The following is a 72089-nucleotide window of genomic DNA, read 5'->3' as shown; positions in this document are numbered from 1 at the left end:
TAAGAACAAAAATAGTGGGTTACCTCCCACTAAGCGCTTCGTTTAACGTCGCATGGCTCGACGGACGTCCACCTCATTAGGTGAGACGCACATGATGAATTAATCCAGCTTCCTGCCCAGCATAATAGGGCTTCAACCTCTGTCCATTTACTTTGAATATGTCCCCATTGGCTTGGTTTTTAATTTCAATCGCACCATGTGGGAAAACTTTGTGCACAACAAACGGCCCTGACCATCTTGACTTCAATTTTCCAGGAAACAGCTTCAGCCTCGAGTTAAACAACAACACTAGTTGTCCTTCCCAAAAGTCCTTCTTGATGATTCTTTGATCATGCCACTTCTTTGTTTGTTCTTTGTACATCTTTGCATTTTCATAATCTTGATCTTGAAATTCCTCTAACTCATGTAGTTGAAGGATACGAGACTCACCGGCTTTTACAATATCGTAGTTGAGGAATTTAGAAGCCCAAAACGCCTTGTGTTCAAGCTCGAGTGGCAAATGGCAAGCTTTACCATAAACCAACTGATAGGGTGACATGCCTATGGGTGTTTTGAATGCAGTCCTGTATGCCCATAATGCATCTTCGAGCTTCATAGCCCAATCTTTTCTTGAGGCGCTCACAGTCTTTTCGAGAATCTGCTTGATTTTCCTGTTCGATACCTCTACCTGACCACTAGTCTGAGGGTGGTAAGCTGTTGCAATCTTGTGCTTCACATTATACTTCTTCAGCAGATTCTCCATCAACTTATTCAAGAAATGAGTACCTTCATCGCTTATGAGTGTTCGGGGGACACCGAATCTGGAGAAAATGTTGTTCTTGAGGAAATTCACCACCACCTTGGCATCATTTGTAGGAAGAGCAACTGCTTCAACCCATTTAGAGACGTAGTCCACCGCTACAAGGATGTAATTCTTCCCATGGGATGGTGGAAAAGGTCCCATGAAATCAATACCCCACACATCAAACAACTCCACTTCAAGTATACCCTTCTGAGGCATATGATTTATTTTTGAAATATTCCCCGTTCTCTGACACCTGTCGCATTCTTTCACAATACTTTGAGCGTCTTTGAATAATGTGGGCCAATATAACCCAGATTGTAAGACTTTTGCAGCCGTTCTATCACCACTGAAATGTCCGCCATATTCTGAGTCATGGCATGCTTTTAGCACATCCCGTTGTTCCTCCTCGAGTACACATCTTCTAATCAAACCATCGAGACCCTTCTTGTATAAGAAAGGATCATCCCACAAGTAGAACCTGCAATCATGTAAAATTTTTTTTCTACGGTTATAGTCAAAATCATCAGGGATAATACCACATACCAAATAGTTCGCATAGTCGGCGAACCAAGGTACACCAATAACAGCGAGGATATGTTCATCTGCGAACTCATCCTTTATTGGGCGCGTAGCTTCTGTCTCTTCAATAAGTGACATTCGAGACAAGTGATCGGCCACAGTGTTTTCAGACCCTTTCTTGTCACGAATTTCCACATCAAACTCTTGAAGGAGTAAGATCCATCTTAGCAGTCTTGGCTTAGAGTCCTGTTTAGCAAAAAGATACTTCAAGGCAGCATGGTCAGTATAAACAATGACTCTAGAACCCAACAGATATTGCCTGAATTTATCAAAGGCATAAACAACCGCTAACAAATCCTTTTCAGTAGTTGCATAGTTCATCTGTGCAGGGTTCAACACATGACTAGCATAGTAAATAACATGTAACAATTTTTCTCTACGCTGTCCCAGAACCGCCCCCACTGCGATATCACTTACATCACACATGATCTCAAAAGGTAGAGACCAATCCGGGGCTACAACAATTGGTGCCGACACTAATTTTTGCTTTATTGTATCAAATGCTACGGCACATTCTTTGTCGAAAATAAAAGCTTTGTCCTTAACTAAGAGTGTAGTTAAAGGTTTTGCTATTTTTGAGAAGTCTCTTATGAACCTACGGTAAAAACCCGCATGCCCTAAGAAACTTCGGATACCTTTTTCATTCAGGGGAGGAGGCAATTTTGCTATGACTTCTATCTTGGCTTGGTCAACTTCTATTCCCTTATGAGAAATTTTGTGGCCCAAAACTATACCTTCACGCACCATAAAGTGACACTTCTCCAAGTTGAGGATTAAGTTGGTCTGTTGGCATCTTTCTAAAACAAGAGCAAGGTTAGTTAAACAATTATCAAAAGACTTACCAAAAACCGAGAAGTCATCCATGAATACTTCCATATGCTTCTCAAGCATATCAGAAAAAATGGATTGCATGCATCGCTGAAATGTGGCCGGTGCATTACATAACCCGAATGGCATCCTTCTGTAGGAAAAAATACCAAAAGGGCATGTGAAAGCGATCTTCTCTTGGTCCTCTGGTGCAACAGCTATCTGATTATACCCCGAGTAGCCATCGAGGAAACAATAGTAGTCATGACCCGCTAACCTTTCTAACATCTGATCGATGAAGGGTAACGGGAAGTGATATTTTCTTGTTGCCAGATTTAGTCTTCGGTAGTCAATACAGACTCTCCACTCCGTAACTGTCCTTGTCGGAATCAACTCATTCTTCTCATTCTTAATCACTGTAGTTCCACCTTTCTTTGGTACCACATGAACTGGACTCACCCAAGAACTGTCAGATATTGGATAGATCATCCCTGCGTCCAAAAGTTTTACAACTTCCTTTCTAACCACTTCTTTCATCGCTGGATTGAGTCGTCGTTGTGGTTGGACAACCGATTTGTGATCATCTTCCATTAGGATTTTGTGCATGCAAATTGTTGGACTTATTCCCTTCAAATCTTCAATAGACCATCCAAGAGCACTCTTATGCTTTTTAAGAACTTTAACAAGCTTATCTTCTTGAAGGAATTCAAGGTGGGCACTTATGATGGCCGGGCATTTACTCTCAGTGTCTAAAAAGACATATTTGAGGTTGTCTGGTAATTGTTTGAGTTCAGCCACCTTCTTTGGTTCATCTTTACTTTCCTCCACTAACGGTTGCCTTAGCTCCTCCCATCGATTGTGGCGAGAATTTTCAACAAGTGATGTTGTTTCCATCATGGCTAATACTTCCCTATCTTTTTCATCAACTATCTCCTCTTCTTTAAAGATTGATAGACTCAACACTCTCTCCAAAGGTAACTTTTGTTTTGTTAAAGAATTTCCTTCATCACAAATTTGATCAATTACCTCAATGTGTTGACTTGTGGCAATGTCATCTTTGTACTTCATGGTGTTTCGCACATCAATCTTTAGTTCCTCATCATAGACTTTCAAGGTCATTGTACCTTCCTCTATGTCGATCAAGCATCTCTCAGTCTCTAAAAATGGTCTCCCCAAAATGATTGGTATCTCTTCATCTTCGGGCATCTCTAGAATAACAAAATCTACAGGGAATGCAAACTTGTCGATTTTCACCAACACGTCTTCTACAACTCCGTACGGTCTTTTCACCGATTGGTCAGCAAACTGAAGCGTCATCCGTGTATCTTGTACTTTACCTATTCCCAACCTTTTGTAGATGGATAATGGCATAAGACTTACACTTGCTCCCAAATCAATCAGAGCTTTCTTGAAAGACCTATCACCGATGGTGCATGGAATAGTTACCGAACCTCGATCTTTCTTTTTAATCGGAATCTTCATGCCCTGCAAAATAGCACTACAAGTTTCAGTTAGAATAATCGGATCACTCTCGATGGTCCGCTTCTTTGAAATGATATCTTTCATGAATTTCGCATATGTTGGCATTTGCTCAAGTGCCTCTAAGAAAGGAATGTTCAGCTCAAGTTTCTTGAATATCTCCAAGAACTTCTCAAAATTCTTCTCATGTTGTTCTTTCTTCTTATTTCTTGTGGGGAAAGGGAGTTTAACCGCCGGTTTAGGTGTAACTATTTTTTCTTTTACCACCCTTTCGTCCCCCTTGACCTCTTGATTTACAGCCTCATTCTCTTTAATCTCCACATCCACTTCAATCAACATATCCTCTTCATCAGAATTCTTATCAGGTTTGTCCTTGGATTTATTGCTTCTGGTAGTCACAACGTTCACATGATTGTTGTCTCTGGGATTTGTAACCGTGGCACTTGGTAGAGCGCCCTGTGGTTGAGTGTTGGTCATTTGTTGTGCAATCTGACTCATTTGAATTTCCAGATTTTTGATTGATGCCCCTGTGTTCCTCAGGCTGCTCCTAGTTTCTTCCTGAAATTGAGAGTTTTGAGCTGCCATTTTTTCAATAGCTATCTCCCATTCTGCCTTCTTCGGTGCCTGTTATTGAAATTGTTGAGGTGCTTGAGATTGGAACTGTTGCGGGTGGTGTTGAAATTGTTGCTGATATGGAAGTTGTTGTTGAGGAGGTCTGTATTGTTGTGACTGAGCTGGAGATTGAAATTGGGTTGGTCCTTGCTTTTGAAAGTTTCCTTGTTGGTCCTTCCATGCGAAATTAGGATGATTTTTCCAACCCGAATTATATGTATTGGCGTATGGATTATTTTGCCTCAACATATGAATCTGTTCCACCTGTTCTTGCGTTGCCACACAATGCATAGCAAAATGCGGTCCACTACATATTTCACATACAACTGAGGCGGCTGGTTCAACTTGTGCTACCTTCTGTTCACCAAGATTCATTTTCTTCAATCTTCTTTCTACCTCAGCTGCAATTTGTTATTCCATTTTAACCACCTGATCAGCAAGCTTCAAATCAATTTTACCTTCCGGTTGGCTCATTGCACGGTCATATAACTCGATGTGCTCATTAGCGGCAATAGCTTCTATTATTCTCTTGATACCAGTGGCTGTTGAAAAATTAGTTGAGCCACCGGCAGCAGTATCGATAAGCTGTTTTGTCTTAACTCGAAGACCATTAACAAAAGTCTGCATTTGCTCGGTTGGGTCCATATTATGAGTAGGACATGCAACCAAACACCTCTTGAACCTTTTGTATACATCCCCCAACGATTCCCCTTCTTTCTGCTTGAAGTTTACAATATCATATCTTTTTCGAATGAAAACTGATGCGGGGAAGTACTCGTTAAGAAAGGCGGTTTCCATCTGTTGCCATGTGGTGATGCTTCCAGCTGAAAGTGAGTAAAACCACTCTTCTGCATCTTCGGATAAAGTAAAAGGAAACATTACGAGTCTCTTTGCTTCTTCGGAATGGCCCTCTATCTTCAATGATGTTGTTGTGGTGAGGAATCTCTGTAAATGCTTATTTGCATCTTCATTGATTCTTCCAGCAAAGGGCCTGCTTTCTAACTGACGGATAGTAGAAGGATGTAGTTGGAAGTGTGCCACGTTAACCGGTTGATTTACTATGGTCATTCTTCCAAGCGGTGCATTGGCCCTTCCATAATCACCTAAAAGTCTCTCTGGAGGAGGTGGATCAGCTGCCATAGTTTCAGGCTCAGAATCTGACTGCTCGGACTGAATAGATATTACTTCTCTGTCTTCTGATTCTGAAACTACAGGTGATTCTTCTTTCGATGCCAGTCTTTTCCGCTTAACTTCTCGGAGTCGTGCTTGCAATAATCTTTCGGGTTCTGCGTCAAAAAGAAGTTCAGCTGAGGCCTTACCTCGCATACAAGATTAGATAGTTATTAGTTGAGAGTAAACAATAAAAATAAATAAGTATATTAAAGATTAAATTTTGCAAAAGAAATAAAATTTTAATTGCAGAGCAATAAAATTTTAATTGACTGAATAATAACGTATATTTTGGCAATCCCCGACAACGGCGCCAAAAACTTGATCGGAAAAATAGAAAGTGTACTATTTTCACCGATGTAGTAATAATGGGTTTTACCCCAAGTATCGATCACGAGGATTGCGTGGGAAATATAAGTTATTGTAACTAGTCAATTAAACAAAATAGCATATGGGTATTTTTCTTATATTAAAATAACTGAATTAAAATAAATAAGCTGAAAGTAAAGTTAAGCTTTTGTGTATAAATTTAGAGTAATGCCAAGGTAGGTGTATGATTTGCCTTATAATGACTCTGTAAAAAGATCTCTTTAACAAGTTTATGAGGTGCATGTTAGAACAAGATTTGTTCTGATCAATATTCTTAGTTTTGATGATAACAAGGATATGAATTTTGTGTGAGATAATGTGGTACTCTAATACATTGCAAATTCCCTTTCAGGAAATATATAAAGAGTATGCACAAATCAGCGCTCAGAAGCTTTGTCTCAGAAGGTTCAGCATGCAACATCAGAACATGGTCTGGCAAGACATCAGAAGATGGTCAAGGCAGAATCAGAACATGGGTCTATGGAAGCATCAGAAGAACTTGAGATCAGAAGCAGAAGCACTGAAGCTCTCATGGTATCACGCTCAGAAGCACTTCAAGGTCAGAAGACAAGAAGATGCTATGCACCAAGCTGTTTGACTCTGATGATATTCAAACGTTTTATTCACAAACATCAGATCAGAAGAAAGTACAGGTGGTAGGCTACGCTGACTGACAAAAGGAATGTTGGAAGCTATTAAAGGCAACGTCAGTAGACACAGCGTGAACAAGGCTCGAGGTAGTTGACAAAAGCGTGAAACATTAAATGCAATGCTGTACGGAACACGCAAAACATTAAATGCTCCCAACGGTCATCTTCTCAAGTGCCTATAAATATGAAGTTCTGATGAGAAGCAAGGTTGACGATTTTGAAAGAACCAATTCTGAAAAACTTGCTGAAACGCTGCTCAAATTCAAAGCTCAGAAACTTCATCTTCATCAAAGCTCACTACATTGCTGTTGAAATATATTAGTGAGATTAAGCTTAAACGTTAAGAGAAATATCACTGTTGTGATTATAGCTTTTCAGAAGCATTGTAAAACTCTTATTTGATTACATTAATTTGTAAGTAACTAGAGTGATCAAGTGTTGATCAGGATACTCTAGGAAGTCTTAGCTTGTGTCTAAGGAGTTGTAATTAGAGTGATCACGTGGTGGTCAGGATACTCTAAGAAAGTCTTAGCTAGTGTCTAAGCATTTGTTCCTAGAGTCATCAGGTTGTGATCAGGATACTCTAGAAGACTTAGTCGTGGGCTAAGTGGAAAACCATTGTAATCTGTTGCGATTAGTGGATTAAGTCCTCAGGTGAGGTAAATCACTCCGTGGGGGTGGAATGGAGTAGTTTAGTTAACAACGAACCAGGATAAAAATAACTGTGCAAATTGTTTTTATCTTTCAAGTTTTTAAACTACACTTATTCAAACCCCCCCCCCCCCCTTTCTAAGTGTTTTTCTATCCTTCAATTGGCATCAGAGCGCCGGTTCTAAGGTGCAAGCACTTAACCGTGTTTAGAAAAGATTCAGGAAGAGAAAAACGCTTAAGTAAAAGATGGTTGGTGAATCTCAATCAAATCCAACTGCATCTACATCTGGCTCTGCTGAGCAATACAATGGTAACAATGGTTATACTAGACCACCAATATTCGATGGTGAAAACTTTGAATATTGGAAAGATAAACTGGAAAGTTACTTTCTTGGTCTGGATGCTGATCTATGGGATCTTCTGCTGGATGGTTACAAACATCCTGTTAAAGCTACTGGTGTAAGGCTCACGAGAAGCGAAATGACTGATGATCAAAAGAAAGATTTCAAGAATCATCATAAATGTAGGACTGTTTTGCTGAATGCTATCTCTCATGCTGAGTATGAGAAGATATCTAACAGGGAAACTGCCCATGATATATATGAGTCATTGAAAATGACCCATGAGGGAAATGCTCAAGTCAAGGAGACTAAAGCTCTTGCTCTAATCCAGAAATATGAAGCCTTCAAGATGGAGGATGATGAAGACATTGAGAAGATGTTTTCAAGATTTCAAACTCTGACTGCTGGATTAAGAGTTCTGGACAAAGGCTACACCAAGGCTGATCATGTAAAGAGGATCATCAGAAGCTTACCCAGAAGATGGGGTCCAATGGTGACTGCATTCAAGATTGCGAAGAATCTGAATGAAGTTTCTTTGGAAGAGCTTATCAGTGCCTTGAGAAGCCATGAAATAGAGCTGGATGCAAACGAGCCTCAGAAGAAAGGTAAGTCTATTGCATTAAAATCTAATGTTAAAAAATGCACTAACGCTTTTCAGGCTAGAGAAGAAGATCCTGAAGAATCAGAATCTGAAGAAGAAGATGAACTGTCCATGATCTCCAGAAGGGTGAACCAACTCTGGAAGAGCAAGCAAAGGAAGTTCAGAGGCTTCAGAAGTTCAAAGAGATTTGAACGTGGAGAATCTTCTGGTGACAGAAGATCTGACAAGAAGAAGGCTGTCTGCTATGAGTGCAATGAGCCTGGACATTACAAGAACGAGTGTCCAAAACTTCAGAAGGAGAATCCCAAGAAGAAGTTTCACAAGAAGAAAGGTCTTATGGCAACATGGGATGATTCTGAATCAGAATCAGAATCAGACTCTGAAGGAGAGCAGGCCAACTTCGCGCTGATGGCTACAGAAGATGATGGATCAGAATCTACATCAGAATCAGATTCTGAAGAGGTATTTTCTGAACTATCTAGAGAAGAGTTAGTTTCTAGTTTAACAGAACTTCTGGAACTCAAGGCTCATCTTAGTATCAAATACAAAAAGCTGAAAAAGTTGTTTGAACTTGAAACTAAGAAGCTGGAATTGGAAAATTCTGAACTGAAGGAAAAAGTTTTAAATCTATCCAAAGATAGTGGATCTCCTTCTGAAACAGAAAAATCCATTCCTAGCATGAATCATATTCTGAAAGAATATGACTCGAGCTTCAGAAAGTTCTTATCTAGAAGTATTGGCAGAAGTCATCTTGCTTCTATGATATATGGTGTTTCTGGAAACAGAAGGTTTGGTTTTGGCTATGAGGGTGATACCTCACATAAATTTGAACCTATTGATGATCTGAAGATCACATACAAGCCATTGTATGATCAGTTCAAATATGGCCATGCACATGATATTAGGCTCACTTCACATGCACAGAAGTTTAACACTGTTCACACCAAGAAGCTTGTGACACATCCTAAGAAATATCATGCTGACAAACCTAAAGAATATCATGCTGTTCCTCCTGTTAAATATTTTGCTAAACCCAAGTTCAATCAGAACTTGAGGAGAACTAACAAGAAAGGACCCAAGAAGTTGTGGGTACCTAAGGAGAAGATAATTTCTGTTGCAGATATCCTTGGCGGCAAAGAGGACAAAAAGCAAAATGTCATGGTACCTGGACTCTGGGTGCTCGCGACACATGACGGGAAGAAGGTCTACATTCCAAGACCTGGTGCTTAAACCAGGTGGAGAAGTCAAGTTTGGAGGAGATCAGAAGGGCAAAATCATTGGCTCTGGAACCATTAGTCTTGGTAACTCTCCTTCCATAACTAATGTACTTCTTGTTGAAGGATTAACGCATAACTTATTGTCCATAAGTCAATTAAGTGACAATGGTTATGATATAATCTTCAATCAAAAGTCTTGCAAGGCTGTAAGTCAGAAGGATGGCTCAATCCTATTTACAGGCAAGAGGAAGAACAACATTTATAAGATTGATCTTTCTGATCTTGAGAAGCAGAAGGTGACTTGTCTTATGTCTGTTTCTGAGGAGCAATGGGTCTGGCACAGAAGATTAGGTCATGCTAGTTTGAGAAAGATTTCTCAGATTAACAAACTAAATCTGGTCAGAGGTCTCCCAAATCTGAAATTCAAATCAGATGCTCTTTGTGAAGCATGTCAGAAGGGCAAGTTCTCCAGACCTGCATTCAAGTCTAAGAATGTTGTTTCTACCTCAAGGCCATTAGAACTCTTGCACATTGATCTGTTTGGCCCAGTCAAAACAGCATCTGTCAGAGGGAAGAAATATGGATTAGTCATCGTTGATGATTATAGCCGCTGGACATGGGTAAAGTTCTTAAAACACAAGGATGAGTCTCATTCAGTGTTCTTTGAATTCTGCACTCAGATCCAATCTGAGAAAGAGTGTAAAATCATAAAGGTCAGAAGTGATCATGGTGGTGAATTTGAGAACAAATTCTTTGAGGAGTTCTTCAAAGAAAATGGTATTGCCCATGATTTCTCTTGCCCTAGAACTCCACAGCAAAATGGAGTTGTAGAGCGAAAGAATAGGACTCTACAAGAAATGGCCAGAACCATGATCAATGAAACCAATATGGCTAAGCATTTCTGGGCAGAAGCAATAAACACTGCGTGTTATATTCAGAATAGAATCTCTATAAGACCTATTCTAAATAAGACTCCTTATGAATTGTGGAAGAACAGAAAGCCCAACATTTCATATTTCCATCCTTTTGGATGTGTATGTTTTATTCTGAATACTAAAGATCATCTTGGTAAGTTTGATTCTAAAGCACAAAAGTGTTTCCTTCTTGGATATTCTGAACGCTCTAAAGGCTACAGAGTATACAATACTGAAACATTGATTGTAGAAGAATCAATCAATATCAGGTTTGATGATAAGCTTGGTCTTGAAAAACCAAAGCAGTTTGAGAATTTTGCAGATTTTGATATTGATATATCAGAAGCAGTAGAACCAAGAAGCAAAGCTGCAGAAGCTGGCAGTCTCAGAAGCAATGGATCAGAAGATCAAGTTGCTGCATCTTTAGAGAATCTCAGGATTTCTGAAGAACCAACAATCAGAAGATCACCTAGACTTGCTTCAGCTCATTCAGAAGATATGATCCTTGGAAAGAAAGATGATCCCATCAGAACAAGGGCATTCCTTAAGAACAATGCAGAATGTCAATTAGGTCTTGTTTCTTTGATCGAGCCAACCTTTGTTGATCAAGCTCTAGAAGATCCAGACTGGATAATTGCCATGCAAGAAGAACTAAATCAGTTTACAAGGAATGATGTATGGGACTTGGTTCCTAGACCAAAAGGATTTAACATCATCGGCACTAAGTGGGTGTTCAGAAACAAGCTAAGCGAGAAGGGAGAAGTGGTAAGAAACAAAGCCAGACTGGTTGCTCAAGGTTATAGTCAGCAAGAAGGAATTGACTACACAGAAACCTTTGCACCAGTGGCCAGGTTAGAATCTATTCGTCTATTAATTTCCTTTGCCACTCAACATAACATCACTCTTTATCAGATGGATGTCAAGAGTGCCTTCTTAAATGGTTATATAGATGAAGAAGTTTATGTCCATCAACCTCCTGGTTTTGAAGACTCCATGTCTCCAAATCATGTTTTTAAATTAAAGAAATCATTATACGGATTGAAACAAGCTCCTAGAGCTTGGTATGAACGTTTGAGTTCTTTCCTTCTGGAAAATGGTTTCACTAGAGGAAAAGTGGACACTACTCTCTTTTGTAAAACATTTAAAAAGGATATTTTAATTTGTCAAATATATGTTGATGATATCATCTTTGGAACATCTAATGCTACACTTGGAAAGGAGTTTGCTAAGTCTATGCAGGCTGAATTTGAAATGAGCATGATGGGAGAACTCAAGTATTTCCTTGGGATACAAATCAACCAAACTTCTGATGGAACCTATGTTCATCAAACGAAGTATGTGAAAGAACTTTTGAAGAAGTTTAATCTTTTAGAAAGCAAAGAAGCCAAAACTCCTATGCATCCAACATGTGTCCTAGGTAAGGATGAGGTAAGTAAGAAGGTAGATCAGAAGTTGTACAGAGGTATGATTGGATCTCTTCTATACCTAACTGCTTCTAGACCTGACATTCTCTTTAGTGTTTGTTTGTGTGCTAGATTCCAATCAGATCCGAGAGAATCTCATTTAAATGCGGTTAAGAGAATTCTGAGGTATCTGAAAGGTATTACTAATGTTGGTTTGGTTTACAGAAGATCCAAAGAATACAACTTAGTAGGATTCTGTGATGCTGACTATGCTGGAGATAGAATTGAAAGGAAAAGTACTTCTGGAAGTTGTCAATTTCTTGGGAGTCATCTGATCTCATGGTACAGCAAGAAGCAAGCTACAATTGCCCTCTCAACAACAGAAGCAGAATATGTTGCTGCTGCTGGATGTAGCACACAAATGCTCTGGATGAGAAGTCAGTTAGAATATTATCAGATATATGAGAGTAACATTCCTATTTTCTGTGATAATACTTCTGCTATATGTTTATCTAAGAATCCTATCTTACATTCAAAAGCTAAACATATTGAGATTAAACATCATTTCATAAGGGACTATGTTCAGAAGGGTGTTATATCTTTAAACTTTGTGGATACAGACCATCAATGGGCTGATATCTTTACAAAACCCCTTGCTGAAGATAGGTTTAAGTTCATTCTGAAGAATATCAGTATGGATTTATGCCCAGAATGAGAAGATGAGAAGATCTTATGTATGAGTATCTTCTGAAATGAGATTGGATTAGTCTTCTATAAGAAGTTCTGTTTGTAATCAATTAGAAGTAGTGATTCAGTTATTACTAACGATTCATTGTCTAAGTTGATTCAGAATCTCTTTAAAAGTAAAACAGCTGTAACTGGCTATCCAGATGGTAAACACGTGTTCATTTTTTCTGGACAAACGTGCGTGCAGTTGAGGGGACGTCTACTTAGGTAACTGTGCTAATCACTTCTTTTGTCATTATTATCTCTCCTCACGTCATGTAACATTAAATGCCATTCATCATTTCAGTTTCTTTTTATACTCTTCAAACGTCTCTTTTCCCTCTTATAATTCTCTCTCTCTTGCATTCAGTTTCTTTTTCGTTCTCTCTCTTTTTTGCATTCATATCATAAACCCTAGCAGTTTTCACTATCTGCAAAGTCATTATGAATCCCTCGTCAAGCTCTGGAAATCAAGAAACTGATCGAAAACAAAAGAGAAAGGCAACTGATGAACAAGAAAACAAACCAAAAAGAGTAAAGATCACCTATGACCCTCTCAAGGTGAATCCCTTTCAAGCTATGATGTCTGGAAACTACTCTAGACGTGTGTATCAACCCCTCGACGGTACCCCTCAATCACCTCCCTCTTCACAGACCTCCACCACCTCTTCTTTTTCATTCACCTCTCTGGAATCACCATCTTCACCATCTGATATCCTTTCTCCCTCTACCCATCTCACAGATATCTCCTCACCACTCTCACACCCTTTTCCCACCAGAACACCTAACCCCTACAGTTTTGTGTTTCCGGACTCCAGGTTCACTGTAAACCCTCCAACACCTACCACTCAATCATTTCTAGAGCTTTTACATTTTGATGTAAATAGCTGGTTGGAGATTCTGGGCGCTGCTCACCTTAACCATCTGGATGAGTATGCTACTTGTAACCTCTGGGATGCATTTCGTCAGGACTTTCTGGTCAAGGCTACGGATGTCCAGAGAAGGATCATGTCTAACGCACCTGGTGTTCGTGGTCGTCTCTTGGAAGTTGGTGAAAGCAGCTATCACCATCTCATCAGGAACAGAAGAGTTCTTGAAGAGAGGATACCTGCAGATGAGATGGAAGAAGAAAATCTCTGCAGAGACATCGTGGTTTGGAGACCATGGTACCCTGTGCTGACTGGAGATTTTCAATGGCTGTTTGATTGGTTCAGAATGAACCCTTCTGAAAGTGCTCCTCACATGGTCTTTCTAGAAGTGGTTTATCCTGCTGAAGTTGCTGGTCCTACTCCTCCAACAAACCTAATAGCTATTCTTCAGGCGTTGGAAGTTGGAGCTTCTGTGTTGCCTGAACCAGAGTATGCTGAGGCTGCTGAAGACCTTCCAGAAGATCGTCCTGCTGAGATTGCTGTCCCTGTTGGCAGAAATTCTGGTGCTTCTTCTTCTGGTGTACCCTCAGCTCTGATGGAGACCTTGGAAGCTCTGCATCAGAATCAGGCTATGCTGGCTTCTCGTTTGGATGCGCAAGAAGCAGCCAACGCTGAGTTTCGCTTGTAACACCCCTCTAAATAACCCGCGGCAATTAAACATATTATTAAATCAGAGTAACATGTAGAGAGGTATCACAATTCATAAATAACAAATATACACGTCACATAAGTCATGCATCATTCGAACACCTGAAAATCATAACTCATTATCCAAACCATGTTCTACGCAGCGGAAAATACCACATCAAGTCTGCATTATTACTAAATGTATCAGACTTCAACCAAAACAGATAATTATAGAGTTACAATCAAACTACAAACAAACGTTCCCAGTGTTACAACTACCAGAGCATGACACCTGACGCTAACTAAAAACACTGACTCATGAGCTAATCCTCACCGAGTCGAACAGCCGCTATCTTCAGTCTGAAAATGACAACATGTAAGGGTGAGTCTCGTCATAATTAACAAATGTTATAAGGTTATAAAGCAATAACACGTCACAGTTGCATCATTCACCCAATTGTTTCATAAACAGACAATCAAAATAAAACAAATAACAACCAACACATCATCAGCATTTACAATACTGGAATACCTCCAATCATGTCATAAATCATGCATATGAATGAACTGACACTAATGCATGTGGTACCATCCATGGGATAAACCCATCCAACCGATCTTTTTCATCACCAAGATACAGTTTTAACCAGCACAAATTCCACACAATGGGAATTATGCCCACCATTTTGATCCACTTTCATCACCGGGATCCATCACCAAAAATGTATGCCAATGAATGCAACATATAACATGCTTACAACATCACCAATCCGATGTAACACATCGTCTCATTATCATCACCAAATCATCACCAATAAGCATGTATATATATTCTTAGCATTCATACAAACATATCATACGCATACATGAAAGTCATCAACCAAGAAATAATATAATCACAAATAAACAACTTGGACTTCACATCCATACCACCTATTCATCATATAGGCCTTTAATTCAGCTTCACAATGCTCAAAACGGCACATAAATCGAACCAACGGTTAGAAAGTTATGCCTCTTTGAACTTTCTTAAAAATATCACAAAACATCAACAGCACGCGGCGCCATCACGCATTCGCGGCGCGGAACGAATCGAAACAACGCCTTCGCGGCGCGTACACCTGTTCGCGGCGCGCACTGAACTCAACAAGTCTTCCTGGCCTTACGCCTTCAGGTTCGCGGCGCATCCCCTATGTACGCGGCGCGAACCGCGATTCTAAAAACCCCAATCTGCAAAGAAGACAGCATTCCATGTATCCCAAACATCCCAACACATACCAGTGCGAACATAGAGAATTAGAATGCACAAACAACACCAATTACGTCTCATAATACACCAAATATTCATCAATTGAGATTATAACAACACATACATCATAGATTCAAAACACAGGGGTCAAATATAATACAATTGACACAATCCCTAAACCTATCATATGACTCAATTGATCCGAATTCTACATCTATTCAGCATTATCAACCCCTAACCCGATAATAGATGATAATCAAGACAAGTCCCCCCTTACCTTAGATAATTCTGGATTCTTGGTCTCTCCCTCTATCGTTCTCCTTCGCGTTCTTCGTTCCTCGGACTTCTTTCTTTCACGCTCTTTCTTTGTTCCCAAATCCAATGTTTATGAAATAATAAAATTAGAAAAAGGTTTTACAGGATCACCCCTCCTTCTTCCTCTATTTCCACATATGGCCCAAGGCCAAAACCCCATTTATTTATTAATTCCACAATTTCTTTAATAATTCTAATTATTAATTCAATAATAAAATTAAATTAATATTTAAATTATACGGGCGTTACAACTCTCCCCCACTAAAAGAGTTTTCGTCCTCGAAAACATACCTCAAGCAAAGAGTTCCGGATAGGAATCTTTCATCTGGCTCTCTAGCTCCCAGGTAACATTCCCTTCAGCTGGTCCTCCCCAAGCTACTCTGACTAAAGCTATTTCCTTGCCACGCAATTGCTTCAGTCTTCTATCTTCAATCCTCACAGGCAATGTTTCAACCGTTAAGTTGTCTCTTACCTGTACATCGTCTACTTGGATCACATGGGACGGATCTGGAATGTACTTCCTCAATTGAGACACATGAAACACGTCGTGCAAGTTTGCAAGCATCGGCGGCAAAGCGACACGATATGCCAATTCTCCCACCTTTTCAGAAATTTGGAACGGTCCAATAAAACGCGGAGTCAACTTCCTTGACTTCAATGCCCGACCAATTCCTGTCATAGGAGTAACTCTCATAAACACATGATCTCCCTCTTGAAACTCAAGTGGCTTCCTTCTTTTATCATAGTAACTCTTCTGACGACTCTGAGAAGCTCTCATCTTCTCCTGAATCATCTTAATCTTCTCCGTAGTCTGTTGTACGATTTCTGGCCCAATCACAGCACTCTCACCAGATTCATACCAACACAACGGCGTCCTACATCTCCTACCATACAAAGCCTCAAACGGAGCCATACCAATACTCGAATGATAACTATTGTTGTAGGTAAACTCAATCAAAGGCAGATAACTATCCCAAGTACCTCCTTTTTCCAGCACACAAGCACGTAACAAATCTTCTAACGACTGTATTGTCCTCTCCGTCTGTCCATCCGTCTGCGGATGATAAGCAGAACTCAACCTCAGTTTAGTACCTAAAGCCTTCTGCAAACCTTCCCAGAACTTAGACGTAAACCTCGGATCTCTGTCTGACACGATACTTGAAGGAATACCGTGAAGACTAACTATCTTCTCGATATACAACTGAGCTAACTTCTCCATTGGATAATCCATTCTCACCGGTATAAAATGTGCAGACTTAGTCAACCTGTCTACCACAACCCAGATAGCTTCACAATTTCTGACGGTTCTCGGCAAACCCGAAACAAAATCCATTGATATGCTATCCCACTTCCACTCAGGAATAAACATCGGTTGCATAAACCCAGACGGTTTCTGATGCTCAATCTTTGACTTCTGGCAAGTCAAACAAGAATACACAAATTCAGCAATTTCCTTCTTCATTCCCGGCCACCAAAACAACTTTTTCAAATCGTGATACATCTTAGTAGCACCAGGATGAATACTCAATCCACTACGGTGTCCTTCTTCCAAAATACGCTTTCGGAGTTCATCAACATCAGGAACACAAACTCTATCACCAAACCTTAGTATACCATTCTCGTCAACTCTGAATTCACCAGTCTTGCCTTGATTTACCAAAGTCAACTTATCAATTAATCCAACATCAGCTTTCTGACCTTCTCTGATTTCTTCAAGAATACCACTAGTCAGCTTCAGCATGCCCAATTTAACACTAGTAGAAGTACTTTCACACACTAAACTCAAGTCTCTGAATTGTTCAATCAAATCTAATTCCTTCACCATTAACTTAGACATATGCAAAGTCTTCCTACTCAATGCATCAGCCACAACGTTTGCCTTACCCGGATGGTAATTCAAACCAAAATCATAATCCTTCAGAAATTCTAACCACCTTCTCTGTCTCATATTCAGCTCCTTCTGATCAAAGAGGTACTTCAAGCTCTTGTGATCACTGAACACCTCGAACCGTGAACCATAAAGATAATGTCTCCATAATTTCAACACAAACACCACTGCTGCTAACTCTAAGTCATGAGTCGGGTAATTCTTCTCATGCACTTTAAGTTGTCTCGACGCATAAGCGACTACTTGTTGGTTCTGCATTAGCACACCTCCAAGTCCCATCAATGAAGCATCACAATACACAACAAAAGATTCTGCCGGATTCGGCAAAATTAAAATAGGAGCACTAGTCAGCCTCTTCTTTAATTCTTGGAATCCTTCTTCACATTCCGAGTCCCAAACGAATGCTTGACCCTTTCTAGTCAACTTCGTCAACGGTAGAGCTAACTTTGAAAATCCTTCTATAAACTTCCGATAGTAACCTGCAAGACCCAGAAAGCTACGAATTTCAGTCACGGACTTCGGAGCTTCCCACTGAGACACAGCTTCTACCTTTGCTGGATCTACGGCAATACCGCTCTTAGAAATTACATGACCCAGAAAACTCACTTCACTTAACCAGAAATCACATTTCGACAGTTTGGCATAAAGCTTCTTCCCCTTCAACACTCCCAGCACAATTTTGAGATGCTCTGCATGCTCGTCTTCATTTTTGGAATATATCAGAATGTCGTCAATGAACACCACAACGAACTTATCAAGATAAGGGTGAAAAATCCTATTCATGTATTCCATGAAAACACCAGGTGCGTTAGTAACCCCGAACGGCATCACAGTGTACTCATAATGACCATACCTCGTTCTGAACGCAGTCTTCTGAATATCGTCCGCCTTCACACGAATCTGATGATACCCAGACCTCAAATCAATTTTGCTGAATATACTAGCCCCGACTAACTGATCCATCAGATCATCAATCCTTGGCAATGGATACCGATTCTTGATAGTAACTTTATTCAGTTGTCTGTAATCTACACACAACCTCATAGATCCTTCCTTCTTCTTTACCAATAACACCGGTGCACCCCACGGTGACACACTTGGACGGATGAACTCCTTCTCCAACAATTCTTCTAATTGACTCTTCAACTCGGTCAATTCAGATGCCGACATTCTATAAGGTGCCATCGATATAGGACTGGTTCCAGGAACTAACTCAATAGCAAACTCTACTTCCCTTTCAGGTGGTAGTTCTCTGACATCTTCTGGAAAAACTTCTGGAAATTCTCGGACCACTGGTAATTCCTTACTTGCTACTCTTCCTTTCACTTCCATCGACGCAAAAAGCATAAACACGGCTGCCCCTTCTTGAATTGCTTCACCCACTTGTCTTGCAGTCATTGCCAACTCTTCGATACTCATCTCTTCAGGAAAGATGACCGTCTTCGTAAAACAATTTATATGAACTCGGTTAAATTGCAACCAGTTCATCCCCAGAATAATGTCAAGTTGTTCAAGTGGAAGGCACACTAAGTCCATTCCAAACTTCCTACCAAATATATCAATAGGACAGTTCAAACATGCAGATGAAGTGGTCACTGAACCCGACGCAGGAGTGTCAATAACCATACTTCCATCAATCTTTGATATCTCTAAATTCAGCCTCTTGGCACAATCCAATGAAATAAACGAGTGAGTCGCACCAGTATCAATAATCGCAATTAAAGGTGTGTTATGTATGAAACACGTACCTTTAATCAGTCTATCCTCCGGAGTAGTTTCTGATCCAGACAAAGCAAAGACTTTTCCCCCAGACTGGTTCTTCTTCGGCTTGGTGCACTGTGTACTGATATGACCTTCTTCTCCACAGTTATAACAAGTCACAGTTCTCATCTTACAGTCAGGAGCAACATGGCCTACTCTGCCACACTTAAAGCACTTCTTCTCTTCTTTCTTGCACTCATTCCTCTTATGTCCTGGTTCACCACAGTTGAAGCACCTAAAGGGAGCACCAGAATCTCCCCCACTAGGCCTTTTCCAATTACCAGCTCTCGGGTTTCCCCTACCATATGGTGTACCTCTGTCCATAGGCTTCTTACCCTTTTTATCAACTAACTCGCGAGAGTGAGATGATCTCAGCTTAAGACTGTCTTCTTCAAATATTCTGCTACAGTCCACCAAATCAGCAAATCGGCGAATCCTTTGATACCTGATGCCCTGTTTGATCTCATCACGAAGACCATTCTCAAACTTGATACACTTAGAGAATTCTCCAGCTGCATCGTTGGTGTAGGGTGTGTAGTGCTTAGCCAATTCCACAAATTTGGAAGCATATTCAGGCACTGTCATACTACCCTGTTTCAGTTCCAAGAACTCAATCTCCTTCTTTCCCCGAACATCTTCAGGATAGTACTTCCTCAGAAATTCTCTCTTGAATATGGCCCAAGTAATCGCAATCCCATCTGAATCCAATTCAGTCTTAGTAGTAACCCACCAGTCATCAGCTTCTTCTGATAGCATGTGAGTACCGTACCTCACCTTCAGATTTTCTGCACAATCGATCACTCGGAAGATCCTCTCGATCTCTTTCAACCATTTCTGAGCACCATCAGGGTCATGAGTGCCTTTGAACAGTGGAGGGTTGTTCCTCTGGAAGCTGTTCAACTGCCTGTCAGCACCAATCGCAGTTCCATTAGCATTCCCTCCCAATACACCAGCAATCATGCCTAGAGCCTCTGCGATAGCATCATCATTCCTTCCACCTCTTCCAGCCATTGTTCTGCTAAATCACAAAACAATCTCATCAGAATAGAAGTATCGACAGTGTTTACCTTACACTAGTCGCATACAAGGGAACACTGACACTAAGACTCTGACTCTAACGACCGACTATGCTCTGATACCACTATTGTAACACCCCTCTAAATAACCCGCGGCAATTAAACATATTATTAAATCAGAGTAACATGTAGAGAGGTATCACAATTCATAAATAACAAATATACACGTCACATAAGTCATGCATCATTCGAACACCTGAAAATCATAACTCATTATCCAAACCATGTTCTACGCAGCGGAAAATACCACATCAAGTCTGCATTATTACTAAATGTATCAGACTTCAACCAAAACAGATAATTATAGAGTTACAATCAAACTACAAACAAACGTTCCCAGTGTTACAACTACCAGAGCATGACACCTGACGCTAACTAAAAACACTGACTCATGAGCTAATCCTCACCGAGTCGAACAGCCGCTATCTTCAGTCTGAAAATGACAACATGTAAGGGTGAGTCTCGTCATAATTAACAAATGTTATAAGGTTATAAAGCAATAACACGTCACAGTTGCATCATTCACCCAATTGTTTCATAAACAGACAATCAAAATAAAACAAATAACAACCAACACATCATCAGCATTTACAATACTGGAATACCTCCAATCATGTCATAAATCATGCATATGAATGAACTGACACTAATGCATGTGGTACCATCCATGGGATAAACCCATCCAACCGATCTTTTTCATCACCAAGATACAGTTTTAACCAGCACAAATTCCACACAATGGGAATTATGCCCACCATTTTGATCCACTTTCATCACCGGGATCCATCACCAAAAATGTATGCCAATGAATGCAACATATAACATGCTTACAACATCACCAATCCGATGTAACACATCGTCTCATTATCATCACCAAATCATCACCAATAAGCATGTATATATATTCTTAGCATTCATACAAACATATCATACGCATACATGAAAGTCATCAACCAAGAAATAATATAATCACAAATAAACAACTTGGACTTCACATCCATACCACCTATTCATCATATAGGCCTTTAATTCAGCTTCACAATGCTCAAAACGGCACATAAATCGAACCAACGGTTAGAAAGTTATGCCTCTTTGAACTTTCTTAAAAATATCACAAAACATCAACAGCACGCGGCGCCATCACGCATTCGCGGCGCGGAACGAATCGAAACAACGCCTTCGCGGCGCGTACACCTGTTCGCGGCGCGCACTGAACTCAACAAGTCTTCCTGGCCTTACGCCTTCAGGTTCGCGGCGCATCCCCTATGTACGCGGCGCGAACCGCGATTCTAAAAACCCCAATCTGCAAAGAAGACAGCATTCCATGTATCCCAAACATCCCAACACATACCAGTGCGAACATAGAGAATTAGAATGCACAAACAACACCAATTACGTCTCATAATACACCAAATATTCATCAATTGAGATTATAACAACACATACATCATAGATTCAAAACACAGGGGTCAAATATAATACAATTGACACAATCCCTAAACCTATCATATGACTCAATTGATCCGAATTCTACATCTATTCAGCATTATCAACCCCTAACCCGATAATAGATGATAATCAAGACAAGTCCCCCCTTACCTTAGATAATTCTGGATTCTTGGTCTCTCCCTCTATCGTTCTCCTTCGCGTTCTTCGTTCCTCGGACTTCTTTCTTTCACGCTCTTTCTTTGTTCCCAAATCCAATGTTTATGAAATAATAAAATTAGAAAAAGGTTTTACAGGATCACCCCTCCTTCTTCCTCTATTTCCACATATGGCCCAAGGCCAAAACCCCATTTATTTATTAATTCCACAATTTCTTTAATAATTCTAATTATTAATTCAATAATAAAATTAAATTAATATTTAAATTATACGGGCGTTACATCGCTCCTTCATGGCAAGACAAACTGAAAGCACTGACGGGGTTCATGACATTCTGGCGCAGATTTTGTCTAGGCTAGGGTCTTAGTCCTTAAGTCTTTGTAGTTTTCCTTCCTTGTTGCATCTGTTTTCTGCATACATCTTTTGTAATCCTGTTTGTTTAATCAATGAAAAGTTAAATTTTGTTTCTTTCCTTTGTCGTTTTCTACATCTGCATCTTTTATATTCTTTTTGATGTTATGACAAAAAGGGGGAGAGAATATATGATAAATGATTTGATTAATATTATCAGTTACTGGGTAAAAAGGCCCCACATTACTAACAGAACTTGTAAAGTTCTACTCTTTAAGTTGTGTTGTTGCAGGAATTGAAGATTCTCTTTCAAGATCAACATAAGAAGCAACGAGATGATGAAGCAACTCTTTAGAGAATCAAGCTCTTGGATTCTTGAAGCAAGCTGAGTGCTATGAAGCTTCAGAATCAGAAGCAAGAAGGAAGAATGTTCAGATACTCTGATGATAGAATATGATCTGATTCTGAATGTCTATATGGATCTGATACATTCTCTATGGCTTATATGGCTCTGATACATATTATGTGTTCTGAAACATATTTTATGTTCTTATTCATTCATGCTGACTTTTGTCGTTTAGTTTTGTTCTGTAACATTTCAGGATGTAGAGATGCTCTGATGATGCTCTGGTACATTCAACAATGTTCTGATACAATCTAGCATGAAGTGATGTAAAAAGAAATTCAAGCTCTGAAGCTGTCCGATGGAAGCAAAAGTCAGAAGCTGTGAATGTTCTGAAGATCAAAAAAATTCAAGTTCTGAAGCTGTCCGATGGAAGCAAAAGTCAGAAGCTGTGAATGTTCTGAAGATCAAAGAAATTCAAGTTCTGAAGCTGTCCGATGGAAGCAAGAGTCAGAAGTTGTGAATGTTCTGAGGATCTAAAGAAATTCAAAGTTCTGAAGCTGTCCTATGGAAGCAGAAATCAGAAGTCATGAATGTTTTGAAGATCAAGCACTGTGAACGTCTCTACCGAAATAATCAGGGAAGTCTTTTATTATTAAAATTCTTCTAGTATTAATTTTAGGGGGAGATTATTCATCTCAGGGGGAGATTGTTAATCTCAGGGGGAGACATATTCACATGCTTATGCTATAGCTGTGTAATTGTCTTTAGCCGTCTGCTCTTTCTGATCGCAAATTCATATCATTTATATATGTTTTTGTCATCATCAAAAAGGGGGAGATTGTTAGAACAAGATTTGTTCTGATCAATATTCTTAGTTTTGATGATAACAAGGATATGAATTTTGTGTGAGATAATGTGGTACTCTAATACATTGCAAATTCCCTTTCAGGAAATATATAAAGAGTATGCACAAATCAGCGCTCAGAAGCTTTGTCTCAGAAGGTTCAGCATGCAACATCAGAACATGGTCTGGCAAGACATCAGAAGATGGTCAAGGCAGAATCAGAACATGGGTCTATGGAAGCATCAGAAGAACTTGAGATCAGAAGCAGAAGCACTGAAGCTCTCATGGTATCACGCTCAGAAGCACTTCAAGGTCAGAAGACAAGAAGATGCTATGCACCAAGCTGTTTGACTCTGATGATATTCAAACGTTTTATTCACAAACATCAGATCAGAAGAAAGTACAGGTGGCAGGCTACGCTGACTGACAAAAGGAACGTTGGAAGCTATTAAAGGCAACGTCAGTAGACACAGCGTGAACAAGGCTCGAGGTAGTTGACAAAAGCGTGAAACATTAAATGCAATGCTGTACGGAACACGCAAAGCATTAAATGCTCCCAACGGTCATCTTCTCAAGTGCCTATAAATATGAAGTTCTGATGAGAAGCAAGGTTGACGATTTTGAAAGAACCAATTCTGAAAAAATTGCTGAAACGCTGCTCAAATTCAAAGCTCAGAAACTTCATCTTCATCAAAGCTCACTACATTGCTGTTGTAATATATTAGTGAGATTAAGCTTAAACGTTAAGAGAAATATCACTGTTGTGATTATAGCTTTTCAGAAGCATTGTAAAACTCTTATTTGATTACATTAATTTGTAAGTAACTAGAGTGATCAAGTGTTGATCAGGATACTTTAGGAAGTCTTAGCTTGTGTCTAAGCAGTTGTAATTAGAGTGATCACGTGGTGGTCAGGATACTCTAAGAAAGTCTTAGCTTGTGTCTAAGCATTTGTTCCTAGAGTGATCAGGTTGTGATCAGGATACTCTAGAAGACTTAGTCGTGGGCTAAGTGGAAAACTATTGTAATCTGTTGCGATTAGTGGATTAAATCCTCAGGTGAGGTAAATCACTCCGTGGGGGTGGACTGGAGTAGTTTAGTTAACAACGAACCAGGATAAAAATAACTGTGCAAATTGTTTTTATCTTTCAAGTTTTTAAACTACACTTATTCAAACCCCCCCCCTTTCTAAGTGTTTTTCTATCCTTCAGTGCAACTATTTGTTCTTAAGGGTGTTTTCCTAAGTCCTTAGTGAAAACCTTTTGGTTTGCAATCCTATTGCCCAAGTCCTTAGAAACAAAGGTTTGTGAACCAAAGATATAAATAATCCAGAATATTCAAATAACCTTACGGTATCCCTAGTCCTAGGTGATATCTCAGATTCAATTGTCTAAAAACCTTAACAATCATAGTCCTACAAATTGTTAACCGGAGATCGATCTTTGTTTGTCCAACAAAGAAAGCATAAAAACTAGAGCTGTCAACTAAGCCCAATAATTAAAAGCCCTCATTATTTGGCCTTATTAAAGCCCCAATATATTAAGCCCTTAATTATTGAGATTTATTTTAGGGCCTAAAATTCTAGGCCCTTTACATAATACCTTTTTTTTTGGCCCCATAGAGGGGGCCTTATTTTATTAAAAAAAACACAGACTTGATGTGCCTGCCTTTAATTTTTGGTGCATTCCCGTTTTCTTCAATTTTATTTACACAATCTTGGATGCTTGTATATAAAATAATCTCAGCCACTAGTTTATTTCATTTACTACTCAATTTGACAAATAGATGTAGGAAAGATCAAAGATATGCTTTTAAGGAAGATTAAGGGACCACGATCTGTGGTACTTCATCAATATATATATGCTGTCAAATGTTATTTAGCTGTTGGTAGAACTTATAAACCTTATCATTCAATAACTTTTTATTTTATTTAATTGCTTTTCATATTAATAAAAGAAGAAGGGTATTCCAATTTACTCCATGGTTTATATCCCTGTCATTTAATCTATATATAATTCTGTTTTGCCATTTAATATATATATATATATATATATATATATATATATATATATATATATATATATATATATATATATATATATATATATATATATATATATATATATATATATATATATATATATATATATATATACACACATATACACACACACTAACAAGTCACATAATTGAATTATTTAATACTTTTTAATATATTTTTTTTACTTTTTTAATATATTTTTTACTTTTTTAATATATTTTTTACTTTTTAATATAATTTTGAATATATTTTTTAAATTTTTAATTTAAAAGTTATTATTATTCAATTTTTAATTATTTTATTTGGGGCCTTATGGCCCTCTTTTAAATTTTAGGGCCTTTTAACTTTGGGGCCTATGTATTTGAGGGCCTACTATTCATTGATTTTTTTTAGGCCCCTTCATTATGGGGCTGGGGCCTAAATTAATTGGCCCCTTAAATTGACACCTCTAATAAAAACATTAGACAATTAAATTGCAAAACATGAATACTTGATTAAAGAAATACGTAGATCATAGTCATTACAATTAAAATCAGGGACACCCCCCTGGCATTGGGGGGTTTAGCCTCTCATAACATTCAAGAAACCAAAATTAAAAAGTTTAGACATTTACAAAGATTAGGAGAACTCTGATCTTCAATGGTGTCCACCGTTGAATCTCTTCGTCTTCCAAAACCTTGATAAAGCTATCTTGCCCTCTTTTGGAATTCTATCGTATGATCAAAAAAGTGTCTTCTCCTTGTCTCTCAATCCTCTTTTAATCCCTCTAGGTTTTCAGATCTCAGCCGGAATACCCAAACTGCCCCCGGAACTTTAAAATTGTAAAAACCAAAAAAATCAGAAATTCTGTCCGCACAGCTGACACGGCCGTGTCACTTGACACGGGCAGACCGTGTCAGCTTCTGGTCTTAGGAGTACAGTTCTTCAGGAGGCCTGACACGGCCGTGTCAGGTGACACGGTCAGACCGTGTCCGCCTCTGCCTCCTTGCTCCTTTTTGCTTCTTGCTTCCTTTTTGCGCACCTCTTGGACATGCGATCTTCCGTCAATCTGAAGCTAACCTGAAACCATTACCAAACGAGATCAAACCACCTAATTGACAATGAGAACGGCACAAAAACAAATTTCAAACAAATAAACTATAACTAGATAAATTAAAGAAAACATTGGAAAACAAACACAAAGTGTTACCAAACATGATGATCGTGTGTCGAATTCATGATGAAATTGAGTGTAAAATGGTGATTGATCACTATGTAATCAACATGAATCTGGGATATCCCAAGCTTCTTGTGCCTACATATCTTCAATGGAAGAATCAGAGCAATTGTAGTTCGAAAGAACTACGAGTTATTGATTGATTTAAGAATGACGTTTGCGGACGTTTAGTAAAGGATTGAGCATAGGTGTTCACTAGCGCGTCTTTACCCAAGCTATTCAACAGGAGCGAACCCCATTGTCACTTGTTGTCCTTGTTAATTAAAGTGTTTTAATTCAAAAGATCAAGGTATTCAAGAGGTGTGCACTTCTTGTCACTCGATCTTTCGGTTTGATTAAAGTGTTTTAATTCAAAAGATCAAGGTATTCAAGAGGTGTGCACTTCTTGTCACTCGATCTTTCGGTTTGATTAATGTGTTTTGATTCAAAGGATCAAGGTATTCAAGAGGTGTTCACTTCTTGTCACTTGATCACTTTGATTTGATTAATGAAAAGTTTAAAAAAGGTGTTAATCCAAAATAATCGAGGTATTCAAGAGGTGTACACTTCTTGTCACTCGATCTTTCGGTATGGTTTAAAGAATTTTTTGTAAAGAAGACTCGACGTTGGATCGAGAAAATATTTGGCAACTTGGCGTTGGACCAAGGTTTATTGATTTTGAATGGAATGAATATAATGTTTTTGGTATTTTTAATATTACATGAGAAATTAAAATTCTATTATAAAAACATATTTTTTACATTTAAAAAAAAATATATATATATATATATATATATATTAGAAGATAAAAACAATTGATTAAACAAAATTTAAAATAGAAACAATGGGCTAAAAAAAAAGGCAAAAGGGAGGTGTAATATGAAGGAAATAGGGGCTGGGCTATGAGATTAAGGCCCAAGAAATCAAATGAAAAAGCTAAAAAAAAACAACTAATGGGCCGGTAAGGCCCACATCCCACCGATTCCATGAAACGGGTATAACAAAAAACCCTAGAGGCAGCGCCTCTTTTCCAAACGTGAAGCTTCCCATTTTCTGAAAAAAACTGCATTTCTCTAACTCTAACACTCTGTTCAATTTCTCTTTCTCTCAATGTTTCCAGCGTCTCTCATCTCTTAGCATCGATTTCAAGTTCTATTCTAACCAATCACAGCAAATGTTTGTTCCACATAGAGGGAGAGGATTCAAGCATAAACAACTTCAAACAATAGCAAGGCAACAATGGACAAATCATAGCAATTTGGATCAAACAAAGATGAAGCATGAACAAAATTTAGAAACGAGAACGAACCGACTCCGAATATTCTCGGAGGTATGAATCCACGTGCTCTGAGTTTGAATCCACGAAACTATACCTTGTGACGCGTTTGGGGAGGGCATGCCAACTGCTGCTCACGCCGCCACCTACTGCTTACGAGTTTGAGACGTGAATGTTCGGAGATTTCTCTTACGGATGCGCTTCTGAACAATTGATGCAGCACGATGATGATTTCAATCGGAAGTTCGTGTGTAGTGTTGATGATGAAGGTGCTATGATGTTGTTGCGTTCGAGTTTGATGAATTTTGAACAAATTTGTAACACTGTCTTAGTGCTTTTTGATGCAAGTTTGAATTTGTCCGTTTCGGTGTAATGTTTGGACCGGTTATGCAGCAAGTTCAGTGGTGGAGCAGCATTTAGGACCACATGGGACAACATGGTTTTTGTTGTTTTATGCTGATGATGATGGTGATGCCTTGCGGTTCTGGAAGAAACAAGAATAACAACCTCTCTTTTTTTTAGTTGTTGTTTGTCTTAATGGGCCATGTTGTATTTTTTTGTAAAAAAGGGCCTCATAGAAAAGAAATGTTGTAAAAAAAAAATTGGGATCTTGCTATTGAAGAAGTATTCTATTAAAGCATGAATTATATGATCTTATAGTTTTATATTTTAATTCTAATTTAAATCCATAACAATTAAATAATAATTTAATTATTTAACCAATTTTAAATAGAAATTTCAAAAAAGAAAAATGCATGTAAAATTTATTAAAAGGTAAAAATGAATTCTATATGCAAAGTTAATTAAAATAAGCGAAACATGATTATGAATGATTTTGATGCAGAAATTAAAAGATCACTAATTGAAATGCTGACTAATTAATGACGAATTTCATTATATTTGAAATCAATGTGTGAAGTCGAAATTTATTCTAGATGCATATGAATTGATCGATGCTAATGCAAATGAATCAGGTGAACATGTTTAGGGCAAAATTAGGGGTATGACAAAATCATATCTCTGGATATGGGGATGACTTCATCATTCAAATTTCCTATGAAATTTTCAATAGGATAATCCTTACGAGTTCTGATAGATTTTCCCTTGTTAGTAGGAGTTTCTTCAAAATTTGTGCCTTCTGACTTAATATCAGACCCCTTGTCTATGACATTTGCTGGGACATCAGTCTGTTGAAGAGACACATCATCTTTTTCTTCTTCTTCTTCATCTCTTATCTTTAGGTGTATCATTGATAAAAATATTTATTGGCTCCATCATTCTCTTGGTATGTTTATTATATACCTTGAAAGTTCTACAATTGATGGAACATCCAAGGAAAATTCCCTCATCACTCTTGGGATCCGTCTTCCTTTTTTGCTCAAGATCTGTCAAGATGTAGAACTTGCTACCGAATACATGGAAGTATTTGAAAGTTGATTTTCTTCCTTTCCAAAGTTTATATTAAGTTTCTTTGGTTTCAGATCTTATGGACACACGATTGTGAATGTGATAAGTTGTATTGATGGCTTTAGCCCATATATAGTAAAGAAGATTCTTGGCTTGTAACATGACTCCAAATAACTCCTGCAGGGTTATATTTTTCCTCTCAACCAATTTATTTTCTTGAGGGGTGATATGTGCTGAGAATTCATGAACAAAACTCATAGAACTTAGAGTTTTCAAACTCCTTTCCATAGCCACTTCTTATCCTCACAATCCCAATCCTTTTTTATATTTGGAGATAATCACATAGCTCTTTGAAGGCATCAAAAGTGTCAAATCTTTTTTAATGAATTTGACCCAGGTGGATCTTGAGAAATCATCCATACACACAAAAACATATCTTTTACCACCTTGACTTTTAACTTGCATATGTCCATTGAGGTTCATATGAATTAACTCTAAAACTTTGGGGGGTACCGCTTCAAAATTTAGATATCAAAATTTGGTGGTAACAATTACATAGAGTTCGGGAAATTCCTAGATAGCAACTATAAATATGATATTTCTCATTATCTTAAGGTTGAGATGACCAAGTTTCTGGTCCCATAGCTTAGTCTCATCAACTTTGGATATCAAACATGTTGAAGGCTGACTTTTGTTTAGAGATATCCACAACTAACATTTGTCTTTGGATATGGTTCCTTTCATTAACACCTCTTCACCTTTGCAGGAAATAATGCATTCAGACCTGTTAAAGCTCACACTCAAACCCTGATCACATATTTGACTTATATTGATCAAGTTTCCGGTCAATCCTTCTACCAACCACACATCATAAATTAGCTCATGATTAAATTGTTGACCAAAAAGTCAATTGTGTTTACTTTGGTCAAGAAACCTTGATTTGGGAAAACCAGATGAACCTGTAACATGTATCCTCTAATCCATGCCTTAAAATGAAGGTAGTGGAACCATAATTTCATGAGAATTTCAATGAGATGATGTCATATAATGAGCCCTCAGATCCTCTACATTTAATCAAGAAATTTTCTTAAGAAAAAGCTCCTCTCCTTATCAACTCTCAAGCAATATCCATGACATGAATGAAGTATTGATTCATGACCTAAATATGATGTTTATGAGTATGATGCAAAATCTTTTCCAGGTTAAAAAAAGGGTGGGCAAATTTTGGGGTTCAAAAATTCCCACCAAGCAGAGGAACTCGCTTCTCATTAATAGGTCGCTTTTAGCCGAGGGATTCGCCTCCCACTTAAAAAGGCGACCTTCATTAGAGAGATTCTCCCCCAAGTTGAGGGAATTACCTCATATGTAAAGGGGCCACATCCCAAAATATTTAACACGCCTCTTATCAATAGGTTTTCCCTAGAATGCAGGACGAAACCCAAAAGAAGCCATAAAGCATTTCACCATTTGCAATATCTCGTGTTTGAGGGATATTGTACTGTTATATTTGTGAGAATCCCAAACAGGGGTGACATGAGGATTCTCACCTAGTATGACATCACCCGGGCGACATCTTCGTAGAACACGAGGGCTCTCCCTTGGGACATATGAGGTTCATGGTAATGTTACATTCCCTTTAATCTTATAAGAACGAGTCATACCACAACTCTTCTGAAAGTAGGTGGTCAACAGTTTCCTTTAGTCAATGGAAGCAGTTGCTGCTTATAAGGTTTCCTAAACCCTAGGGCCCAAAGTCCTTACAAATGATATTCCCCTAACCGGAGAGAGGACATATCATACTATATACATAACTTAGTTATACCATAAATGCGATGCTTACATACATAGTCGTTCACCTCACGTGAGATGGCTCTCTCATACTCCTATAAACACCACCATACATGACATCTCACCATCATGAGTCAATTCTAACTATTATAAATCTACTAAGACCTTTGAGTATCCCCTACTCCTATAGAGATCACACACACGTGTATTTTTTGACCAGTACACATTATATGATATATTTATAAACTATTTTCAACTTGTTTTTATAAACTCTTAATTAAAGATATCTTATAAAAATAACTTATATCTTTAAAGAAAAAATAATTTTACTATATTTTGTTTTTTATTATAGAAATCATTATAAGCTACAAATTTATTTTTTATCAAGCATGTCTCATATACAAAATCATGACTTACATTACATATTTGCATTGCTTCCTTAGTACACATTGTTCAAATATTATAAAATTTATATTTTTAGAAAACAAAATTATTAATAATTAAACATCTCATAGTTATGCCATCTTAAGTGTGGATTATAAAGGTGTATTAGATATCCATTTAGAAAACATGACAAAACCTGCCTCTGGAGTGTATTCAGGACCTGTATGTCCTGACCCCTGTAATTAATTAAGCAAAAAATTAATTTAAAAATTCGTATACTCTACAAAAAGACACTTATTTTTCTTTTGACAAATGAAATGTTTTCATAAAAAAAAATTATTTGTGATTTAGTTAGTAATATCTCACCTTTAGAGTTGCAAATGTCATTTGATTAGAATAAGTTCTCGTATATCTGCATAAAATATAAATTTTTAATTTAAATTAAAATACATATTGTGTTATTGTGTTGCGAAGTTTTTGGTAGAAAATCAAACAAAATGGAAGAATACAATTGAAGACTTGAGAGTCAATACACTAATTCATCTTGGAAGTTGTAAGCCTAAATCAAATGAGAAATATTATTCTTAAGCCAACATCCACACCTACACCGTATTTTACTGTTCATTAATACGGTGAATAGTCAAATATTATAATAATTAATTATTTTTAAAAAAATAGCTTTTTTTTATGTTTTATTTAGATTAAGGGAATATGGATACAATATTATGTGATTAACCAATTTCATAATTTTATTAACCAACATTTTAAATTTCATTAACCAACTTCATAACTATTAAAAATATGAGCATTTATTTACCACTTCATAATTTTATTAACCAATATTTTACATTGTATTAACCAACTTTGTTTACTCCAAAAAATAATTTTTAATATCTGATCGTTTATTAACCAACTTCATCACTTCATTAACCAATTTGTTATATTTCATTAACCAACTTTGTTTTGCTAATTAAAATTATTTTGAATATCGAGGCGTTTATTAAGCAACTTCATCACTTTATTAACAAATTTTTTACATTGATATACTACTAAAAGGCACTGTTCATGCACTGTTTACAGACATGATTCACAACCATTGTTCATGTAATGTTCACGCTACTGTTCATAAATATATTTTTTTTTTTATTTTCAAAAAACATTGTTCACCGTATAAATACGATGAACATTATTAGGTGTATAATTAGGGTGTAAGAATAACATATCTGAAATCAAATAGGCTCTATTTTTTTTTTGAATTGACAAATACACTTTTAAAATGTATGATAAATTAATCAATCAATCAACTATAAATCCATTAAAAGATTATGCCTGCAAATTATCAATAATATATTTTACTTTAAAACTTTTAACACTAGCAAAAGGTTAAAATAGTAAAATTGTAATTCCTCAATTAATTTGTCTTTGTACACTTGTACCTACACATGTATCTCTAACGTGTCAAGAATTTAATAAAAAAAGTTAATCTCTAGTGAACGGAAATTGATGTTGGATTAAGGTGCAATTTAACATGTCACATTATAAACCTAATTAAATAAGGTAATAAAATGGTCATTTTGAATAACATTTTAGACAATTAAAATATATTTGATTATTTTAAAAAATAAATGATTATTTTGATGAATGTTAATAATTTAATAAACCAATTTGTAATTTTACTAAAAGATTGAGATTTACTAATCCACCATAATCTGTAGAAGATAAAAATATCACATATATTTAATTTAAATTACTCTCATTCTCATAAATTGTACTACCTTCATTTCTGTAAGAATTTGGTCGAACTCTAGTGAGTCGAAGAGTAGCTTCCTATTTCGACAGATATTGTGTCGAAGACCTACATACTGTAGTCGAAGTGTGTTCTAGTATGTGGGTGTAGAAATGCTAGGGTTGTTAGTACTTTGAATTGGGCTTGTTTGTTATGTCCAATTGTTTAAGTTAGCTTGTATTCTAAGTTGGCTTGTAATGGGTAATAGTGAAAAGTCCTATTAGTTTAGTATGTTAGGTTTCATTATAAATAGCATACTAGTCTCTCATCATTGCATAGTGCAAATCCTAATTTAGGGTGAGAGGGTTATTTGTTATTCATGTAACTTGTAATCTTGATTGAAAGAGAAAGAAAAGAATAGAAGTTATAATCAATACTTGTTGTTCTTCTTGTTTATCATATTTTCTACCCTTGTGTGTTTCTTGATCACAAAGAAACATGTTATCTTTTGTTCATCGAGGAATTCTTTTCACAACAAATTAGTGCGGTGAGCATGGAGAAGGTTCCTTCAATAATGTATGAGATTGAAAAGTTCACCAGAGTGAACGATTTTGGTCTGTGGAGCTTGAAGATGAAAGCCATACTAGTTCAGCAAGGTTGTTTCGAAGTGTTGAAGGGAGCGGCAGCTATGGATGTTGCATTAACGTGAAAAAAGACGGCCATGATAGATAAAGCCCATAGTGCAATTTTGTTGAGACTTAGTGACAAGATTATTCGACAGGTATCAAAGGAGACGACAACATCAAGGTTATGGGTGAAACTTGAAAGTTTGTACATGACCAAATTGCTGGTAAATCGACTCTACCTGAAGCAAGCTTTGTATTCATTCATGATGATTGAAGATAAAATGTTGGCTAAACAGTTGGATATGTTCAACAAGCTGATTCTTGATCTTGAAAATATTAATGTGAATATCGATGATGAAGATCAAGTATTGTTACTATTATCCACTTTGCCTCGATCACATGCTCACTTCAAAGAAACTCTCTTGTATGGAAGGGAGTCCCTGACCTTTGAATAAGTTCAATCAGCCCTCTACTCTAAGGACTTGAACGAACGAAAAAAGCATAAACCTTTGACTTTTGGAGAAAGTTTGGTCGTTAAAGGAAAATTCTTGTGAAAGGAGGGTAAGTTCGACAAGAAGAAGGGCAGAAATCAGTTGAAGTCTTATAGTGGCGAAGCATCTGGTATTCGATGCTATCATTGTAAGAAGGAACCTCACATAAGAAAGGTGTCCCCTGAACACCTGAAAGATCATGGAGGTAAGGATAATGACAATGCTTCCATTGTTCAAGATGATTTCGAATCATCTGATGTTCTTGTGGTTTCAAGCAGTGACTCGAGTAAGGAGTAGATTATGGATTCAGGTTGCACTTGGCACATAACTCCAAATAAAGACTTGTTCGAGGAATTATGTGATGAAGATGGTGGATCTATATTGCTGGGAAATAACAAAGCTTGCAAGATTGCAGGTGTTGGATCTATGAGATTCAAGCTACATGTTGAGTCAATAAGGTTGTTGACTAAAGTCAGGTATGTTCCTGATTTGAAGAGAAATTTGATTTCTCGTGGTGAATTTGACAAGAAAGGATATGTTTTCCAATGAGAGAAAAGTATCCTAAGAGTCATGAAGGGGTCGAAAGAAGGTTTTAGAGGCATGAAGAAACAAGGCTTGTATACCCTTGAGGATAAAGTTGTAAGTGGTTCGACAGATGTTGCATCCACGAAACCTTTGTTGAAGACAGAAATTTGGCACATGAGATTGGGCCATGTCAGTGAAAGGGGTTTGGTCGAATTAGGAAACAAAATCTTTTTGGTGGAGTCAAAGTCGAAAAGATGAAGTTTTATGAACCATGTGTACTTGGAAAATCTTGCAGAGTGAAATTCAATAAAGGAAAACAAAGAACACATGGATCCTTTGATTATATCCATGCTGATCTTTGGAGGCCTGCAAGTTGTCCATCACATTCTGGAGCGAGGTATTTTCTATCCATAGTAGATGATTATTCCAGAAAATTATGGGTATTCATCAAGAAGACCAAAGATGAATTTTTCAATGAGGCGTTTGACAGTTTTTATGTTGCCTCTGGTATTGCAAGGCATAGAACTACTGTAGGTACGCCACAGTAAAATGGTTTGGCTGAAAGGTTTAATCGAACTATTTTAGAGAGAGTTAGATGCATGTTGACCAGTGTTGGGTTAAATAAGGTGTTTTGGGTTGAGGTTATTTCGACAACAACATATCTGATAAATAGATGTCCTTCGACTGTGTTAGATATAAAGACACCTGAATAAGTTTGGTCGGAATATCCACCAGATCTCGATAGACTTAGAGTATTTGGATGCGTAGCCTATGCTCACATTAGGTAAGACAAGATCAAACCTAGAGCTCTAAAATGCATGTTCATGGGATACCATGAAGGATTCAAAGCTTATAGGCTATGGTTCCTCGAGCTAAGTCACCGGATGAGTATCACCAGTCGAGATGTAGTTTTCAATGAAGATGAAATGGCTTTTAAGAAAACTGATGATATTTGTCGAAGTGCAAAAATATCTGACGAAGAGCTGGAACAGGTAGAGATTCCTGATGAGGTGGAGCATGTTGATGCTAAATTGCATATCCTAGATGAAGTTGAAGAAGAAGCAAAAGATGCTGAGGAAGTTGAGGAAACGATAGATGACTACCTAATGTCAAGAGATAGGTCGAGAAGAGTCATCAAGTCACCTCAGAGACTTGGTTATGCAGACCTTATAGTTTATGTCTTAATCTGCAAGTGAGGTTTTAGACGAAGAATCTAGAGACTATAAGGGAGTTATGAGGAGTCGAAATAAGACTGAATGACTGAAGGCCATGAATGATGAGATGAAATCTCTTCATGATAATAACACTTGGGAACTGATCAAGAAACCTGTTGGGGCAAGGTTAGTCAGTTTTAAATGGATTTTCAAAGTTAAGGAAGGAATCGAAGGAGTGGCGTCGAAAAGATACAGGGCAAGGTTGGTCGCAAGGGGTTTCACTCAGAAAGAAGGTGTAGACTTCAATGATGTGTTTTCTCCTATTGTGAAGTATAGGTCCATTCGAATGTTGTTTTTCATGGTATGTCGACTTCAATGATGTGTTTTCTCCTGTTATGAAGTATAGGTTCATTCAAATGTTGCTTTTCATGGTGGCACAATTCGATCTTGAACTGGAACAGATGGATGTGAAGACTGCGTTCTTGTATGGTGATCTAGATGAAACAATCCTGATGAGGAAACCTGAAGGGTATGTCTAAAAGAGAAAGGAAGATTATGTGTGCAAGCTAAATAGATCTTTATATGGACTAAAACAATCTCCTCGATAATGGAATAGAAGATTCGACAAGTTCATGGCACGCATGAGTTTCATTAGAAGTCCGTTCAACCATTGTCTTTACTTCATATTTCTACTTGGTAATTCATTTGTTATTTTGTTTCTTTATGTGGATGATATTCTCATAGCAAGCAACAATGTCGAAGATGTAAAGAGGGTGAAGGTTGAACTAAATAAGGAGTTCGATATGAGGGATCTGGGAGCTGCATCCAGGATTCTTGGAATTAACATTCGAAGAGATAGAAACCCGTCTAAATTATGTTTATCTCAAGAGGCATACCTATGGAAGATTCTCGACAAGTTTGGTATGTCAAATTCAAAGCCTGTTGTGACTCCAATAAACCCTCAGTTTAAGTTGAGTGTACATCAGTGTCCCAGTACTGATATCGAAAGATCCTATATGAATAGCATTCCATATGCTAATATAGTTGGTTCTTTGATGTATGCTATGGTCTGTACTAGACCTGACATAGCATATACAATAAGTCTTATAAGCAGGTACATGGCGAATCCTGGAAAGGCTCACCGACAAGCATTGAAGTGTATTTTAAAGTACATAAATGGGTCTCTGAACAGGGTCCTAATTTATGGTGGAGCCTTGGGTGAAGATAATAAAGTAGTACTCGAAGGATATGTCGATTCTGAATATGCAGGTTGTATGGATTCTAGAAAATCGATTTTTGGAAATGTTTTCACTATGTTTGACACTACAATTAGTTGGAAAGCAACACTTTAAAAGGTTGCTGCTTTATTAACCACTGAGGCGGAGTATATTGCTCTCACTGAAGATGTGACAAAAGCATTGTGGATTGATGGTTTTGTTAAGGAGTTGAAACTTCAAGGTCGAGGTATCACTGTCGAAGAACTCAGCATATCATGAGCGAACCAAACACATCGATGTTAGGTTGCATTTTGTTAGAGGAGTAATCGAGCATGGAGAAGTCCAAGTGCTAAAGGTTTTGATATATCACAATGTTGCCGATATGATTACCAAGACATTGCCCAATTACAAATTTTTCTACTATATGAAATTGATAAAGCTGCATGAAGAAAGCTAGTTTGTTCTTTGATGTTATATAGTTTGATCCAAGGTGGATATTTGTGAGAATTGGGTCGAACTCTAGTGGGTCGAAGAGTAGCTTCCTGTTTCGACAGAGATTGTGTCGAAGACCTACATACTGTATTCGAAGTGTGTTCTAGTATGTGGGTGTAGAAATGCAAGGGTTGTTAGTATTTCGAATTGGGCGAGTTTCTTATGTCAAATTGTTTAAGTTAGCTTGTACCCTAAGTTGACTTGTAATGGATATTTGTGAAAAAACCCATTAGTTTAGTATGTTAGGTTTCATTATAAATAACATACTAGTCTCTCATCATTACATACTTCAAATTCTAATTTAGGGTGGGAGGGTTATTTGTTATTCTTGTAACTTGTAATCTTGATTGAAAGAGAAAGAAAAGAATAACAGTTATAACCAATCATTGTTGTTCTTGTTTATCATCTTTTCTATCCTTGTGTCTTTCTTGATCACAAAGAAATAGTTTATCTTTTTTTCATCGAGACATCCTTTCACAACAATTTCGAAGTATAAAATCATCTTGATTTTTTTATTTATCCATTTTTAATAAAAATCTCTTTAAATTTTCAACTGCATAGTTATTTATCACAAACATACTCCTAATTATTTTACATATTCTTCTACAATAAATAATAAATATTATAAGTTGAATTATAAAGACTAAATAACTCTATTTTTTAAAAGTTAAACTTATAAAAATAAGGGTTAATAATCATTTACCTCCTGCAATATAAGCGTGTTTTGATTTAGCCCTCTGTAAAAAAAAATTAAGAACTTCCTTGAAATATTAAAATTCTAAGTCTTCTGCCCACTAGATGACCAAATGACCCCCCTGTAAAAGTTTTTTTTATTATTTACCACCCTAATTTTTACGCGCTTAGGAGTACCCTAAAATAATAAAGGGGTATTTAATTTTTTTAAAGAAGAGTAAATCAAAACACGGCTATATATTCTACACATGTTTTAATATAACTCTCATTGAAAACATTCTATCATTTCCATGTTTACAAGTTTTAAACTTTGTTTTACATTATGCCTCCAAGAACTCTAATAGTTTGTATGTGGTAGTATAAAATTGATGATATCACATTCATATTGAACTTTAATGCTTACCCTGCTACTTGATCTTTAATTAGCCATGACCTCCAATCATCCACAATAGAGTAGTTTAGACCTTTTATCCATTCTTGTGTAGATAAGAAAGGAACAACTAAATCATGATCTCCACTACAAATAATACATCAATTTTCATAAGAAATTAGGTAGTTTTAATGACACAAAATACCTAGAAGAAAAATGAATCTCACCATACGAAAGAGAATTATTTACTCAGCACAATAAAAGAAATCAATGAATGATGTTATTGATTTTCCTATAAACTTATGAAGATTAATTACTTCATATGACTTAAAGATAATTAATCACTACATCACAAAGTTAAAATCTTCACCTATATATCAAAGAGCGGAATCCTTTTTTGCTTAGATTTACATGAAATTCAACACTGTTTGTGATATCAAACTCAAAATCATTCCGATAACAACGTATCCATTTTTCTATAGTACCCTGCAAAACTCAAAACTATGTCCATTAATATGTTATTGATAACAACCATTAGTTAATAAGAATTCTTCTATGGATATAACTTAAATTTGGAAATATTTCTATGTGACTTAAATTTGTCATGCCAAACCTCCCGAATGTGCAGTGCTTTGCGAACACGCTCTTCATTAGCCCATATTTCGTTGAGATAAAATTTATAAAGCTATAAAAATAATGAAAGTGACCAAGATATAAAACTTGAAGCATTATAGAATTTTTTTTGAAATAACATTATATAATTTATGAAATAAAAAATTACTTGGCAACGTAAGTCAGGAACGGGCAATGTGAGATGATAACTAAGAGATTCTTTAACCTCTTGAGTTAAAGATCTCCTCCATACATGCGGCTCATCTTCACAATAGTAATCTAAAATATGCGATCGTTTAATTCCTGAAATACACTGTAGATAAAAATAATAGTTTAATAATATTTCAAACAAATTGAAATGAGACAAAGTAACAAAATGGAAAACTAAATAGTTTTAAAGATTGACAAAAAGGAAGATAAAAACTAATTCACAACTTAATATTATTTTTATAAAGGATATATGTAAAATTGAGATAGTTTACTTGCCTTATCAAAATATTGGAGATCTCTGAAACATAACACATTTTTGGAATTTACATCAATATACTCTCCTTTACAATTTTGTTGTAAGGACTGTGCCAACAAATAACCGTAAATCGTTATTAAGCATAACACCAATTTTAAAATTGAAATTAAAAAAGTGTCAGCCAAGCCAAATATATTTAGAGGTCTAAATAACTTTAATAGTGAAGTACTTTTTTTAAATAAACAAATTAAATTTTGTTGAGTTTAAAAATTAAACTCAAATTAAGTTTTGTTGCGGTCAATCACATATAGTTATTTCTAGTGAACTATATGTTGTTTGGCCATATTAACACATCATAATCGTAATCAAATTGAAAATTCAATGTAACTTTATCTAAAAAAACTAGTAATAATACCTCATATAGTTCATTGGAAATGAGCCCCATTCCATGAGCATATGGGATTCGATCATTTTTTTCCTTACGTGTTGTTACAGGGTTCCCTAGTAGATATCCCTAAAAAAATTAAAATTGATTTAACTTTAATAACACATATAACAAGTGTTATAGTTGAAAAGTAATGAAGGTATTAAGTTTTAAAAATGTTCTCTCTTGATTATAATTTTCATTGGTGATCGGAGAAAAAGATATATATATATATATATATATATATATATATATATATATATATATATATATATATATATATATATATATATATATATATATATATATATATAGGATGAAAACCTTGAGATTTATCAATGGTTGGAGAGCTTTCCCATTTCCTGCTAATCAAAGAAATTGATGCAAATAATGTATCATATTTATAGTTAGGAGGGCTAACTAAAACAATTATGAAACTATTTTGATATCACTGTCATTGTAAATATATTTTTTTCAATTAATTATATGACTACTTCATCTTAAAAATTGAGTCATTTAAAATTTCTAACCATTTGAAATTTCTTGAACAATAGCAGGGATAGGAATCCCAGCATATGAATCTCCTCCAACGTAGAATTCATTTGAAAGAAATTCAGGATGATCAATCAACCACTACAAATACAGAAATCTAAATAATTGTTACAAATGATAAGAAAATGATTAAAATAATAAAATATATTTAGAGTGATATGAAGGAGGTGATTGTCCTAAAGTACGCACTAATCAAAGAGAAATATAAAAATATGACAAGAAATATGATAATATTAACATGATGATTTATACAGAGAAAAGAGAGAGAGGAGAGAAACACCCAGAGAGAGTAAAAGCTAAAGGGGAATGGACGGTGGTCTCCAAAAGGAAAGGAAAACAAAGGGCATGGGACAATGCAGGTGCGAGGAAAGTGAAGGTGTTTGCATGTTGGCTGCATTATTGGTAAAATATATCTGGTTGATTGTGTATATGCAGGTTGCATATATGTGTGGAGCTAATACAGGTTTTGTAGTGAATGTCATGATCGATGTCATGACATCTATGCGTGACAGCAGAAGCTGTTTGTGTTTATTAATTGTGTTTCCTGATTTATCACTTTTATCTGTTTAGGAAACTTTTTATTGAGTGCTGCAAATTTTGTTCAGAAGATCCTACTGACAACACATTGTGTAACAGACAGTTGGCGTGTGAATTAGGTTAACTTTGTTAACCCTAATGTGTTTCTTAAAAAGCCCAAGGCCCAAGAATGCATATAAAAAGAACTGCAATCCTAATTTGGAACACAGACAGAAGATTGTGTGTTGTGAAGAACTGTTGTTCTGTAACTGTCTCGTGTGATCCACGCTATTATCTTTGATGATTGTGTTGGAATTTGTTTGTGTTTTTGTTGTGTCACTCTAAGCTTTTAAGCACGAGTGTGTGTCTCTTGATTGAAGCTTTTAAGAAAATCAAGGTGTGTTTTTGAAGTGTGTCTTCTATCTGTAATTGTTTATTGTGTATGTGTAATCACTGCTGTGATTGAGGGGGAGTGGAATGGAGATATTCCACATCTAGGTAGAACCTAGGTAGAAGGGTCATTAGGTAGTGATTAAGTGAGAAGTTGTAAACGGGGGAGTTTAGCTTTGATTTGATACTAATGATAGTGGACTTCATCCCTGGCTTGGTAGCCCCTAGAGTAGGTTTTTTGAACTGAACTGGGTAAACATTTTTGTGTGTTCTTTACTATTTTATGTTGTTTTGTTATTACTGTCTGTGTTTCATAATTATGGATGTCATAACATCCAGTTTGACATCGAGCGTGTGTTACTAGAATTTTCAATTGGCATCAGAGCAGGCACCCTTCCTGTTTACGTTTGGGTGAGATCTAGGGATAACAAAATTCTGGTACTATGGAGAAGGAACTGTTAGTGTTTGGAAACAGACCACCTATCCTGGATGGCCCTAACTATGACTACTGAAAACCTCGTATGGTAGCAGTCATTAAGTCAGTGGACGGCAAGGCCTGAAGAGCTGTTGAAAGTGGATGGAAACATCCTGAGAAAATTCTAGAAGATGGAACCACTGTTCTAATTCCTGAAACTCAATGGAGTAAATCTGAAGAAGAGTTAGCATTGGGAAATTCCAAGGCCCTAAGTGCACTGTTCAATGGTATTGACAAAAACATCTTCAGACTTGCACAACACTGTGATCTGGCTAAAGAAGCTTGGGCTATTCTCAAAACAACACATGAAGGCACATCCAAGGTAAAGATGTCGAGACTTCAAATACTTACCACTAAGTTTGAAAATCTCAAGATGAAAGAGGATGAAACCATTTATGAGTTTTACATGAATGTCTGCGAGATTTCAAACAACTCTGCAGCCTTAGGTGAGAAAATGACTGAAGAAAAACTGGTAAGGAAGATCCTCAGATCACTGCCTAAGCGATTTGATATGAAGGTAACTGCCATAGAGGAAGCTCAAGACATCAGCAACATGAAGCTGGACGAACTTCTTGGTTCTCTCCAAACCTTTGAGTCAAGGATCTGTGAGCCTGTTGAAAAGAAGAACAAAATCATTGCGTTTGTCACCAACACAGGTGATAATTCAAAAGAAAGCAATGGTGTAAGTGATGAGAATTTATCAAACGCCATAGCCATGCTTGGAAAAAAATTCAACAGACTTATTAAAAGGGCTGATCAGAAGTCCAGACCCAATGTCAAGAACACTTCCTATGACATCAGTCAAACATATGACTCAAGCAAAAGGTTCAAAGCTGAGGAGAAGCCCTATCTAGGGAAAGGGGTTCAATGTCATGGATGTGAAGGATTCATACACATTAGAGCTGAATGTCCTACCTACCACAAGGAGCAAAAGAAAGGACTGACTGTTACTTGGACTGACGAAGACTCAGATTCAGAAAAAGAAATTGCAAAGCATGTCACAGTTTCAACAAGAATCTATGAATCTGATGATGATTCCAGTGATGATGAGCTAACCTTTGATGAACTGGCTGCCTCGTACAAGAAGTTGTGTAGGGAGAATGCTGAAGTCTGCAAACAAGTGGAGAAGCAAGAGGTGATCATAAGAGAACTAGAAACTGAGAAGATTAAACGTCTTGCAACCATAGACTCCCTCAGTAGTGAAGTAAGCATGTTGAACCACAAACTTGATCAAATGGCCAAGTCATTCAAAATACTGAACAATGGATATGATACTCTATAAGAAATTCTAGAATTTGGACAAAGATCAGGAGACATGTCTGGAGTGGGATTTGTGGCTAAAGAGGAATTAAACTCTGGACTTAGGAGGATAGAATCCAAGAAGTGTGTGACTAACCAGATGTCAATCCAAATGTCACAACATCAAGAAACATAAGAAGGAGGCACTCAAAGAAAAGGTTCCAGAAATGGAGGTGTCATCACTGTGGAAGATTTGGTCACATAAAGCCATTATGTTTCAGACTATTTGGATATCCATACCAAAATCAACAAGTCAAACTTGATCATGATACTTACAACAGAAAGCAACGATGGATAGCTAAGAATGTTGCTCTGATAGCACACACCGCTCTACGAATGCCCACCAAAGAAGATTGGTGCCTTGACAGTAGCTGCTCAAACCATATGACTGGTAGCATGAACTCACTAGTAAACCTCAAACCCGAGGGATCCAACTATGTGACTCTTGGTGATGGAGATGTAAGAGAAATCAAAGGTGTTGGCATGATAGAAGGTCAGGGTGTTCCTAACTTACATAATGTTCTACTTGTGCAAGGACTGGCCACAGACCTTATAAGCATCAGCCAACTGTGTGATGAAGGAATATATGTCAGATTCACCAAAGATGAGTGCATCATCACTAATGAAGCAAATGAGGAAGTCATGAAGGGATTTAGATATAAGAATAATTGCTATCTATGGAAGCCTGACACACCTGTCGACCCCTCTAACTACTCCACGATCAAAGACGAATTAAAAGCTTATCGACACGAATCTGATGAATCTGATGAGTCTGATGAATCTGATGAGTCTGATGAAGAATCCTATGTTGGAGAACTCACCAAAATTGATCTGTCTACTGGATTTTCTGAGACTTGTGTAGTGAATGAGAAACTATGTGCAAAAGTAAGGGAGTACAAAAGTATCAATAGATTTCTGCTAGAAGAAAGAGTAAGCCTTGTGATGGACATTACAGATCGGGAAAGAAAACTGGAAAAGTCAAATGTGACCAATGATCCTAAAGGACTGTCTGAAATCAATGTCATAGAGAATGTCGCAACAACATCTAAAGACAATGTGACAGAAAAGGGTATGTTAGGTATCTGCTACCAAAACTTATTATAGCAATTAACCAACGTGAGGGAATACTATTTGGGATTTGTCAAAATCCATGTTTTGAAATTTCCCTCACTCAGTGTGCATATAAAGCTCCCTCGATCCCCTAATATTCTAAAAACGACAAACCTTCCTAGTAGTTTTGCCAGCGACTCTCTGAGGTTGATCTACTTCTATTGCTCTCACAAGTGTGAAACAAGTTCTGGTTCTCTAAGGTTCAGAATGTCTCAGAAATCGAATGATGAATCTCTCGTTTCAGACTCAGCAACACCGGAAGAGTCCTATAACCCTAATAGGGTCCTCAAGTTTGTCCCTTTAAGGACGATTAGCAGTGATGCAGTAAAAGCCACAAAGCCTGAAACGACTCATGCAAAACGACCCGAGGAGGGTATTCACAACAAGGGTACCAAATCCTAAGCATCTGCTACCATGGAGGAACTTACTAAAGAAGGATCCAATTATGTCGATAGCGTAATTACCAGGATTGTTACTCGTATTCTGAAGGAAAATCATCAAGTGCCTGGAATATCTATTCCTCTTCAAACCATAATGGCTGATCCCCTCAATAACACCAGTAAGGCTGAGGTTGTTCACACTATTGATAGTGACCTAGAAATCAACAAGGATGAACAAGGGGTTACTAATAATACCAATGTCACCAAGGATGTCAATGACATTGACAATAATGAGCACCTTAAGGCCAATACTGAAATTGATACTAATGTGGTAGACTTAGATGAGTACTCTGACGACGAATTACTTACCTCCTTGAATCCGAGTGTAGCCAACAGGCTAATGACAAGAAGAAAAGGCAAAGTTGTTGTCCAAGGATCATAAAAAAGGAACACTCAAGTGAACAGCCCTGCCAAAGACACTGTCAAGAAGAAGAGTACTTCTGCAGGTCCTGTCAAGAGCAAAGCTGTTACCAAGAGTAAAGGAGTTGGTCCTTCAAAATCTTAGAGCAGGGTCATTCCAAAGAAAAGAAAAGAGCGGGAAATTGTTGAAGCTAAATATGATGTTGAAGTGAGTGTCCCTGACATTCCATCAAGGAAGAAGCCTATAACCAATAAGCTTGCTGCTAGCATTCCTGAAGTTCCCATTGATAATGTGTCTTTCCACTATGCCTCTAGTGTCAGCAGATGGAAGTATGTACTCCGAAAGAAACTGGCTGTTGAAAGGGAATTGGATCTAAATGCTCTTGATAACAAGGAGGTCTTAGAGCTGATTCAAGAAGCTGGTCTTCTAAAAACTGTGTGCAATATTCCCAAATGTTATGAGAAGCTGGTCAAAGAATTTGTGGTAAACCTATCTGAAGATTGTGGCAATATCAGAAGTGCAGACTACAGAAAGGTGTTTGTAAGAGGTAAGTGTGTATCATTCTCTCCTTTTGTGATTAATAAATTCTTGGGAAGAAAAGATAAAGCTCAAACCGAGCTGGAAGTAACAGACAACCAAGTTTGTCAAGTAATCACAGCCAAGCAGGTAAAAAGCTGGCCCATGAAAGAGAAGCTAACTGCAAGTAGATAACACGTAATTATATCGTATATTAGGCTCGATTATAACATAAATTGTTTCATTATTTTATTATAATTATATTTTATCACGGTATTATGCTGGTATTTTCATTGTTTCGGGTTTTATGTTCGTTTTGAGGACTATTTGTCAAAAGGAGAAAAAATGGAGCAAAAATCATTCATGTTTATAAAAGAGAGGTGCTGAAGTCAAAAGGGGGTGCAAAGAAGACCCAAATGCCTAAATATGGAAACCCAGCCCACGAAGGAGCTGGAAACAACCACTTCAGCACGTGGAGACGCCCGTCTCCAATGCTCCTCGCCACGTCATGAAGAGGAGGCGTCTGTCTCCAACCCTCCCTAAAAAAGCTCCACTTGAGACGCACGTCTCAAGTCCGTTTGCCTAGTCTTCGTGAAGAAGTGGAGACGTGCGTCTCCCAAGTCTGTGTCAGAAGGTGCTATATTCACGGAACGAAACTGCCTACGCTCAGCTATAAAAGGAGACTGATCCTTCAGTTTCCAGGGTCCGAGTTTTTCACTAAGGATCAATATTTTAGTTTTTCTGTTTTTCGTATCTTCATTTAATTTCAGTAATTTAATTTTTGCTTTCATTTTAAATTATTGTTCGTATTTTCTCACAACAATTTCTACACCGGAAATTGTTATGAACCTTTAACAGATCTAACCTTACGTTAGATTTAGTTTTTATTTCCTTGTTTTAATTTCTGCCGAATAATTTCTGAAGAACGATCCAGCCAACCTGTGGTGGAAGTTTGAGTACTTCAAGATTCAATTTCATTTCAGATTAATTTTATTCAGGTTTATTATTTACCGCCTTTATTTATATTTATTTGCATGATATATTGTATGCCATTTAATATGCCTTTTATTATGAACCGAACCAATTTATGCATGTTTAACCGTATCAATATGTCTGGCTAATTAATTTAGATATCGGTATGTAAAATAATCTAACCGTAGGGATCCGAAATAAATTGGCTTAAATAATGTTTTATTAAAAATCACTCGTTTCTGGTTTTGTGTCTAATTTAATTTGATAAAGTTATAAAACCAACAGAGCGAGAGTTTGAGGTTTTAGAACTGATAAAGGTTAAGGTCAACAGTGCGAGAGTTTAAGATTCTTAACTGGATAGTAGACATAGGACATTAGTTTTAAGGATGGCGAAAGCGTATTAAAACTAATTAAAATTTGTTTATTTTTTAAAAGTGTTTTTAAACCCGACGCGGGATGGCGAGAGCGTACGTTAGGGAATACTAGCATGATCCGAGTCAACAGAGCGAGAGTTTGAGACTAGGAGATTTAAGTAGGTAACGTCTTTGTGAGGCGAGCATTTTATTAGATATGTTGTTTTCAAAAAGCGTTTCTAAATCTGGTGGGATGGCGAGAGCGTAAACTATGAGTTAGGATCGTAGTCTTAATCAATAAAATGAGAGTTTGAGAGGAGGACTTTTAAATAACATAGTTAGTAAAGATTTTTGATTGAATTAGAATCTGGCCAATGGAACTTCAGATCACCTAAGTTAGACGAACTACATACTGATATCTGCTTATTATTATATTACCTAGATTTAAGATTTTAGTTTCCCCTTAAACAAAACCAAATATCATTAGCCTTAGCTTTACATAGTAACTTTAGATAACGGTAGATCGATTTATAGTCCCTGTGGTTTCGATATCTTTTAAAACTACACGACACGACTGTGCACTTGCATTTTTCCCGACTAATAGACACGCAAAGTCGCGATCAAGTTTTTGGCGCCGTTGCCGGGGACTATTTAAGTCGATATCGTAACTCTTTTAGTTACGCAGTAGAGACTAAGGCATTTTTTCCCATTAATTACAATGCATCACCCAAACTTTTTCTATAACTCCCGACAACAGTATTTCGAGGGATACCAAGAATCCCATAAATCCGACCTCGAAATACTGTTGGAAAATTTCAATGCGTCACAAACTCATTCTCACCCGAGTTACCTCACCAATTATCAATCCCAACATTTTGAGGAGTCACAAGAATTTTATTCCAACCAAAGATATCCTCAACCGAATTTCCTCTACAATCACCACAACCAATATTTTGAGGAGTCACCAGAACCCCATAAATCCGACCTTGAAATAATAATGGAAAATTTTAATGAAACATCTATGATAACAAGGCGCTTTGTGGAAACACAAAATGCGACGCTAACCTACTTCGAGGAACCACAAGAATCCTATAACTCTAACCTTGAAGGATTAATAGAGGATTTCAATGCAACACAAACTTATCACCAACCAAATTTCCTCTACGATCACCACGTCCAACATTTTGAGGAGTCACAAGATTATCATAAATCCAACCTTGAAATATTAATGGAGGAATTCATTGAAACTCAAACTCTCTCTAGGCTAGAATCTATGATGACGAAGCACTTTGAGGAAACGCAAAATGCAACACTAGCTCCCTTTGAAGAACCTCAAGAATCCCATAATTTTAACTTCGAAACATCAATGGAGGATCCCGACGAGACGCTAACTCACACTAGATTAGAAGCCATGATGGAGCACTTTGTAGAGACACAAACCGTCCAAAACCAAGAGTTTATCAAACAAAGTCTTCAAAACAATGAAACCCTTAGGCAACTGACCACTATGGTTGAGTCCCTCGCGACCCACAATATGGCATTAGAGACTCAAATCTCCCAACTTGAACAAAAACCACTAGGAGACTTACTTGAGGAGTATATTGACACAACCATTAGTGAAAAACAAATTGAAATTCTTGAGGAAAATGATAATGAGATTGAGGAAAGTGATAATGAGATTGAGGAGAGTGATGATATGGTTGAGAAGAGTTCTAGTGAGAAAAGAGTGGAGATTGAGAAAAATCCACCAACACCAACTGAAAGGGAGGTTGTAGAAGAGATAGATAAGGAATCACCTATTGTTATTCCTCTTCTCTATACCCCACCGATTCCTTTCCCGCAAAGTTTTGTGGAAGCTAAGGTAGACTCCAAATCCATAATGTATGTGAAGGTATTGGAAAATATCCACACTAATGCACCCTTATTTGAAGTCTTGCATAAAAAGATAAATTTAGATGACCATGAAACTAAAGATATCATTAGTGATAAGAGGGTAAGGTTAACCTTTGAGGTGGTGGATAATATCACTGAGCCCGAACTCTAAAAACTTATACTTAGGATAGATCCAGAACCGGCACCACGATTTCAAATGAATGAACCACCCCACAGAAGAAACAAAAGAAAAGGTGAGGGATATGTGAGATGGCTTGATAAGTGGCCATGGAAAACAAGGATTGCTAAAAGTTCAACCGAGGAGTCATTCTCGAGAGAACCACCTTGAGTGCTTGCACTCTTAAGCCTTCGAGCTATCAACGTTAAACAAAGCACTGCGTGGGAGGCAACCCACGAGCTTTCTATTTAATGTTTTCCTTTTATTGTTTGAATTTGCAGATAATAAAGATATAGATCGCCTGTCACGTCTCGACCATATCTAGGCGAAAAACCTATAGATGATCATCTCAAAGATGAGAGGGTCCCCACGCACATTCCTAAGAGTGTTGCTGCTGGTGGTGACACAGTTGATGAGCATGATAGGAGAAGGTATATCCTCCAGACGCGGAGCGGATTTGGTCGTGATAGCCCGCCGGTAGCATCCATATAGGTTCTGTCTTTTCTTTTCCACCTTTGATCAAAATATTAAGGACAATGTTTGGTTTAAGTGTCGGGGAGAAGCTTTATCGCTTTCATTTGCTTTATTTATTGTCTTCTAGTTATGTTGTCGAGTCTATATACGTGATTTTCTGTTGCTATTGAATTTCCCCGAAATTTAAAATTTTATTCCACCAACAAAAATTATTTGGTTTTTGATACATGGCATACACACTCTGAAAGTATAGAGGATGTCACACTTTAGGCATTGTTAGAAAGACTTGGAGATGTTTCAACAATATCGATACCGTCCTGACACCCTAAACCCCCTCATTATGTGATATCAATTTGGATGCCCATTATGTCGAGACCTTAGGCCAAGTTTTCAAAGTAGCTCTTAAGTAGTTTATATTAGCAGTCGGCACCATCTTAAGCACAAGCTACATAGGGAGTCGACGAATATAAGTGAATGATCTTGTTTTTAATATATTAATGTTTTAATTGAAGAATAACCTTCTAAGTTAGGTGACCCTTACCCGGTCATTTAGCCCAACGGTTGCTTATCCCATAAGATTTTAATTAGCACCCACTGTTGGTTGGCCTAGAGGTCACTGGTACTGGGCTTGGTAGGGTGGACTACGGTCCGATCCCCCGCAACCGCAGTTGGGAAAGATGGGGCTTCACCATTAAAAAAAACCAGAACCCCGTGCTAAAGAAAAAAAGATCATAGTCGCTAACTGATTTCCCCTACTATGTGAGTGTATGGATAATGGGCTTAATGTGATTGCGCTTGAATTAAAAGGAGCGAAAGAGAAACGAGAAATATAGGTTGAGTTATAATGGCGTAATTCGAACTGGTTTGCATAGAGAGGGAGTCTCTAAAATATTGTGTCATTACGGTATCCTTGGTGTTGATATCTAGTACCTATCGATGTAACATTTGCCTAACACAAATATGATTAGGAGTCGTGTCATGCCCCTGTTTCGAATCGAGCTAAAATGTTTCTTTTTACCGTGTTGGTTGATTGCTTGAGTACAAGCAATGTTTTAAGTGTGGGGATGTTGATAACACGTAATTATATCGTATATTAGGCTCGATTATAACGTAAATTGTTTCATTATTTTAATATAATTATATTTTATCACAGTATTATGCTGGTATTTTCATTGTTTCAGGTTTTATGTTCGTTTTGAGGACAATTTGTCAAAAGGAGAAGAAATGGAGCAAAAATCATTCATATTTATAAAAGAGAGGTGCTGAAGTCAAAAGGGGGTGCAAAGAAGACCCAAATGCCTAAAGATGGAAACCCAGCCCACGAAGGAGCTGGAAACAACCACTTCAGCACGTGGAGACGCCCGTCTCCAATGCTCGTTGCCACATCATGAAGAGGAGACGTCTGTCTCCAACCCTCCCTAAAAAAGCTCCACTTGACACGCACGTCTCAAGTCTATTTGCCTAGTCTTCTTGAAGAAGTGGAGACGTGCGTCTCCCAAGTCTGCGTTAGAAGGTGCTATATTCATGGAACGAAACTGCCTACGCTCAGCTTTAAAAGGAGACTGATACTTCAGTTTCCAGGGTCTGAGTTTTTCAGCCAGGATCAATATTTTAGTTCTTCTATTTTTCGTATCTTCATTTAATTTCAGTAATTTGATTTTTGCTTTCCTTTTCGATTCTTGTTCTTATTTTCTCACAACAATTTCTACACCGGAAATTGTTGTGAACCTTTAACTGACCTAACCTTACGTTAGATTTAATATTTACTTCCTTGTTTTAATTTCTGCCGAATAATTTCTGAAGAACGATCCAGCCAACCTGTGGTGGAAGTTTGAGTACTTCAAGATTCAATTTCATTTCAGATTAATTTTATTCAGGTTTATTATTTACCGCCTTTATTTATATTTATTTGCATGATATATTGCATGCCATTTACTATGCCTTTTATTATGAACCGAACCGATTTATGCATGCTTAACCGTATCAATATGCCTGGCTAATTAATTTAGATATCGGTTTGTAGAATAATCTAACCGTAGGGATCCAAAATAAATTGGCTTAAATAATGTTTTATTAAAATTCACTCGTTTCTGGTTTTGTGTCTAATTTAATTTGATAAAGTTATAAAACCAACAGAGCGAGAGTTTGAGGTTTTAGAACTGATAAAGGTTAAGGTCAACAGAGCGAGAGTTTGAGATTCTTAACTGGATAGTAGACATAGGACATTAGTTTTAAGGATGGCGAAAGCGTATTAAAACTAATTAGAATTTGTTTATTTTCAAAAAGTGTTTTTAAACCCGACGCGGGATGGCGAGAGCGTACGTTAGGGAATATTAGCATGACCCGAGTCAACAGAGCGAGTGTTTGAGACTAGGAGATTTAAGCAGGTAACGTCTTCATGAGGCGAGCATTTTATTAGATATGTTGTTTTCAAAAAGCGTTTCTAAATCTGGTGGATGGCGAGAGCGTACACTATGAGTTAGGATCGTAGTCTTAATCAATAGAGCGAGAGTTTGAGAGGAGGACTTTTAAATAACATAGTTAGTAAATATTTTTGATTGAATTAGAATCTGGCCAATGGAACTTCGGATCACCTAAGTTAGACGAACTACATACTGATATCTGCTCATTATTATATTACCTAGATTTAAGATTTTAGTTTCCCCTTAAACAAAACCAAATATCATTAGTCTTAGCTTTACATAGTAACTTTAGATAACGGTAGATCGATTTATAGTCCCTGTGGATTCGATATCTTTTAAAACTACACGACACAACTGTGCACTTGCAGTTATCACGACTAATAGACACGCAAAGTTGTGATGAGTAAGCTGAGCATCAAGTATGCAATGCTTCACAAGATCAGAGCAGCTAATTGGGTTCCAACAAATTACAAGTCCACTATCTCAACTGTGCTGGGTAGATTTCTGTATGATGTAGGAACAAAGGCAAAGTTTGATTATGGAGCATACATTTTTCACCAAACCATGAAGCATGCTGGAAGCTTCAGTATTAAGGGTCCAATTGCCTTTCCATCCCTCTTGTGTGGTATAATTCTGGATCAATATTCAAACATTCTCAATGAACATGATGTAGTGTGCAAAAGAGAAAGTCCCTTGGCCTTCCATTACAAACTATTTTAGGGCAAGCATGTTCCAGACATTGTCATGACATCAGCTAAAACTTCCAAATCTGGAATATCAGCCAGCAAAGCAGAAGTCATAGAAATGCTAAAAGAGACTTGCAAAGAAATGGAATCTAGAAAAATGTCACTTGAAAAAATGATACGTACTCTAGAAATGGATGAGAATGAGGAGTTTGCAGATACTGAAGAGATGGAGGATAAAGATGAACAAGAATTGGGAGAAGAAAGTGCTAGTCCTCCTGATGACTCTGAGAAAGAAAGTTCTTCAGACACCTCAGCTGGATCTGACTCTGAGCAGTAATTGCAACTAGAGTCCAGTTTATTTTGTTTTTGTTTTTGTTTGATTTGTTCTTTTGCATTTAGTTCCGTCTGTTTTATTTATTTTTGGTCAGTTTAAATTTTTGGACTTATTTAAGCTCGTTGAGAGAGGAGTTTTTTTGGCTTTGGCAACATTTGTGGCCAAACAGGGGGAGAAGTAATTCATGTCACCTCAGAACAACAAGAATGGTGGTTGTGTGTGATCAACAATACTAATTTGATTATCTTTGTGTTGATTTGTTTGTGCTTGTGCTACTCTTGTGGCTGTCTGTCTGTTTTTGTCTGAGCATTGTGTGCATACTGGTGATGTATGCTGTTTGTTTGTATTGGCTTATGTTATTTTGTTTTGGTTATCCGGTGCAAGTTTTTCTCTGGTATGGTGTGACATGTTGTTTTAGCCAAAAATTTGCCAAAAGGGGAGATTGAAGGTGTTTGCATGTTGGTTGCATTATTGGTAAAACATACCTGGTTGATTGTGTATATGCAGGTTGCATATATGTGTGGAGCTAATACAGGTTTTGTAGTGAATGTCATGATCGATGTCATGACATCCATGTGTGATAGCAGGAGCTGTTTGTGTTTATTAATTGTGTTTCCTGATTTATCACTTTTATCTGTTTAGGAAACTTTTTATTGAGTGCTGCAAATTTCGTTCAGAAGATCCTACTGACAACACATTGTGTAACAGACAGTTGGCGTGTGAATTAGGTTAACTTTGTTAACCCTAATGTGTTTCTTAAAAAGCCCAAGGCCCAAGAATGCATATAAAAAGAACTGCAATCCTAATTTGGAACGCAGACAGAAGATTGTGTGTTGTGAAGAACTGTTGTTCTGTAACTGTCTCGTGTGATCCACACTATTATCTTTGATGATTGCGTTGGAATTTGTTTGTGTTTTTGTTGTGTCACTCTAAGCTTTTAAGCACGAGTGTGTGTCTCTTGATTGAAGCTTTTAAGCAGATCAAGGTGTATTTTTGAAGTGTGTCTTCTATCTGTAATTGTTTATTGTGTATGTGTAATGACTGTTGTGATTGAGGGGGAGTGGAATGGAGATATTCCATATCTAGGTAGAACCTAGGTAGAAGGGTCATTGGGTAGTGATTAAGTGAGAAGTTGTAAACGGGGGAGTTTAGTTTTGAATTGATACTACTGACAGTGGACTTCATCCCTGGCTTGGTAGCCCCCAGAGTAAGTTGTTTGAACCGAACTGGGTAAACAATTATGTGTGTTCTTTACTCATTTATGCTGTTTTGTTATTACTGTCTGTGCTGCATAATTGTGGATGTCAAAACATCCAGTTTGACATCGAGCGCGTGTTACTAGAATTTTAGAAAGGTACAAATGTTAATCGGAATATATCTTCATTCTTCGTCCCTGCTTTTCCTGAGAGGTATGCTGCCAGAGACCTCTACAAGGTTTTTGAAAAGTTTGGGGACGTTGATGAGGTGGTGATTCTGGTTAAAAAGGATATAAGAGGTAACATATATGGTTTTGTGTGTTTTTTTAACGTTGAAGATGAGAGACTCTTGACGATCAAGTTGGATAACATTTTTCTGGAAGAGAGGAAAATACGTGTTAATATCCCACGATTCAATAGAGGGAACACATAGTGCAAGGCATGTCGATGAAGTACGATTTGAGAGAGAAGCTTGGAGGTGTGCGTCGGGAAGCTAGGAACCAGGACTTGCTCAACAGCAAGTCTGAACAGACAGCTTGTAGGTTAAAGTCTGTCATTATTAAAGGAGGTGACATATATTCTTTTTCTCAGGTGGTCGGAAGTGGTAAAGAAGGCAGCGGGGAGTCATCGTGTGGGAATGGTGGTACAAACAATATCAGTCTCAGAGTCTTTGATGATGTGTGTAGGGATACGGTGCCTAAGCTTCAGAAAGCTATGGTGAGGGTGGTTAACAAGGAATGGTCGACTCGCTGTATTCAAAATACAATGCATGCTGATGGTGTCTTCCTTATTAAGGTGATTCCGATGGGAACAAATAAGTGTTTTCTTGTTGAACTTTAGGAAGGGGAGCTGGAGGAGCTGATGAAGGATAGCTTGGAGAAAGTCGATCATTGAGTCCAATCTATCAAAAGATGGGAACCTGAAGATGTGGATTACGAGCGGTTAGCTTGGGTCAGATGTTATGGTGTGCCTTGTCATGTATGGGGGGAAATGTTTTTTATGTTTCTTGCTCATGATATTGGTGAGTTTGTGACTATGGATGACAAAATCATGGGAAGGAATACTATGGAGGTGGCTAGATTTTGTTTCAAGACTTCTTTCCTGAATATGTTGAATAAAGCTCTGAATGTTGTTATCGAGGGCAGGAGTTTTACTATTAATCTTCTTGAGGACTTTAATGGTGCTCCTACGCCGGTAGAGGGTTGTTGAATCCGATGGTGGTTCTGATGGTGGTGCGAATTCCTATGTGGAATGGAGTGAGGATGAAGCCAATGAATTTTTTGAGGATTGAAAGGTGGAAGGGATATTTGATGGTAACGTGTCAAAGGTTAGTGGGATATTTTTGTGCAAGTCAACCTCGGAGGCGGCGGAGTCAGGGGATTCAGAGTGTGAGAAGGTAACAGAGACTTTACCTGAAAATTTTGAGGTGATAGGGTATAAAGGATGTGAAGGTGGTGATGTTACTGTGCTTATGCCTGTGAAACTTGGAGCGAGAAGCCCAAAAAGGAGACCAAAAGTAAAAAAAATCGCGCTGGTCCATACTTTGTCTTATACTGAACAAAAGTTGGATAATAGTGTGGGACAGGTGGCAGTTAACACTATGGAGTATGAAGGCAGGTTAATGGGATTGGAATTGGGCCGGGTTAAAGATGGGGTCGTTGGCCCAATGGGTGTTAATGATGTTATATCTAAACATCATGATTTGGAAGCCCAAGGCAATATGGGTGGAAACATTGATGTGCATGGGAATTCTTTCAATTCGGGTGATTCCATTTCCTCTTTTAGCCCTAATTCGAAACACTTTCAGAGACAGAGGAGTGGGGGAATTGTGATGCAGTGTGCAATTCAAGATCTGGTATTTACGCGACAGATTCATACGTGGTTAGATGTAACAAAAGGCTGATGGGCTGTCTGAGTTCGGATGTAGCAACGATGGTTTGGAACAAAGCGAAATCAATTGGTGTTTCAGGAGGGGGATCAATTTCGCATCAAATTAAAGCAATCAGAAAGATAGAAGAATCGGCTCATCGTGGCAAGGCCTTGAAGGATGCTTAAAACAAGAATGTTTCCTAATGATTGTGTTGTCCTATAATTTGAGGGGGTGTGGCAGTGCGGCTAAGAGGAAGTGTCTTCGAGATCTTATCTGTTTTGTCCAGGTAGATGTCTGTTTTGTTCAAGAGTCTAAGTTATGTAACTTTGATTGGGTGAATGTCAAATCCTTATGGGGAGAGGGTGATTTGGAGTGGAGTTCTAAGTGGGCTGTGGGTAGGTATGGAGGTATCATAACAATGTGGAAAGTTGGTACTTCTGAGGTTATTTTTAGCTTCGTTGGTGAAGGGTTTTTGGGGTTATTTGTTAATTAGCAAGGATGACTGGTTTATTTGGTCAATGTGTATTCTTCTTGCTCTTTTGATTAGAAGAAAGAAATGTGGAATAAGTTGAGGGAGCTGAGAAGAAAATTCCAAAAGGGAGATTGGTGTTTGGGTGGAGACTTTAATGCAGTTTATGATAAGGGGGGAGGAAAGGTGTGGGAGTCTAGAGTGATGGTGGGGATATACAGGAGTTTAATGATTTTATCTCTTTGATGGAGCTGATTGATCTTCCTTTTCTTGGTAATCGGTTTACTTGGTTCAATCTGGCTGGAACAACATGTAGCAGACTTGACAGATTCTTGATTAGTAATGGTCTTGCTGAATCTTGGGAGATTGATAGGCAGGTGATGGGGGAAAGGAGTGTTTCAGATCACTGTCCAATCTTGCTGAAGGGTACGGTGAAAGATTGGGGTCCAAAACCTTTTAAATTGTTCAAATGTTTGTTTAATCATGCTGGGTTTCGCTCGTTTTTGGAGGAATGATGGAGATCTTTTGATAGTATGCGAGGCAAACCGGGATTCATGCTGAAAGAGAAATTGTCCAAACTGAAAGTTATGATCAGGCATTGGAATAAGGAGATTTTTGGTGTGTTGGACATAGAGGTCAATAGTGCCATTAACAATCTTAAAAATCTGGATTCTATGGTGGCCACGGTTGAAGGAGGAGTTAATGCGGATATAGCTGATACTAGGATTGTTGCATCTAAATCTATGTGGGATGCAATTACTAACAAGGAGAGTATTATGAAGCAAAATTCTAAATGCAAGTGGCTGTTAGATGGAGATGCTAATACCAAATACTTTCATAATGTGATGAAAGGAAGACTGCGGAGGAATGCCATTGTTGGTTTGAGCACGGATAGAGGAAGTCTCCGTGAGGTGGAAGATGTGAAGGCGGGGATTTTTAATCACTTTGCAAACATATTTGTGGAGGTTGAGGATGAGTGGCCGAAGCTTGATGGTGTTAATTTTGGCTGTATTTCTAATGAGCAGTGGAATTTATTGGAACAATCATTTCTGTTAGAGGAAGTTAAAGAAATTGTTTGGCTTGGAGATTTTGAGAAAATCTCGGGGCCTGATGGCTACTCGTTGGGTTTTCTTAAAAACTGTTGAATCTTTGTTGCTAATGATGTTATGAAATTTGTTCAAGATTTCCACACTAGGGGCAAACTGCCCAAGGCAATCACGGCTTCGTTTTTGGCGCTTATGCCTAAAATTGGTAGTCCGCAACAGGTTGAAGACTACAGGCCTATTTGTCTTGCAAGATTGAAGAAGGTCATTGGCAAACTTGTATCCCCTAACCAATCTGCTTTCATTGAAGGAAGACAAATGATGGATGGTGTAGTTGTTTTGAATGAGGTTGTTGATTTTTCAAAAAGGAATAGGTGGGAGTGTTTGATTTTGAAAGTCAACTTCGAAAAGGCATATGATTGTGTTTTGTAGAACTTTCTCAAATATTTGTTCAACGGTATGGGATTTGGGAATAAGTGGTGCCTTTGGATGGAAGCCTTGGTTTTTTCTAGTTTGATTTTAGTACTCGTTAATGGGAGCCCGACTGCTGAATTTGTGGCATCTAGAGGTCTTCGACAGGGTGATTAGTTATCCCCGTTTCTGTTTTTGTTAGTTGCGGAGGGTCTTGCTGGTCTGATGAGGAATGCTTCAGAGATTGGTGGCTTTCGAGGGTTTCACTTCAATCACCAAATTCATTTTGAGTTATTGCAATTTGTGGATGATACCGTCATGCTTTGTGATGGGAGTATAGATAACCTGTGGTGCATCAAGGCGGCTTTACGTGGTTTTGAGTGTGTTTCCGGATTGAGCATCAACTTTAATAAAAGCAAATTATATGGTATCAACATTGGAGATGATGTCTTGGCTACTACTGCTAATTTTCTGCCCTGTGAAATTGACAGTATGCCTTTTATTTTCCTTTGTCTTCCTCTTGGCGCTAATCATAGGAGAAAGAGCACGTGGAAACCAATTTTCAACAAATTCGCTAGAAGGCTTGCAGTTTGGAAGGGTAAACATGTGTCTGTTGGAGGTAAAGTAACGCTCTTAAATTCTGTTCTTAATAATATTTCGATTTATTGGCTCTCCTTTTCCAAAGCGCCAAGAGTCGTGTGGGAGGAATTAATCAAAATCCAAAGAGCATTCTTATGGGGAAATAAGAAGGATGATAAAAGGAGAATGTGTTGGGTAAGTTGGGATAGAGTTTGCTTAGCTAATGAAGACGGAGGCTTAGGGGTCAAGAATGTGGAATTGTTTAATTTGGCTTTGATTAGTAAGTGGGGTTGGAGATGCGTGTCAGAACGGAACTGTGTTTGGTCTAAAATTTTAAAATTCAGATATGGTGAAGGATTGCAAAGTATTCGTGACGAGGTTTCGGAGAATAGATTGAAGAAATATTCGTTGTGGTGGCGTGATGTGCGGGCTGTTTGTAGAAGTAAAATTAATGAGCATCATTGGTTCTTGGATCGTGTTGAGTGCAACAGTCAGCATGTTGTTTTGTGGGGTGATGGTAGTGATGCCTTTTATGTGAAGAATGCTTACCAAAATCTGTATGCTACAACAAGAGGGGATCAACATCAATTGGTGGGTGATTTTAAAGTGCAGGTTATTTAAAACATCTGGAAAGCGAAGGTACCCGAGAAAATTAAAATTTTCAAATGGCGGTTTATTCTTGATAGCCTGCCTACTAGAGAGGATCTAGGGCGGAGAGGAGTTATTATTGGCATGAATAACTTTTGTCCTCTGTGTAATTCTAGTGCTGAATCAACAGTTCATTTGTTCTTTGGCTGTGTCGAAGCGGGCAAGGTGTGGACGGAGGTTTTACATTGGTTGTTAGGGGAGGATATGGATATTGGGACCGGCAATCCGGATTTTGATGTTCTTGAGCGTATTTGTGACTACTTGGAGGTGTGCGTTCATCCGCCGTTTGTTGGTTTTTTCTGGCTTCTCATCACTTGGAATATCTGGAGAGCTAGGAATGATTTGATTTTTTCTAATAAGGCTTGGAATGTTAGGAGGCTGGTGATATGTATTAAATCTATGGGTTGGGATTGGTACTCAATCTTTGTCAACAAAGGTGTAGACAGTGATGCGGATGTTTGGTTTTCTCAGTCGTCGACTATGATCTGTTTTTAGTGTGGCTTTTTTGCGCTAGGTTGGGCTTGTCTTGTGGGGTTTCCCGTTTGTTTGTTTGTTCTCTCTCTTTTGTATTGGGTTAGCACCCCTTGTGTTGTTTAATACAAAGTCGATTATAAAAAAAAACACATATATAGTAACGGTCTTGAACAGTGATGTGTCTATCTACATGCTAGTAAGCATAATGAAGATACCTTTCTAATAAATTGATGAACATGGTGAACAAACTTTCGATCGCTTCGATGAGAAGTAGTATTTTTTGCATATGAGAAACCTGTTCCAAATGGCAAATCTGCAAACAAAATGTTGCATAGCTGACAGGAAAACATTATCATTACTACAAGTAAATCACCTTCCAATAATGAAATCATGATAGAAAAAACTCAAAGAGAATGAATGTTTAGATTTAAACACTCTCTACACCTTTGTCCATGATTGTGGCCTCAAGACCAGACTAGGAATGCTCCCGTTATATATACTCCTTCTTTTCAATTGTAATTGGACCTATTAGTTTCAGCATGGTCAACTATAATAACAAGCTAAACCCAACACACACAAAATAGCTAAAGTACAAAATTGACGGAATGATCCTTTACAGCTTTTTCTCTACTACCCATTGTTCTGCCATAATTCTAACCTTTAAATTATATTCTATATCTACTTCTCTTCTAGGTTATTATTTTTTTTTTATATATTAACAACAATTGGATTTAGAGCAGGGTTGGAGCTGAAGGAAAAAAAGAGAGGAGAGAATCCACTCTCAAATTGATGTTAGTAGTTAACTTTAAGATTATTAAATATTGTCTCTTATTTGATTAGTTATATGCAAAATCTAAAGTTTTAAGTTATAGGTAAGTCTGTATAATTTTTTAAATATCCAATATACATGATTTTATAATTACATGTATAATAAAAATTGAAAATAAATTGAAAATATAAAAAACACAAAATTCAAAATTAATGCAAAAAGAAGTAAAATATATTTATATTGTCTTAGATATAAGTTTGAGTGAACATAAATTCCCTTAAAAAATTCTCTACTCCGCAATTCATCCTAAAAAATTACTTATACCTCATGAAATACCTTCATATATTATCAATGTAATTTCAAGACTATGTACTCTGGTTTAAAAATAAGTCGTGCTATTTCCATTATAGTACATCGGTTGGTATGGGTTTCATGTATATCGCTAATATTTTTAGTGGCTTGATGACACGACTACAAAATATATCTTTTTTAACACCATATTATTACGTTCTTCATGTAAACCATGGTAATAACTCATTTTTGGGTGTTTTTTTGTTGTGCTATTTATTAAAATACATTTCACTACAGTCATTGTTAACATTCGTGGTGAAATGTACTTGAAGTGTAAGGGTTCGAATTTCAGCACTAACAATTTTTATTTTTATATTTCATCACGGTTCGTATTATCAAATGTGGTAAAATGTGTTAAACACTATAGAAAAGAATGCGTTAATTAACAAGATTTTATATTGGTTATTTTTTGCAGGTATCCATAGGGTATGAGCCATTGCCATCCCTAAACATAAATTTACTTGCGGCTTAGTTCGGTTTAAGACGATATATTAAAAAATTCAATCCGAGTCAATCTAACTTAATGTGGTTTAATTTGGATCGATTTTTAAATATCCAAATTATAAATTATATTTTAATTAATATTATAAAAATACTGATAAATCATAGATTTGATATAAAAAGTTAATATTATAAAATGAGAGTGTATTGTAAAAATAAAAATAAATAGATTAAATCAAATTAATAAATATTATTAAAAAAATAATTATCATCTAATAATAAATTTAAGTCACATATCATACTAAATTATCAATAGATTAAACCATATATAGTTCGGTTTGGTTTGGATCAATTTTAAAAAATCAATTCGAATAAAACAGTTTTCACAAAATATCATCCAAACACATTTAATAAATTTTAGTTTTTTTTTGTGATTTTTGATTTTTGGATCAATTTACCATTTTTATTTAAGTTGGTTTGGATTTGAACAGCTGTAGTCTATTAAAATAGATTTGTTAGTAAAAGCAGTGTTTTAAAAATCGGACCGGACATCAAACTGGTGAGGATACCGGGTCACTGGTTTATTGGTCGAACCACTGGCTCACTGGTTGAACCGCATGATTAAACCGGATTAAACTAGATAACTCGGTAGAACAGACCGGTCGTTATAACAAAATTATATAGGTATAAAACATGTCGAACATGATGTTTCAGCCTCTACAAAATATAACCGGCACTTCAATTTTTTAAAAATATCATATCCTAAATAAATTCACAAGTTCATAATTTAAATTCAAATTTTAAACATAAGTATCACACATAATAAAATAGTAAAAAACTACAAAGTATATACCAGTGTTTTAAAAACCGGACCGAACCGGCCGGTCGGACCGGTCGAACCGGGAACCGGCCAGGTGACCGGTCTGGTTCAATAGCTGGATCGGGAATGTCATTGAACCGGTGTGAACCGGTCAAAACCGGTGTAAGCCGCTAAAATCGGGAAAACCGGCGGTTTTTGTGAATCGGTGGTTTAAATGCATTTTTTTAATTTTTTTTAATTTTAAAAAATTAAAACAATGTCATCTTGACTATTTTAATTAAAAATTAAAATAAAAAAAAAATGGTTGTAGATGCGGTTGATTTTGTTACAGATGATTTTGATATTGAAGAAGGAGATCCCAACATTGAAATAATTTTTCTTTTATTGAAATTAAATTTAGTAGACAATGGAATTATTTTGTTATAAATTATTCAATTAAATTATGTTGCGATTAAACTTTTGTTTATATTTTATAATTATGTACTATTTGATTGTGTGTGATACCTATGTGTAAAATTTGAATTTAAATTATGAACTTGTAAATTTTTTTATAATATGATGTTTTCAAAAAATTTAAGTAATAGTTATATTTTGTAGGGACTGAATCACCCGGTTCGACAGATTTTATACCTATATAATTTTGTTATAATGACCGGTCTATTCAACCGAGTTATCCGGTTTAACCCGGTTTAGTCATGCGGTTCGACCAGTGACTCGGTGGTTCGACCAATAAACCAGTGACCCAGTACCCTCACCGGTTTGATGTCCGGTCCGGTTTTTAAAACATTGGTATATACTTGCAAACAAAATTTAATCGCAAAATAATCTAATTGAATAAATTATAATAAAGTAACTTCATTGTCTACTAAATTTAATTTCAAAGAAAAAAATTATTTTAATGTTGGTATCTCCTTCTTCAATATCAAAATCATGTGCAACAAAATTAACCAAATCCGAAAATCTTTATTTTTATTTTTATTTTCTTTTTTATTTTCTATTTTTTATTTTTTATTTTATTTTTTATTTTTATTTTTCATTAAAATAATTAAAATGATGTTGTTTTAAGTTTTTAAAATAAAATAAAAATTAAAAATGCATTTAAATCAGCAGTTCTTGAAAACCGCCGGTTTTTCCGATTTTACCGGTTTACACCGGTTTTGACATGTTCACACCGATTCAATGACATTTCTGATCCAGTAATCGAACCAGACCGGTTACTTGGCCGGTTTCCGATTAAATCGGTCCGACTGGCCGGTCCGGTCCGGTTTTTAAAACATTGAATAAAAGTATTTAGTAACAAGTACACTCTTGAAAAAAAATTAAAATTTTATACTTTGAAAATTACCTATTTGATTGACAAGACCAGAGAAAGAAGAACATCCAGGGCCACCACTTAACCAAATCATAAGAGGATCTTTTTGAGGATTATTCTCTGATTTAACAAAATAGTAGAACACTTGCATATCATCATCATCATCATCATCATCATCATCACTTTCCCCTAACCCTATGTACCTATCAAATGCAATAGAAAATTTAGGAAAATAATATATATTAAAATAGAGAATGGAAGGGTTAAGAATGATTACCCGGTTTCAAGTTCAAAAGGAAGTGGTCCTTCAAAACCAGGAAGGTATTCAACCTTTGAGCTAGAAGAGGAAGCTTCAATGTGAGTTGCCATGAAAAGCACACCAAGAGCAAATAGAATCTGAAAACTATGACATGAAAGAATCAACATGTTCATCTTTGCAAGCTTCAATTATTTTCTAACAGATGGTGAGAATATGTTAACTATGTCTCAAAATTTATAGTTGAGAGAAGGAAGGTCATATAAAGTTTTAGTTCTTTTAAGATATTTGTTAATAATTTGATATTAGTTTAAATTAATTTTTATTTATTTAATAGTTTAATTATTGTTTGTAGAATGAGTGGTTCATATTGTGATTTGTTAGATAATTATTTTTGTAGGGTCAAAATTAGACAAATGAATAAAATTTAGCACCATCCACACGTCAATTTTGGGCCATACTTTCGCGTACTATTTTTGTTTTTCTTACGTCTCCTCTTTTCAAGATTTTTGTTGTCTCATTTTTTCAAGAAAAAGTATAAGTGTTTTATTTATACTTTTTCTTTATTTCAAAATAAATATTTTTTTAAAATGTCAATATAATTTTTTTTAATACTATATTTTTATTTATTAACTTTCACGTTTTTCAACTACTCCACTACCTATAATAAATAATAAATAAGAATATTTTAGTAAATGATACTAATTTTATCATTAAAACAATACATCTAATCATTTTCTTAAGAACCGCGTAGAGCTCAAATAAAGCACTTATTATGAGACAGAGGAAGTAATAAGTTAATGGCAATATCTTTATGTACCCATATAGTGTAAAAAACACCCCTAATATTCTTAAAATACCCTTCGAATATGCATATTCGAAGACACTCTTATAAAAATTTTCACTGATTTCAGATATGTATATCCGAAAACAGCATGAACCAGTTTTGAATATGCATACCCGAAATATGCTCTGAGTGATTCATTTTTTCAAAACACATTCTTTTAAAACCTCCTATTATTCGACAAAATGTAACGAAAAATAAAAAATACGTAAACTAGAATAAAATATTAATATCATAATATGGAAATACTTGTTCGGATGAGTGCATAATGTCAAAATATTACAACACAGCAAAAAAAGTCCTGAATAAAACATAAATAGGCAACTACTACTGAGTATGCCTAATGCGAACACCATGCGACCTCCTCTGCCTCCTATACGCCGCCGCACCGGACGCCTCATTGGCCATCTTCTATGATATGGCAACCGCCTCTGAACCGCTCTGCTCAATGATCCCTCTCTCCAATGCCTTCTGCCATATATCCGTTGGCATATCGGCAGGAGATAAGTGGCATGGTCACCCTTAGCCTGCTGGTTCTCCAAGAGCTCCTCGTGTGTTGGTCTAGGTGGACGCCCAAGAGCATCGGGTGTCATGATAGTATGTGACACTTGATAGAACCATGTCACGTACCCATCTACACGGTGCCAGCTCTAGGTGGCCCGCGTACGCCGATACTTCTCTGAGACTAAATTATGTGCCCAATCCTCAAATATAGCAGTGAGCTCTCAGCGGGTAACGGTGTCAGGAGCAACCTTAAATGGAGATCTCGATATCATCTACACACCTCCAAATTTTCTCATGTACCGCTTCAGCAAATACCCGGCCATAGTGTTGGCCCACATGCTAACCATCCAGAATATAATGTGATGCAGTCGAATGGGACAACATCGTCGTAATCACCGAAGGGCGTCCACTGGATGTCATCGTAAGCAGTACGATCGAGGTATACACGATATGGACCCACTTTCTTATTCCCCCTCCAGAGGACATATCGTGCAGCTCTGGGCATGGCGTCAATGTAAAAGAGATCGGGATCGTGTCGTGGATGCGGTGGAAGCAAGAGATGATTTAGCTCTGAAACACAAATACGATAATATGTTTAAAAAAGTGATATAATTAAAGAGAAATGTATCGTATGGAGTGTGCAAGAGCTAGTCAATTGTCTTGTCCTCTAGTTGCAGGCTTCATTCAACTTCTAGTATACGTATACCAGAAAGGTGGCGCTCAAGTTCAACTCGTGAACTGTAGTCAGATCAATAAAGTACCGAAGATAAGTCATGTCCATGTAGGTTGCACTTTTGTCCACAAAGAGAGTAGTGCCTACCAAAAACATGAACCAACACCGCAAAGCGTAAGCCCGATGGTACTCAACAAAAAGCCCATCACCCTCTACCTCGGACTCTGTTGCCGCCACCAAGTGGTTCTCATAAAGCTCTTCCAGGCTAGAGAACCGGATATGCGCCCACTCGTCGCTCTGCATTCAAAATCGACCATATTTGGGTCCATACCCATATAATCCACCATCCACTCTATGGCCTCAACCCTCTATATCTGGGAATAGTCCAATAACCTACCTCTGATCGGCAGGTGGAGCAGACAGGCCACATCGTGTAGGGTGATTGTCAACTCCCCAACCGGTAAGTGGAAAGAGAACGCCTCCTTGTTCCACCGTTCGACAAAAGCCTACTACATGTCATGGCTTATGATACTATATCCGATCATGCATAACCCTCCAAGTCCGGAACCAGCTACAACATCATTAAATCATTGAGCATGCAGTTTAAATAGATCAAATATTTTCCGCGAAAGGTTCACGGATTTTATGGTCTTCTGTTCATGTCACAACTAAAAAACAACAATGTTAGTTAAACCTTTTGAATTCATTTCAACTACTTGTAATTAAAACGGTTAAATTATAAAGTGCAATAAAAAATAACCTCGCCCTCCCAGATACGTCAAGCGACATGGTCATAATAGTATTTCAAAAGACATTGTGTCAAAAGGCCCCCCTGAGTAGCCCTCTTCCTCCCCGGCATCCTGAGCATCATCCTTGTCGTGCTCAAGGTGGCCCTCAGGTACCTCCTCCTCCTCATGTCCCACCGCCTCCTCCCCCTCATGTACCTCCTCCTTCCGACTAACCTCACGAGAGGAAGATGCCCGAGCCATCCGATCCTTCGATGCAGTTGAGGATCCTACATACACGTCGTCCATTTGTACTGGGACTGGGACTCGACCCCTTCCCCGAGTCACTCCTTGTTGTGTGGCTCTGTCGCGTTGAACTGAGGCTGTCTGTGTCTGCCTCCCCTGTCTAAGTCGTACGGTCGATACCTGATTATCTGTCATTTTCCTAAAAAAATTCCATTGGTAAGAGTACGAAGAAAACCAAATTGATGCTTAAAAAAACAACAACTCGGACCAAATTTCGGAAGTTAATATCTGAAACTGGTCAGAGGTGATTATGGAAATGCACTTCCAAAATTACATGCGAACAACCATTTTTGCAGACTACCATTTCTTGCCCTTACTCATTCAAAATCCCATTTTTACCATCTAAACACTATCGTTGACCTACAATAACTTCAACCTATTGTTTACGGTGATTTCCGGTAAACAACCGCTAGTCTTCCAAACTATAATAAATATGATTTGGTTACTTGCAGGATCGACTAGATTGATCCTAGGACACATAGTCAAGAAGATTGTTATCAATGTTTATTCGAACCATATTCATTATTTGTCTTCTTCAATAAGCGTTGTTCGATTAAAGAACAAATAGTCTTGACAATCACTTTGTTATATATAAATGTGACTTCAATGGAAAGATAAGTAACATAACATAGAAAATTAAAAAGACTATTGAAAAGTAAAGAATCTTAAACTGCAGAAATGTAAAAGACTTTGAAAGTAAATAGCATGAAAGTAATTCGAAAGTAAGTGACGTTAAAGTAAAGATACAGAAATGTAAATGGAAGGAAGTAAACGAAATGCAGTAATTCTGGAAGATAAAAACAAAAGATAATACACATGTATTAAAATGGTGGTGTCATACGTACATTTTCTCAGCGAACTCTTTCTCTTAACGCTTGATACTTGAGTAAATATGTGAGTGATTTGTACAAAATGAACACACAGAATCCTAACATTAAGACTCCTATTTATACTAGTTTCGACCTTAACGGTCCTATACTAATCTGCTGCCACGTTTCTCATCAGAACTTCCAGCGAAGCCATCTGTTATTGAACAGTTACGAAACCGTCTTCGAATTTCAAATCTTCCCGCCTGAGTCCATCTTCGACGCGTGGCAGTGTATTAAACAAACACTACTAAAAACACGCTAAGTAGTAATACTTGAATACATATTCTATGAATTTTGTCTAAGTCCCGAAGACATATGCTTTCATTAATCTTTCAGCGTTCACTATCTTCATCGAACTTAGAAGTCTTTATTTTTCGAAGCATGACCATCAGTAGCCATTCTTTCACTTTTTAAGGGATGGCCGTCAGTAACCATCTTTCCTTCGATTCTCAACTCCTTCGAAGGACAAACAATATAAAACGAAATCTTCAGCTAACACCTATAACATTATTCTAAAATCTAACATCCTTAAAAACATTTCCAAGATAGAGTGTAAAGTTGTGGAAACTTACAATTTCTTGAAGCTTTGAGTAGATGTTGAATTGAGCTTTGAACCATTTATCAATGCTTGGAAGGAGTTGTGGAGTAACAATTATTTAAATACAACTTGGCATAAATGAGTTTGAAATGGCAAATCCAAGACTCGACCCCATCCTTCAGGATGACCAGATTCAACTACAGCTTTAGCTTCCTTTAGTGAAGACATGGGAGCCTCCAACTTCCTATTTTCAACATAAGGGATCTTGATGGTCTGGACAGCCTCAAAGGCTTGGCAAGGCGTCTCGTGGACCTCTCCTTCCACATCAATATACCTGAAAGATGCAAGATGGCTTACCACGTGTTCTTCCTCCCCACATATTGTGACTATCTTTCCTTGAGTCGCAAATTTGAGTTTCTGATGCAATGTGGAAGTCACGGCCCCAGCAGCATGGATCCATGGACGTCCCAGGAGACAACTGTAAGACGGGTGGATATCCATCACAAAGAAGGTAATAGTGAAAAGCTGAGGGCCTATCATTATTGGCAAGTCAACCTCCCCAAATACTGATCTCTTTGACCCATCAAAGTCTCTCACTGTCAATTCACTCGGCCTTATCTCGACACCAGAATAATCTAGCCTCATCAAAGACGACTTCGGTAATACATTCAGAGAAGATCCATTATCCACGAGAACACGAGATAACATAGTCCCTTTACATTCCACTGATATATTCAAAGCTCTATTGTGGTTTCTACCTTCGGAGGGCAAGTCTGCATCAGTGAATCCCAATCCATTACCAGCATTGATGTTTGACACCACCCCTTCAAGTTGATTCACTGAGATCTCTGGAGGGACGAAAGCAGTACTTAAAAGTCTCAACAAAGCGTTTCGATGTGTCTCTGAACACAAGAGCAACTGCAAGATCGAAATCTTTGATTGAGTTTGACTCAGTTGGTCAACCACTTTATACTCACTTTTCTTGATGATCTTTAGGAACTCTTCCATTTCTTTGGCCACAGTGTCTTCAGAATTAGAGCTTTGCCCCGGATCCACCGTATCTTCTACCACTCTTTTCCCTTTTGCTTGAGCTAGAGCTTCTGCATTGTCATCGCGAGTATTCTGGGGAGGATTGAAAATACGACCACTTCTTGTCATTCTTCCAATGCCAACAACATTATCAACATCTTCTTTCTCAACCGGTGCTTTAATCTCGTACTTGGCCCCTTGGTAGAAAACTTCTCCGCCATAATTCCATGGGATTGCCTTTTCACTTGTATATGGGATGGGACCACGCAACGTGATGACCAAAGGCGGCGCTCTGGCAGGAATCGGGATCTTAGTAGGAGTATACGGGATGGATAGCACATTGATTTCATTCTTGACTGACTTTGGATGTCGCACATTGTCATACCCCAAATTTGTCCTACCCCTAACTTCTAACTGGCTTAGACTTTGCATTCATGTACATATACTCCATTAGGTCATCTAACTTATCATGCATCACTACTCAATACATTTGGCATGAGATCAAGGATCTTGGGAATTGGGGCTTCTACTTCACTCAAGTTTGGTTCATCTGATTCTTCTTTGGGCATTGGACTAGGGAATTAAAAATGTGATTCATGGATCAATGTGCCTACTCTCTCTTCAAATCTACAAATGGCGTTATCTATGAGTCAACAAGCCCTGGTCATTTGCAAGTCAATTGTTTCCCCAACACTAGAGATATAAATGGACTAATCAGATGATTATGCATGGTTTCCTTTCGCTAGTCAGGGTATACAATGTTGGAATCAAGATTTCAGTCTCCATCAAATTCCAAGCACAGTGTGTGTGGCTACTTTATGGTACATTTAAAAATTCAATGTTTCCAAGAGTTGACTTTGGTCAACAGAGTCAACCATGGAAGGTTGACTTTCCAATTGAACATGGCATATTACTTCATTGGGTTCTTGGTGCATACAGTGATCTTCTAGAAAGGAAGATTTTTGAATTTTAATAGAACTTACAGAAATTTATGTTGTTTCCTCGTTGGTGCCTTAGGGATAAACACTTATGTTAAGCACAAAGAAAAATTAGCTTTCATGCAAGAGTTTATTCAAAGCTACATCCAAGGGTCATGCTATTACATCTGTATACAATCCCAAGAAAAAGATAATGTATTAAAAAAAAAAAAGAGAGAGATCCTGGAACACATCGTTGCTAGTCTTCAAACGGCATTCGGGACAAGTTGGACATAAAAGCTTCCCAAAAAATTCCAGCAGGCACCATGTTCTTTCTTCAGACACCATATGTATATGTCATACATAACACCACCCCACAAATTGGCACCCAGCACCACCTGCATCAAACTCACACCAGTTCAGAAATATTCAAATGATTAACCTGCTGCGACATACACCGATAAACTATATCGGTTCCAAACTATACTATGCCCCGCATATTCAAGAAGAAAAAAGACAGGACACTAGCATACATTACCATTCGACAACCCACTCACAAAGTTCAGGCCACATCACACCAATGCCATGAACCTGCAGCAATCACAACCATGCTCATCATCTCATTCTGCCCACAAATGGATGCCGTGTCGCTTCTAGCACCTGCATAACATCAGTACATCAGCAAAACTCACCATATAAAATCACCAAGGTTTTACAGCCTGATATGCACCAGACATCGTCTCTAATTCGCGCTACCATTCATTCAGGCATTGACATAACATAAAACTACAGAAAGAAATTACAGGCAGGCTAACACATCAATGAAAAACAGAGCTAAGCATATCACAAGTCTGGAAAGAGCAAAACTCACCGGTGACGGTTTCATGGAAAGCAATCTGACAAGCCCTAACATAATCCCAAGAGCAGCTTCCGGTATAGTCGCTAACAGTCGGCATAAGCTAGACCCTGCAATACAAAGAAAACAGTCCCTGCATTCAAGACAAATCATTTCACATCATTCAGTTCATCATTCAAAGATCACTAAAATACCTCCCGAATCGAGCTTGGTAATTCTGGCTCAACTTGATCCTTCCGTGACGTTCCTTCCAAGGCTGACTTTTGCAATCCCCAAAGACAACATTCTTCTTGCAGGAAATTAATTGCTGGATTGTATTGCTTGGTATTGTAAACTTCAGCCAAGGCAGCATCTAGACCATGAGTTGCAACTATAGTTGCGAGAGACGAAAGTTCATCTTCTCGCAAGCATCTTAACCTTCCAAGCATCGTGTCTGCAAGCTCTATTTTATCCCTGCAAACATATGAACAGCATCAGACCCATGCCATTCAAAGCTAACTTACATTCATGTTATTCAAAATTCAACAGGGACATCATCATGCTCACATACATCAGTAACACGTTCAAAACTAACTTTTTAACAGGCTGTAACTGAATTAACTAACAGAATTTCTAACAATAATAACAGTCCATATTCAGTCCATACCACATGATCTAAACTCTTTAAAACGACACCACCATGCTATCGAATCGGCTGCCAGGACTGACTTATCAACTGAGGTCTCAGAGGTCAATTACATCATGCTATTACTAGAGCCCATGAAGTTGCTGCAACGTGAATGGCTGCCCGATCTTCAGTTACAACACACACACACCATCCTGTATATACCAATCTGCATCAATACAAAAAGAGAAAGCCACATTCAAATCATTAACTTCCCTCCAAAGCTCACAAACTAACTGCCAGCTCACCTTGACCTAATTAATAACTTCCAACTTCTATAACTAACCTTTCATAAACCATAACTGACTGAAAAACAGAAAAAACAGAACTCTAACCAACCCATAACTACCTAAAAACCAACTCAGATCCACCCTCCAATTCATAACCGATTCTC

At 37.3% G+C, this 72089-nt stretch overlaps 1 pseudogene; it reads right to left on the bottom strand.

Moving 5' to 3' along the window:
• Nucleotides 1-30956: 30956 nt before the first annotated feature.
• On the bottom strand, nucleotides 30957-64049 carry LOC131601432 (serine carboxypeptidase-like 11; annotated as a pseudogene).
• Between the last annotated feature and the right edge of the window lie 8040 nt (nucleotides 64050-72089).

Source organism: Vicia villosa, linkage group LG5 (assembly GCF_029867415.1).
Source record: "Vicia villosa cultivar HV-30 ecotype Madison, WI linkage group LG5, Vvil1.0, whole genome shotgun sequence".
Lineage (NCBI taxonomy): Eukaryota > Viridiplantae > Streptophyta > Magnoliopsida > Fabales > Fabaceae > Vicia > Vicia villosa.
Note: the sequence above shows the minus strand (reverse complement) of the source record. Positions and strands in the feature narration are given on the sequence as shown.